The sequence below is a fragment of the Lycium barbarum genome, chromosome 10 (assembly GCF_019175385.1).
Source record: "Lycium barbarum isolate Lr01 chromosome 10, ASM1917538v2, whole genome shotgun sequence".
Lineage (NCBI taxonomy): Eukaryota > Viridiplantae > Streptophyta > Magnoliopsida > Solanales > Solanaceae > Lycium > Lycium barbarum.
This window is the reverse complement of record NC_083346.1, coordinates 13,529,265-13,601,348: the sequence shown is the minus strand read 5'-3', so window position 1 is coordinate 13,601,348 and position 72,084 is coordinate 13,529,265. Positions and strand designations below refer to the sequence as shown.

The following is a 72,084-nucleotide window of genomic DNA, read 5'->3' as shown; positions in this document are numbered from 1 at the left end:
TGGTTCTCGGCCTACGGGTCGGAGCCCGTCATACTCCTGGTAGGGGTGTGACTAAAGGTGTCTCCTCTTCATCTTCAGAGTCCTCAACACTCGAAATTTCTGCAGTACAGCGAGAGCTTGAGTCATCGGATCCAGTTAAATCACTAACGAGTGACCTCAATTTTTTTTTCTCAACCCATTGCTTTCCTGCATCATATTTTCCCCTTTTTGTTTTCACTGATTTTCCATTCTTGCCACTCATATGATCATATGTTTCCTTTTGACCAAAGATAGCTGACAGGGATGCAGATTTCCTAGTTATTCTATGTTTTCTGGGTTTTGAAGGAACGGGTATAGGGAAGGCTGAAGTTGCTTCATTTATGCCATGATCAGAGGAAGTTGAGTGCCTTGAGGGTGATGATTTGGACTCTATTTACTCAGGCTTGATGAGTATTGGTGATGTTTGATAAGTATTTGGTGACAGGACCGAAATGTGAAGAGTTTAGGTGAGTATTGTACGAGAGAGATGTACAAATAAAGTTCTGAAGTTCAAAGATTTGGGAAAGTGAAGAGAGAGAAGGATGAGGGGAATGTCTTTTAAAGAGGCAGAGATGGCACTTTAGGATAAGTGTAAGAGGGAACAACTGATTTGTTCAAGAAGGAAGTGACGATTTGGCACAGACACTCTTGTAAAATTTCTTGGAAAATAAAAAGACACATGACATATCTGGAAATTTTTGCAGTTCAAATACATTTATGAGTACTGTAAGAATTATTGACCTGAGATACAGAGACCTGGTTTCTGATCAAAATTTTTGAAGTATCAGGCCATCACTGTGAACTTTGTAGAATTGCTTACGCTTGAATTCTCCTGATCCTTCCATGCATGTATACCTGTAATAGTACATAAGTGAGTTAGATATACCCAAAAATACTTGTCAGCAGTGTATCTTCTCACTTATTGTAGCCATTTTAAGTGACGCCTTTTTGCATCATTGTTCATCAGAGATACTTCCTTTTATCATCACACCACACACATCTTTGAGGGGAGACTTCTTAACCATAGTTGCACCTTGGAGCTGTCACAGTTCATCAGTTTATGTTGACTGCTCCATCTTTCTCCCACCCTGTTAAATGATGCTAGTGATTGGATTTGGGAACCCAAACCAGCTTGGGTCTTTTGTAGTTATTAAAGGGGTGAATCAGACTCTTTTTAGCCCATACGGGTAGCACATTCCTTCACTTCTTCAAATGTCCTTTCTTTTGAGGACCTGCTCCTCTCACTCTGGTTCCCTTCTTAACAACACTCCTATTCTTTTGAACAACGTCAGATTTTATCTTGTAGGACTCTTAGTGATGACTTGTTTGCCCGCAAGGAGGAAATGGCTGCTCTTTAGTTGTGGGAACATGTTTTCTGTGGAGATCATAGGGCATCTTCTCCTTTTCAAAGCCAAGTCCTTTTCTGTCATTTCCATTTTTCTCATTTCTGGAGGAGATTGCATCAGAAGACTAGGTCCACTTGAGAGTTTTGTCAAGGTCGAACTTAGCCCTTTCTAGATCTTTTCTTAGTAGGTCGTTCTTCTCAATTTCAGTAGTAAGACTTGACTTGACTTTCTTTAGTTCAGCTTCAAGCTCTAAGGAAGTCTCACTTCCTACTCCTCTTCTTTTGGAGGAGGATTCCATCTCTTTTCTCACTTGACATTCCAACAGGATGTTTTGTTGGTTTGTCTCAAACACTTGTTTCTCCATTTCTTTTGTTATCATGCACAGGTCCTCCTTATCCAGTTCTATTTCATCAAGAGCAAGATTTAGCTTCTTTCTCTCAGCAAGCAGAGCATGATAAGCATCAATTAACACACTTGACAGTGATATGAGTTTTTTCTTAGAGTAATCTCTCAGGGATTTTTTTTACATCGAAGAAATTTACCTCTTTGTTCTCATCATCAACATCACCCGTGTCAGATTCAGCCGTGAGTGCAAGGTCTGACTTATGCTTAGTTGCTCCATCGTCAATTGTCATCATGGACAAGCCCTGTTTGTCATTTTCATCCTCAGACTCACTTGAGGAGTCTCCCCAGGCTGCAAGTGATTGCTTCACAATCTCATCAGCGGCCTTTTTCCTTCTGAAACTCTTGTCGGGGACCTGGTTCCTCTTGGCAGTTCTGTCATAATTGTCCTGCCTGTTTTGAGGACAATCCTTCATGAAATGACCAGGTTTCCCACACTTGTGACAGGAGAAGTTGTTTCTACTGGGGTTTTCTGTTTTGCGAAACATGCCATTTTTCTTTATCATCTTGTGAAGCCTTTGTGTGAGATAAGCCATTTCAGAGTCATCATCACTGGACTTTCCCTTTGCAACTTTGAGAACCAGGCTCTTCTCCTTCTTCACCTCATTCTTTTCTGCCTTCCTCATTGTCATCTTCATCTCATACGTCTTGAGGTTTCCAATAAGCTCATCGACAGTCAACGTATCTAGATCTTTGGCTTTAGAGATAGCATTTAACTTGCTATCCCAGGAGTCAGGGAATACACCAAGCATCTTCCTTACCATCTTGGTAATTGTGATGACTTCTCCGAGAGAGTGGAGCTCATTGATTATGAAGGTAAATCTGGTGTGCATCTTATGAATAGATTCACTCGCTTTCATGTTGAACATCTCATACCCAGTGGGGAGCATGTCGATCTTGGAGTTTTTACCTGAGTTGTTCCTTCATGAGCAGTTTGGAGAGCTTCCCAGATCTTTTTTGCTAATGAACAATTTGAGACTCGATTGTACTCATCCGCTCCTATTCCACGCACAAGAATCTTCTTGGCTTTATAGTTCTTCTCCACTTTCTTCCTGTCAGCTTCATTGTATTATTTTCTTGTTTTGACAATGGTCTTTTTACCGTCTTCACTTGTGTGAACTGGGATATAGGGACCATCACAGATGCTATCCCAAAGCTCTGAATCTTCGGCCATGATGAAGTCGTGCATTCTTGTCTTCCACCACCCATAATATTTTCCATTAAATCTGGGTGGCTTGGTGAAAGACTGTCCTTCTTCCATATTTAATGGGGCTGCGATTTTACATATTCTTTGTAGGTGCTAACCTTTAGAAAGCACCTGCTCTGATACCAATTGATGTAGGCTATGCGTCCACCAAACACAGTATGGAGGGACCTAGTTGTGTGCCAGTTCCCTTATGCAATGCAGTATGTAAAGGACGTAAGATGTTACTGTGGAAAACTCCTTGCTCAAGGGATTAAAAACCATGACCTACCCCAGTAGGATTTCAACTCCACTACCCAAGCAACTTTAGATTACAATTGATTGTAGGCTAGGAATTAGCTCCCATAACCCCTCACCCTAACAATGACTCTTTTGTAACCTAGGAACTAACCCCCATAGTCCCTTAACACTTGCAATACTCTGATTGCAACCAAACTCCACTTGACTAACCCTAGCCAAGGATCACTAATACACCTAGACTAACTCTAGTCTAGTGTACCACTCAAAAGCTTATGGAAACACACTTCCAGCAAGTACACTTTGAGACTTTTCAAAACACCTACAAACAGCTTCTTAACACAGAAGAGTAGGTGTACAATTTAAGCACAAACGAACAAAGACTCTGAACAATATAAAGAACTTAGACTAAATCTTATGTCTGGATCAGGTTCTTCAACTTGTCGGTGACTTTGTTCTTGAGAGCTCTTGAGAACTTGTGTCGACAGCTTTGCACAATTTAGATTAGGTTTTCAAGTCTACTTAATATGTTGTCATCATGTTGTATATATAGTGGGAGCATGTGGGATGGATAGAGACCACTCATTCACTTTGACCTAAAACATAGGCCAACTCACTGCTACAGTTTGCTTTTACGGGAGTTGAGGCATAAAAGTTACTATGAGGTTGTTGGTGCTCTAATTGGATTCTAGTATTTTTAGAGTCGCCACCTAATTTATTATGGAAAACTAGGAAAACCGGGTTTAAAGATTTTTTCAAAAATAAGTAAAACTCTTTTGGACCAAAGTTTGAGGTAAGGATTTTGGTGATCCCCTAGGGAAGGTCCGTAGAATATGATTGACTTACGAGCTACAATGCGTGATTAATGTACTTATTTATTTAAAAGTATTTAATTTTTCGCAAAATGTTATTTCATTTTATTCATATCATGGTTTCAAGGAAAAATCCGGCAAAAAATCCCCTTATAAAAAGGGGTTTTGGTTTCAAAAATCCGCGTAAATGTTTAACTCACTTTGTTATCGGATTAGGACACACTTGGTCTTTCTCCCAAGTAGAGTCGCTACTATTCTAATCCTAACAAAATGATTTTAGTATTTACGGATTTTCATACGTATATAAAATATGGAATATATCTCCGATTTGTATACATATATATAAGAAAAAGGAAGTTTATTTCTTAATCCATTTTTATTTTATTTGAAGCTCATATAAGTCAAGTCCTATTCATGTCCCAAAACTACTTTCCTTACAATGGTCCAAATAAAATTCCTTTTATTTTTGTCCTTTCAAATTTGGGTTTTGGCCCAAGAATTTCCCCAAAGTCTGAAACTGAGTTGGTCCAAATTCACTTATTAAAACCAAGTTTACACCAATTTGAAATTTGCATCCATTTTCAAGTCCAATTAAAAGAATCCAATATTTGCTCAAATTTATAAGTACTGACCCTATTTCTGACTGGACCCACGGCCCAAAACACTTGTTCGTTTTTTGCTTTTTTATAAATTCATTCAAAGGGCTGAAGGCCCAAAACACATAACTTTTGCCATTTTCTTTTCAACTTCTTGTTTACTTGACCAAAATTTAAACCAGATTTCCGACTTTAAAACAAACCCCTTTTTTGTCCTAAAAAACTTAAACCCAGTTTTATGCATATACTTGAGAATTAACCGAGTGAAAAAATATTTTTTTTAGATGACTTTCCTAATAATACTACGTTTTCCCTACATTCTAAGCATGCATAAAGGTTTCAATATTTATATATGTTTCACAAACACATTTACATCATGGAAATAAATAAAAAGGAGGAGAATTTAAGCTGGTGGGCCTACCTAAGTCCACCAGTTGCCTATTTTTACCCATAGATGGGCCTTCAAATGTAAATATTAGCTTCCTTTTTTATTTTCTCAACGGACTCGATCAAAAGAAGCTATTGGGCCTTTGGTCCAATGGGTCTATGCAAGAGAGATCGCCCAACGATGACATTTCATACAAGCAAAAAAAGGAAGGAGATATGGATTAGGAAGTTTTTAGACTATGGCTAAACACAAAGGAACTGATATAATAAATACACGTAAGGCATGTAACTTCAATATACACTATTTGATGGAATGCAAAATTCAACTAAGTATAGACATCCAAGTAGATTGAAAAAACAGCAAAGAGGTAGGCCTTCTCCAAAGAATTACAAATAATTATGGGCTCACCGCCTGGAAGCCCATATAAATTTAAACAACGTAAAAACAGGCCCAATTGTTAGTAAATAACAAGGAAATCCACAAGACCATTTTTACATAAGAATAAACTATGCCATGCAACTAAATATACACACCCATACTTTAATATACCATGGGTGTAAACAATGCCATGCAACTAAATATACGCAACCATACTTTAATATACCATGGGTATACACACCCATGTATATGCTAAAATAGTCCAAAAAGGAAAGCTTTTACCTTCTCGTTCCTGATATCACACAAGATCCAAGGGGTTTCCAGGAACCCCAGGCATGGCAAACACTAAGGAAGGCTTAAGCTTAATCCTTGAGTGCTATTTGGCATCTCCAGTTATATGTTAAACTCACAATATGTAGGAGATGGAGTGTTTAATATTTGTATGCGAAGTTTACAATAAGAGACTAACTATACTTATCCCCACACATCGTATACAATCACACAATTAGTTAAATTCATGTAACCTAGAGGTCTGGCCCAAACACATATGGTCCAAGCTTCAAAAGAAAAATAAAGTAGACAGCCCCAAATTCCAATCATATACTTAGAAAGAAAAAAAGAACATGAAGTTAGCAGATTTTAGCTTAAAGCAATTATGGCCTGAAACTGATGCCTAAAAGCATTTCATACCAAGTAATAAGATTAAGGTTCAAACAAGACGTGGAGGAGTAGATCCAAAACCAAACACAACTTAGCAGCTGAGCCAACACTTAGGGGAAAGGGGCTCACATAAAGGATATACCCACCATATATCAAGTATACAAATCCCCATATGCTACAGAACATATAACCATTATATGTGCTTGGTATACTGATGTATATAACTCATGTGCAACATATATTTACACAATCCACTTCATAAAAAAAAAGAAACTCACAGAAAAAACTCCCAACTGCTCATTGATGTGACTCATTCAACACACAGATTCATATAAGACACATAGAGGAAACAAAAGGAAAGCTCAAAGAAGGAAACAGGTCTCAACAGATTATATTGCCAACTTAAGAGAGTTTATAAAGAAAAACCTTGAGGAACTTAAACAAGATTTCAACCCAAACACAAAAGCTTTATTCATATAAATTTTGAATTCAAGAAAAATTGTAGCACAACACTTGATTTACAAAGAAAACCCATTTTAAAACACGGACATGTATCAGACCCAGTCAAACAAAATGCTACACCAATTATGTTTACCCTGACCTACTTCCCAGTTACAACTAGCTTTCAAAAAAAAAAAAAACAAGTAGAGATAGACTTTGACAATCAAATGGATAACAAAACAAGAACATGATCACAGTAGTTGGGTGTCCATATAGGAAAACTCAGTTTCAGCACTCTACACAACGAGGCCATACATTCAGTTAACTAGGTCCAGAACCAAACAAATAGAATAAGTATGTGGGCTTAGACTCTCCAGTTCACCAAAATCAGCACAGGAAGCCTCAAATGGACTCAACTGTAGCATAGTTGAGCCCTTACAGACCTCATGTTTCACATTACTAATAGGGAACCAAGTGACCTCAACTAATGCAGACATATTACAAATTAATTAAGTATAGAACATGATCAACAGGGTCTCAACCCATACCATATCCACCATAAATCACATAGCAATGCCTAACTTGTGTGCAGCTTCTATTAATAAGTTAGTGTTCTATTTGCACATGAAAGGGTCATTCGAGAGACATGGTCTAGTCAAGGTAATAAACATTCACTTATACTGACTTCTTCAACACTTTTAAGCCTTAACTGAGATTTAAGCATGTAAAATGACAGCATAAGCTCAAACTCCCAAACTTAAAGAGAAAACTAGCACACATAGACTCAGGTAAGCTTGGATATGAACTTAACCAAATAAGCAGGTTTAGATAGAAGTACATTCCTATCTCACATCACTTTTGCTAGCAACACACTCAAGTAAACATAGCAGATGGATTAGCTTTCTTTTGAACAACCAGTACACACCAACATAGGTATTAAGCTAAATAAATTGAACTAGTATGAGTTTGGGGAACACACTAATCACAGGCCATAATTATTTTAACATGAAGCTGGTAGACAGCTAAATTAGTTTAAACAAGTCCAACCCAAATTTGTCCCTATGTACTATGACTATTAAAACAAACATGAACATAACTTAAGCTCACCGAAGGTGAATGATAAAACCCCAATAGTAATCAACTGAACTAAACCAGGCTAAGTACAACAAAGGTTTCAAACTCTTAAGCAAATTATGGACATCATTCATGTAATTATAATCAACATATGCTCAAACAGCCAACTAAACTAATGCCTGATTCCCTACTAAGATAATGTAATTTATATACTTGAATAAATTACACTAAGAGCTCATTTGGATTGGCTTATAAGTTGCTAAAAATAGCTTATAAGCTGTTTTTAGCTTTTTTGAGTGTTTGGCTGACTAGCTTAAATCCATTTTGTGCTTAAAATAAGCCCAAAAAAATAATTGGGCCCGTTTGACTTAGCTTATATAAAGCAGCTTATAAGCTGCTTTTTTTAAGCCCATCCAAACAGGCTCTAATGCACAATCATGTTATCCACACAGACCAAAATAACAGTATGCAAACATCTACAAAGCAAAAAGTAATCAGCTAACTCAAAACAACTACAAAACAGAAAGAAAATGCAGAAAAATAAAATAGAAGAGAAGATAGGGAATTACCTCTTCTTGGAGCAGCCTTAAGTCAAGATTTGGACTTGGAGACTCTTTCCTCCCAAATCAACTCAACCACAAACCCAAAGAGAACAAAAGAGACACTAAAATTTTTAGACTAACTCAGAAAAAGTTAAAGGTCTCAAAATTATTAAAACCCTAGGTTTTTTTCGAGTTCTTTTCTATGTAAAATAAATTTTTAGATCCCTTTCCTTGCAAAGTTGGGTTTCTATTGATAACGTCCAAATACACTCCTCAAAGAGAAAGTGTACACGGTCGTATGCAATATATTTACCCAACTATGAGTCGGGGTCGATCCCACAGGGAACAATGTGCTAGGCGATTAAGAAAGTAAGGAATTTTTACTAACTAAGCTCTGCCAAACGATAAATGATATTTTGGGTTTTTGAGAAATTTATGACTAATGCGAAAATATATAAACTAACCTAGAAAGCAAGTAAATTGATCAATGGCCACAAGCATGGATACAAAGGAAATTACACTCAAGTAACGATCCAATATATTTTATGATATTACAACTAAGAGCGGGTCTATGTTAATAGATAATGATTTCTAAAATCTCATTGAAAGTTTCTCAACCAAATCAATGAATTTCACTCTAAGCTTTCTCAAGCCTTAGAGTGTGATGTTAAACACAATCAATTCAACCTCAAGTTAACTATCCTATCTCTAGCTCAAGTTATTAGATGGGTTTAATGACCCAAATCCTTGCTATCAAACTCTTTTCCTAACTTTCACTTTCTTCTTCAAGCAAAGTAAAAGTGCTTAGGCACAAATAATGTTTGCAACCATTAGGAGATATTTAAGCATGAAGAGTTAATAGAAAAACAATAAACCCACTTCATTAGAAATAAAAATCATTCAATACATAAGCATAACAAGAGATTCAATCCAAACTTTAATCAAGAATATTTTCATAAACAAGATTCAAGTATTGAAATGAAATACTACACACTTAGATATACAATACAAAACAAGAGATTGAAGAAATGAATTAAAGGTTTAAGAAATGCTCAACCAAATCTTCAAATCTTCAACCCCAAAGTGTGGTGTAGATGAACCCTAGCCTCCAAGCTTGCAAAATGGCAAAAGATGAATAAAATTGCTCCCTTCTCTTTCTTTTGTAATTACCTCATTTTTTCAAGTTCCAAAAATGACAAAATATGCCCCAAATTTCAGTTTTTGCAGTTCTGCCCGTTTTTTGCAGTTCTGTCCCGTTTTTGCAAAACTGTCCACTTTTGACAGTTTTGCAAAACTGTGCAGTTTTTGTCCAATTTGGCCTCTTTTTGACTTGGTTTCTTCCGATCACTTCTAAATCACATAAACCTATAAAATGGAAGTAAACGACATTAAATGCACTATTTTTTCAATCAAAACATAGCAACAATCTAAGATTAAAGAAGAAATAAGTTGGTAAAATACCAACTTATCAAACCCCCAAACTTAAACTATTGCTTGTCCTCAAGCAAATCAAATTATAATTTCCTTCAAAGGACTCCATTCAAAAGTGCACCAACATCATACCAAGTCAAAAAGGTCTACTTTAAGCACAAACACATGACTTTGATTGGTACCAACAATTAATCCAAAACATATGAATCACCAACTTCTTCTCAAAAACTAAATTTTCATTTCAAGTGCTCAAACACCAAGTTAATCAAAGTAGCAATCACGTCATGACACTAAAGCTTCAAAATTTGCCTCATTATCACAAAACAATTTTCTTTTGTTCATTCATCTTAATTGGAAAATGGAACAAATTCACAACATAAATTCTCATGTGCCCTCACAATCAAGAGAGAATCCCAAACTCACAAAAAAATGCAATTTGAAACACAAATGGGATATCAAATGGAAAGAATTAACTCTCTTCTCTCACAAAGATGTTCAATTGCACAAGTAGTACCATAAGCTTGCCCTTCATGTATTTCTCCGCTAATATAGACACACTTGGTTCAAAATCAATTAGGACTTAAAGGGTTGTAATGTAGGCTTTTGGTTAAGGTAGGGATATAATTTGGAAATGGTGACTCAAAAACCTCCCTAAGCACTACAATTTTCAACAATCAAAGTACACTTCCTTTGAAATTTTTCCACCTTTTTTTTTTTTTTCATTTTTCATTGCACCACTTAGTCTTCCCATTATTCACAACTCTTTATTCTTTCTTCAATTCCTTTTTTTTTTTTTTTTTTTTTTTTTACCTCTTCGCCTTAAAAGTAACTCCCACATAACAACTTTTTCCAACCATCACCCCCAAACTTAGGCTTTTAGCCTATATTTGCACTTTCAACGCACTTAAGGAGGTAGGGTACCAAAAGATGGATCAATGAAGAACAAAAGGTTAAAGTTTGTAACATGGTTGCCCAAGAAAAGGTTAAAGGCTCAAAAGGGGTTGACTAGGGAGAATATGCAAGGGTAGGATATTTAAGGCACAAAAGCGGTTCAATGAAGGCCTAACATCATTTTTCAAACCAAGTGTAGTCTAGGATTTCACCTTGAAACTCATTCCGGGCAAGTTCTAGACCACAAATAATGCAACAGAACTCACAAATAAACCTCATCACACATGGCACATGAAAACTCAAGTAGAATATGTATCCAAGAACAAATTGAAACAAATGAACTCAAAAAGTCACTCATAGCCAAAAGAGACTAATTAGTGAAAGTAAGAGCCAAAAATTGAATCTAAAAGTCACAACAAGAACCCTTACTTCAATCATTTTTTTCTTTTTCAAAAATCAAGAATTCATATGCCAAGATTTAAATATGTTGGTACCAAGTAAGCCAAAAGTTAGTCAAGAGGCAAAAAAAATCAAGAAAAAATCTAAGAATCTAAAAGTCACAATACAATACACTTAGATATTTAAATCTTGGCATATGAATTCTTGATTTAAAAAAAAAAAAAAAAAAAAAAAAAAAAAAAAACTGACCAGTTTTGCAGAATTGCAAAACTGTCCAGTTCTTTTTTTTTTTTTTTTTTTTTTTTTTTTTAAAGCAATGAAAGTTTGAACCAAAGCAAGTTAGCTTAAATCCCAAACTAACTCAAATACGCCAAATTGTTCCCCGGCAACGGCGCCATTTTTGATAACGTCCAAATACACTCCTCAAAGAGAAAGTGTACACGGTCGTATGCAATATATTTACCCAACTATGAGTCGGGGTCGATCCCACAGGGAACAATGTGCTAGGCGATTAAGAAAGTAAGGAATTTTTACTAACTAAGCTCTGCCAAACGATAAATGATATTTTGGGTTTTTGAGAAATTTATGACTAATGCGAAAATATATAAACTAACCTAGAAAGCAAGTAAATTGATCAATGGCCACAAGCATGGATACAAAGGAAATTACACTCAAGTAACGATCCAATATATTTTATGATATTACAACTAAGAGCGGGTCTATGTTAATAGATAATGATTTCTAAAATCTCATTGAAAGTTTCTCAACCAAATCAATGAATTTCACTCTAAGCTTTCTCAAGCCTTAGAGTGTGATGTTAAACACAATCAATTCAACCTCAAGTTAACTATCCTATCTCTAGCTCAAGTTATTAGATGGGTTTAATGACCCAAATCCTTGCTATCAAACTCTTTTCCTAACTTTCACTTTCTTCTTCAAGCAAAGTAAAAGTGCTTAGGCACAAATAATGTTTGCAACCATTAGGAGATATTTAAGCATGAAGAGTTAATAGAAAAACAATAAACCCACTTCATTAGAAATAAAAATCATTCAATACATAAGCATAACAAGAGATTCAATCCAAACTTTAATCAAGAATATTTTCATAAACAAGATTCAAGTATTGAAATGAAATACTACACACTTAGATATACAATACAAAACAAGAGATTGAAGAAATGAATTAAAGGTTTAAGAAATGCTCAACCAAATCTTCAAATCTTCAACCCCAAAGTGTGGTGTAGATGAACCCTAGCCTCCAAGCTTGCAAAATGGCAAAAGATGAATAAAATTGCTCCCTTCTCTTTCTTTTGTAATTACCTCATTTTTTCAAGTTCCAAAAATGACAAAATATGCCCCAAATTTCAGTTTTTGCAGTTCTGCCCGTTTTTTGCAGTTCTGTCCCGTTTTTGCAAAACTGTCCACTTTTGACAGTTTTGCAAAACTGTGCAGTTTTTGTCCAATTTGGCCTCTTTTTGACTTGGTTTCTTCCGATCACTTCTAAATCACATAAACCTATAAAATGGAAGTAAACGACATTAAATGCACTATTTTTTCAATCAAAACATAGCAACAATCTAAGATTAAAGAAGAAATAAGTTGGTAAAATACCAACTTATCATCTATCTATCGAACCCCTAAATCATGAAACCCTCAATCCCTAACAATGTGGGACTTTGAAATTTCTCAAAGGCATGTTATCATAAACAGAATCAACGACTAAAAATAAATGAATGAACAGATAAAGGGTTAGATTTAACCCAAAATGAGTCGATCTCCTCGGTTCTTTGCGAACCAATGAGATTCATCGATTCAAACTTGCAACACAACAAAAACCATTAAAACTTCTCAGTATTTAACCGTTGCTACACGAAAAAAGTAAAGTGATAGAGAAAACTGAGAAGATATATCATGTTTGGATCGTATTTGGCAAGAGAAAAACGAAACATTAAATGTGTTGCCTAAAATGCGACCAAACTTGGAAAAGGCGAAGTTCGCTTGTAAATTTGCCGGAAATGGAAAAATGACGTAAGGGCGGGTCCATCGCCCCCTAGCAGCGCTAGGGTTTGCCAATGAAACCCTGGTGGAGAAACAAAAATGATAAAAGGGTGCGTTTGGCTGAACATATGGCTTACATGTTATAAGCCAACTGGGCCGGGTCACGGTCCTTTGGGCCTGGGCTCGGCTCAGATTTTTTAAAAGAAATAAGGCAGCCCACATGTATACATGTATACACACATGTATACTTGTATACTCATGTATACATGTGTATACATGGGAGGGTAAAATTGACCCCTTTTTAAAAGATAACCCAAATTTAAACATTTTAGTGATGAAATATTTCAAACATGACCAAACTATAACATTAATCAATTAATTAATTAATTTTAAAGACATAGTCAATTGTACAAAAGGACTTTAACTGCAAACATAGCCTTAATTGGCTTAATTTTAGGATCAGGCTATTTCACTTATAGCCTTATTTGGTCCAATTAACCATCTTAGGATAACATTTGCAAAAAATGCCCTTAATTACTTAGACTAATGATTTTGGCCCTTTCATATAAGGTTATAATTAAACTAAATAACAATTAAAAAGGCTAATTTTGCAATAATGACCTCAATTAAGGAAACTGATTTTCAATTGGGCCATAATTGGACTATTAATTGATTATCTCAATTATAGTCATTTAATGGATAATTTACAGAATAAACACAATTAAACACTCAATTAATTATGATAAATTCTAATAAATTGATTAAACAAGAATTGAGGGGTAAAAATGATTAATTTATTTAATTAATCAGATTCCTTACATTAAACAAAGTAAAACATTTGCTAATTAATTTCTGATAATTTAAACAATTAAATAAATAATTATTTTGAACTATTTACTTGATTAAATTTAGAAAATTAATTTCCAAACGATTTATAACGTTATAGAAATTATTTTACCACGTAAAAATGGTAAAATATTATCTAAATAGTTCTATAAAATCATTTTGACTTCTAAAAAATACATATTTCACTCCGTATAATATTCAAGGACTCTGGGTAATAAAAATAAATTCTAGGAGGTCAAAACTTAGGTGTCAATACTCACAGCTGTACTTATGTGCAGCAAGTGGCTCGGCTTTACAACTGTTCTCTACTGACGGTGCAAGGTGCACAGAGAGTAGGTTACAGACCAGGTCTCTATCTGGTTCTGAAATAGTTTGACAATCATCAAAGCAAAAGGAATTTGGACTTATCAAGTATCAAATTAAATATTTGGTCAAAATCTCTACACTTCTTATTGGTAATCATAAATATTCTATTTTTATAAAAATGGTTAATTATTGTATTACTAAAAAAAAGATGATAGTTGTTATATGAAGGGTAATTTTACCAAGAGCGTACTGTTGTAAAGTTGGTTGTTGATGTTATAAATAAATGTTGTTATAGAGGAGTAAAATATAACATAAAAACTCGGTTCCGTAAAAACTTAGATGTTATAGAGAGGTGTTATCATATGCGGATGCTGTTATAGGGATGTCTGACTGTATTTACTGATTCTGTTTTAACCTTCAAAATCCCTCCTCAAAAAATAAGATTCGTTTTACATGTAGGTTTCACTTCCATTTAATTGTTGATAAGACAAATGTAGTCTACGTTTTGATGATTGTCAAACTACTGGAGAAACTGAGAGAGACCTGATTGGCGGTCTGCTCTCTCTGTACATTGTACAGTCAGCAACAACAACTGTAAAGTTGCACTGCCACTTGCTCAACTATACAGCAGCGTTGCGACCCATGCTTTAAGTCAAACATGGGATGAGTGGTCTCTATCTCACCCACATGTTCCCCAATACATATACAACTGGTTCCAACATATTAGGTATCACTTGAAAACCTAAACAATCTTGTGCAAATCCTTGCTGCCACAATTTCTCAAGTGCTCTCAAGAACAAAGCTGCGTACAAGCTTAAGAACCTGATCTAGACACCAGATTATGTCTATGTTCTTTAGGTTGTTGTGAGTTTTTGTTCACTTTTTCTTTAAACTGTAAACCTACTCTTCTTTGAAGATGTTGTTGTAGGTAGCTTAAATTAGTAGTTGTTAGGCAGTTTACCTATTCAATCTATTAGTGGTACCCTTGGCTAGAGTTAGTTAAGGTGTATTAGTCAAACGTGGTTGTGTGCTTGGCTAAGGGTAGTCAAGAGTTATAGCTTACAATAGGTGTATTGTAAGGGTGAGGGATTTATGTGAGTTAAATTCCTAGATTGCAAGAGGTCGTAATCTAAAGTTGCTCAGTGTAGTGAAGTGAAATCCTACGTGGTTGGTCGTGGTTTTTAATCCCTTGAGCAAGGAGTTTTCTACGGTAAAATCTTGTGTTTTCTCTCTATACACTGTTTGGTGGACGTACTGCTTTTAACAAGTGGTATCAAAGCGGGTGCTTTCTAAAAGGTTAACACCTAGAAATAATCTGTGAAATGGTACCCCACCAAACTTGGAAGAAGGTTAATTATCCACCAGACCGCCCAGATTTAACGGAAAATAGTATGGGTGGTGAAAGGCTAGGATGCATGTCTTCATTATGGCTGAAGACTCAGAGCTGTGGGCTATCATTTGTGATGGTCTTCATTTCCCCGTAAATAAAGATGAAGTTGGTTTGGTAACCACTCCTAAAATAAGGAAAGAATACACCGAGGCAGACAGGAAGGCTGTGGAGAAGAACTATAAAGCAAAGAAGATTCTCGTCTGTGGTATAGGAGCAGATGAGTACAATCGAATCTCATCATGCACAACTGCTAAGGAAATCTGGGAAGCTCTCCAAACTGCCAACGAAGGGACAACATAAGTGAAAAACTCAAATATCGACATGCTCACCACAGAGTATGAGCTATTCAAAATAAAAGAAGATGAATCTATTCATGATATGCACACCGGGTTTACCTCTATAATCAATGAGCTCAACTCTTTAGGAGAAGTTATCACAACTACATAACTGGTGAGGAAGTTTCTTGGTGTTTTACCTAATTCTTGGGACAACAAGGTAAATGCTATCCATGGAGCCCAAGATCACACCAAGCTGATTGTTGATGAACTGATTGGAAATATCAAAACGTATGAGATGAAGATGACTGTGGAGAAGATTGAAACGAATGAAATAAAAAAAGACAGAAATCTGATATTTATGTAAATATAATTCGAGACGAAGAAGCAGAATGAAAAGTCGCCAAGAGAGTAGGGCAAGTGTGGTGGTGTGGCCCTTTGCTAGTTTTTATTAAGAATCTAGACCCCGAATTTTAGTTATTAGGTGGCAGGACTCTATTTAGGATTAGTGCTAATTAAGTGGAGACAAGTTAGCTGAGCGTCAAAACAAGCCTGCAAGTTTTAAAACATATATTTTTATTCAATGATTTACAAAAAAAAAATAAAAAAAAAATAACAACTATTCCAAGCTTCCAAACCAGCCTTTAAGTTTTAAAAAATACATTTTGATCCAAAATTAGAAATAATAAAATAAACCAAAATAAAAATCTAAAAATATATCTTTTACCTTATAAAAAAAAAAAAATTATATATCCCCTCTCTTAATTATTTCAACGTTTTTTCCTCGTACATTTGAAATACTTCATTAGCCATTGTTGGAGCTTGAGCTTCAAGCTTGAAAAAATGAGTTTACGAAAAAGTAATTCATTTCAAGTGGGTGTTATTGAATTTTGTTGGGGATCTTTCGATGGTTTAATTATAGAGAATTTCGAGAAGATTTAAGATAATTTTGGATTAAATTTCAAATTTGAGTTAAGGATAGTCATTGTTGGAGCTTGAGCTTCAAATATGGAAATAGGTTTTATGAAGGAGTGATTTATTTCAAGTGGATGTTATTGGATTTTGTTGGAGATCTTTTGAGGAGTCTTAATCTCAATTTTAAGGGAGTTTGGAGAAGATTTAAGGTGGGTTTGCTTAAAATTTCAGATTTGAGTTTGAGGTAAAAGATGAACATTTCAGATTTGAGCTTGAGGTTATGAACACTTCCAATTTATAATTTGATTATAGACGGAAAACGTCTATGAATAGACCATCGAACTATTATTAGCAGAAGACATTCGTTAAAAGCAAATAAAACAGCAACGTTTATGCATAGACCAACAACAGAAACACATTCACGGCTGATTATGCCTTCATGAATGTCTTGTGCCGCTTAGTCTGTCTCTCATGTCTTTACCAAAAAATGGTCATTACCCATCAAATCCTAGCAATACCTTTTGTCCTTCTCAAGAATTGGGGATCGGTAGTAGTTGAAATTAGTTAATGAGGTGCTTTGTGAAAGGAGAATTGGGTCCTCAAAAGAGTTATGTCACCACACTTGCATACTCTGCCTTATTAGAAGCCAGCTACATATTGTTAGAAACTACAACCTAACACTTGCCTTTGCAACCAATTTTTTTTTTTAATAAGAAATGAACTAATTTTAAAACTTATATTTGTAACTAAACAATATGTTATCACCATGAAATTAGTGAAACAACATTATAATAATCTAAAATAATGATAATTAATGAGTAATGTTAATGATATGAAGAAAAAGTAGTGATGATCATAGCTATATGTAACAACTTGAAATTGGTGACATAGCTATATGTGAACATCACAAATTTTATTTATCCATGTTGCAAATGGTTACTATACTACATATGATCTATATTGAAATTGATACATAATTACATGTGATCAATGTGTAATATTTTTGTCTCTATTGCAATAGGTGAAATAATTATGTGACCAACTTAATGTTAAGATTAATAGTGGATGACTTGTATTATTTCATTGATATTAGTGTTTATATCAATTGATATTAGTGTTTATATCAATAATGACGTTATCATTTTGTTAAATATTCATTTAAATGCCAACAATGATAAGTTTCAAGAATTAATTCATCAATTTTCAAGATAATTTCGTCTAAACCGTAGGCTGCTTACGAAAATCATAGTCGCTTCTAATAATATACACATGGTCTAGTGGTTATGTGTAACTCTCTTTAGTTCTTAGAATATACACTTGGTCTAGTGGCTATATGTGACTCTCATCAGTTCGTAGTGGCTAATTAAGTGTGATCCTTTTCAATTTTCAGTGCATACTTATTACATTCTTCACTACCGTCTGCTAGAATATACACCTGATCTAGTGGATATGTGTGACCCTCTTCAGTTCCTAGTGACTATTAAGTGTGACCCTCTTTAGATCTCAGTGCATATTTTTACATTCTTCACTATCATCTATTAGAATATACACATGCTCTAGTGGCTAAGTTTGACCCTCTTCAGTTCTTAGTGGCTAAAATGTGACCCTCTTCAGTTCTCAGTACATATTAGCATGGGAAAAGAATGAACTACATAACATAAAAAAACACAAAAAAAAAAATAGCAAAAAAGAAGATGAAAATAGAAACTACAGGAGTTGTAAGGAGGGGAAACTATAGGAAAGAGGGTGTTATTGTGGCTTTCGAGCGTCTCTCCCCGAGCAACGAGGATGCAGCGATAATCCTATTGATTCTCCTATACTACCACTTGTTCTCATTTTTTCCCCGTAATAGCAATATAACGAATACTCCAGAAATTACCATCAAGTTGTCACACAACCTGTCGTAGCGTAGTGATATTGACATTGGCAGCTGCTACATTCAATATAGCTACTAATTTAATTGCAAGTTATTATACATATACATATATAAAGCCATTGCAGAAGTTTAGTAGAAACTATAGGTTGCTAATAAATCTATTTTAGACCTGAATAAAGTTTCTACTAGACTATTTCTGATACTGTCTTCTTCTTCCTTTTGGACGAACAACTGCTATAATTTGATCCGAAACCATGTCAATTCTTAACCAAACTACTTCAAATTTTAGATATGAGCTCCTCTCCATGTTTCGGTTCTTTTGAGATACCACCCACTTGAAATAGAGCTCGTTTGCAGTAATCCAAAATTTGAACAATTTTCTTCTTCAACCTTGAGAGATGTTGTAAATCGATCCAAAACAATGTCAAATCTCAACGAAATTACTTCAAATTACAAATGTGAATTCTCCTCGATGTTTCGATTTTTTTTTTGAGGTATCACCCACTCAAAACAGAGCTCGATTTCGGTAACCCACAATTTTTAATTGGAGCTTCGAAGCTTTTTAATGGTCGTCAATGGCTTCCAACTCTTTCGTCACGTTTAGCAGCAACCAAAATGTATATATACTTCAAGATTAGCTTCCAATGATGATTATACACATAGAAGATGAAGGAATGGGAGAATTTGTGAGTAAAGGAATGATTTTCGAAAAAAAAAAAGAATAGGGAAGAAGAAAGAGAAACAGAAAAGGACTTTTTAAAAAAGTTTAAATCTTAACTCTGAAGTTTTTAAAAATACAAAAAAAAAACCCCTTGTATCTGCTAATCCTAGCATTAGTAATTTCTGGGGCGAAAATAAATAGAAAAAATAATTAAGAGCCTGCCACTTACCTAAAAAATTTGGGGTCTTGTCACCTCAATCTTTTACCTATAAATATTTATTCGAAAAAAAATAATTATATGTCATGTCTATTTATCGCAAAAAAAATATAAACTATCCAATAACTATATATATATATATATATATATATATATAATTCAAAAATATATAATTGTTTCATTCAACTATTCTTGCTAGGGGCGAATTTAAAGGTTAAAAATGAGGCACGTGAATCCATGGTCTCTTTGTAAAGCTAGTTATATTATGTATATATTTTTTAAAATTGGTTTATAATGTATGCTGGCACCCATGCTATTAGAAAATCAAAAGGCGCACTTGGTTGATTATTGATTTATTTACCTAGAGAACTAGAAATCAATTTCACCTAATACATTCTATCCTTTTTTTTTTAATAACAGCACGTCCATTATCTAGAAATTCTCGATTCGTCTCTGCTTACAGTTATATATCTGAAGATATACCATGTATAAAATTATGTTGTGTAAATTTCTAAGAGGCGAATTTTGTTAATGTGTACATGCGGCTAAAAGTTTTACCCCAATTGGATAATAATCATGTAAAGGTCCATGACACAACAACAATAATAACAACAACAACCAGTGGCGGAGCCAGGATTTATGCCAAGGGGGTTCAAAAATATAAAGAAGCCATAAATGAAGAAGTTAAGGGGGTTCAATGTCTACTATATATACATAAAAAATAATTTTCACCTTGTATATATAGTGCAATTTTTCGCCGAAGGGGGTTCGGATGAACCCCCTTCTATAAGGCTAGGTCCGCCACTGACAACAACATAACCAGTGTGATTTCACATGTGGGTCTGAGAAGGATAGGATGTACACAAACCTTACGTCTACCTTTGTGGGGGCAGAGATGCTATTTCTGAAAGACCTTAGGCTCAAAGAAAGGAAAAGAGGAGGAAAGAAGAGAAAAGAAAGTGAAAGGAACATAAAAGAATTTTGAAGTAGATATAAAAAGGTATAGCAATAAAATAACAAAATATAACACAAATATTTTACAGATGGTAATGCACGTCGAAAAATAAAAAACTACGTGAGTACTAAATAATATTGATAACAACGAGGGGTAAAAGTCCACATACATGGCAAAATCCATCCAAATCCCAAAGGCTTAAAAAATGAGATTCCTAGGCAAAACCTTAGGCTTATTTGGACTTATATCCGACCAAGACGCGTTTTTGTTGTAGGTCTTGTCTGAATTATCGTTACATGTGCACGCATATATACCAACTACCCCATATTTACGGTTAAAAAATGCATGTAAATTATAGTACTATATGTCAAATGTTAATGCTACAAATTTTCCACTAAACAAATGAAAACCCAATAATAGTTCATAGTCCACTTTGTTCTTCTATAATCAAGATCTCAACTTTTTCCCTTTTCTTGTCCTTTCTTTGACCTTCCCATAGCTTAGCAGAAATTTCCTTTTTTGGGTCCATTTGCTTTTTCACTGTTCTCTAGTGATTTAAAAGATTTGTGCTTTATATAATCAATTTATTACTATGTCTTTGTATCTGATTACTTGGAAACTTTGATTATTCTTTTGGTATTGGAATTGATTCTTTGATTCTATTCAATTTAATCTCTGCTAAGCTTCTATATCAAGGCTAGTTAACAGTCTTTTAGCTCATTTTGAATCTTAATTTGATAAGCTTGAATGAGTCTTGGATTTGAATTCTTGTTGACTTGTTTGTGGTTAATCCTGGGAAGTTTGTCTTTGTTTTTGGTAGTGGATTATTTGGTTGAAGTATCAAGATCTTGTTGATTTTTTGGGGGGACACTATAGAAAAAATGGATCTTGATGTAAGAAGGAACTAAAGGAGTTGTTAATCTAGGATCAAGAAATGGGGAACACTTGTGTAGGACCAAGTATTACTAGAAATGGAATTTTTCAGTCAATTTCAGCAGCAATGTGGCGAACCGGATCGCCTGATGATACTGCTTCCACCACTACTAATGGTGAAAGTGTTAGAGTTGAAACACCAACTTCTGTTAAAGAAACTGATTTACCTAATTTGCCAGTTCAAGATAAGCCACCAGAACATATAACAATGCCTAAGCCAGAAAAGAAAGAGGAAGAGAAACCTAAAAAAACGAAAAAGCCGGCTGAAATGAAGAGGGTAGCAAGTGCTGGACTTAGGACTGATTCTGTTTTACAGAAGAAAACTGGCAACTTAAAGGAGTTTTTCAGTATAGGAAAGAAATTAGGACAAGGGCAGTTTGGTACTACATTTCTTTGTACTGAAAAAGCGACAGGGAAGCAGTACGCTTGCAAATCGATTGCTAAGAGGAAGTTGTTAACAGATGATGATGTGGAAGATGTTAGAAGGGAAGTGCAGATAATGCACCACTTAGCAGGTCATCCTCATGTTATATCGATAAAAGGAGCTTATGAGGATGCTATAGCTGTTCATCTTGTTATGGAGTGTTGTGCTGGGGGTGAACTTTTCGATAGGATTATTCAGCGAGGGCATTATACGGAAAGAAAAGCAGCTGAGCTCACAAGGACTATTGTTGGAGTTGTAGAAGCTTGTCACTCTCTTGGTGTCATGCATCGTGATCTTAAGCCTGAGAATTTTCTTTTTGTTGATCAGAAGGAGGATTCACTTCTCAAAACAATTGATTTTGGGTTATCAATATTCTTCAAACCAGGTATTTGTATGATATATACTTGCCTTCTTTTAAGCTAGTTTTAGACAAAGTTAATGGGTACACAATGAGCTCGCAATCTATTAGAAAGATTAAACATGCTAATGAAATGTGTTACTCCTCCAGTCCAAAATAATTGATGTTTTAGGCTTGGCCACATGGATTAGGGCATTCACGTACTCCTAAAAATTAAGAGGGGTTTTAACTAAAATACCCTTAATTATGAGCTCTTCTCAAATGCTTTGAAATAATATGAAGCACTAAATATTTTATATCGAATGCTTTGAGTACATAAAAGAACATGTCGTATACATCATTACATTTATACATTGAATTAGGACTGTGTTAAGGGAAAATCTGGGAGAAAGAATTAAACATCTGCTTGATTTTGTGAAGCATCAATTTTTTTGGATCAACTTTCAGAGTCTAAAACATCAATTATTTTGGATTGGAGGGAGTATTCATGATTTTGATGCTAAAATTGGAAACAACAATTGTGTTTCTTTCAATGAAGTGGCCTAAGATGAGTTTAAATGGAGTAGCATGGTCATGGTCATTGAGTTTAAGTTATCGAGTGTTTCAGTTGGGGTGTCCTCAACATGTTTCGCTAAAGCTGTCTCAGAATGATATTGGAATTTTAACCACGTCCTACACGTAATCATTCAAGCAGTCTATTATCTTGACTTATATGCATAAACTATGTTCTATTCACTGTGATTCGGGTAGTGTCAAGTTTTGGCATTTTAATAGAACTTACTGGACAACTAGTTGATCCATTTTTTTAATTTGTTCTCCTTAATTGTATGTTGACCATATTTCTTCTTTTCCAAACTGCTTCCTAATTGATATTTTTCTCTTTTCAGGCGACAAATTTACTGACGTTGTTGGCAGCCCGTATTATGTTGCACCAGAAGTTCTCCGAAAACGTTATGGTCCTGAAGCTGATGTCTGGAGTGCTGGTGTAATTATCTACATCTTATTAAGTGGAGTACCTCCTTTCTGGGCTGGTAAGCATTGCTAAGTCATCAAAATTGGCATTTGTTGGATACTTTTTGCTCCATTCTGTGGCTCTTCTACATCCGGTTCGCTACTTTTCCACTTAAATTTCATTTTAAGAAACCTAGTATGTGCATTTGTTATCAGAAGAACTGATGCCATGTTCTTCATGTTTGCTGATATCCTCCCACTGACTTATTTTGGTATATGGACATTTCAACACCTCTATCAACCATCTCTTCACTTGTCCATTACTATCTCTCAATCTAACCCAATTTATCAGAGAGTTGCTCGATTTTCTAATAATTCTTATTGTCGTGATTTGTGTCAAATTCCTGCTGCGCCCCTCAATGGAAGATTTGGAAATGATTGAGAATTTTCCCTTTGTGGACCAATTCTCCCGTGAAAGGAGGGCAGAGGTTCTATCTTTCTCAAGGATGACGATGTCTATTTAAATCCAATTAGCATAGTCTTTCTTCAGTAATTAATTTATTGATCTTTAAATAGGCAAAGGTATTACTTCGCTTAAGATCTACTTCTGAACTCTCTTGGAATTGGGTTCTGATCTATATTGCCGCACCAGTATTTGTCCGACACGATTTGGGTGTGGGTGTGGAATCCACACCTAATTTGGTCAACTTACCTTGGGTGCTTTGACTACATCTATGACCAAGAAATATCGGTAAATTGAGTATTTGGTTTGATATTTGGGTTTGTGTCATATATATATAGTCATATAAATTATAAAAGCACTTTGCTATTACACGAGATATCTCATGAATAAAATTTTAGGCGTTTATAAAGAATTAAATTTTATGATTTTTTAACTTCGTAATTTTAATTAATAGAGATGCATACTTAAATATGCCATACTATACACTTATTGGATGTATCCCACTACCTGGATCCACACTCGGATCCATACTCCTCGAATGCTAAAATTATGTGATGAAGAATCCGACCTCTAGATTGGCACCCGAGTCGGAGCAACACAGGTTTTGGTACTTAAAGTTACTTAGTTAATGTCAAGACTAAAGGAGTGCAAGACTGAACGAAGGAATGATTCAGAGAGTTTAAGTTTGTTGAAATAATAGTGCAAATATGTATTCAAGGCCATTGGAAAATTTTACCAGGCTAAGATTGATGGTGTGATGGCTAATGGAGGTTGAAATGGTCTTTTGGTTTATCCGTTGATAGAGAAGTGCACGTTAATAGAAACATGACTGATGTAATGGTTGGTTAAAACAAGAAAAAATCAAAGGGACTTTTTTTAACTTGATTTTTGGTGCAAGGAGAAATACCAGGTTGTATAGATAGTTGGTCAAACTTGGTAGATAACTACGGATGATTCCGTCTGAGTAGTTACACAGTTTGTGCATGTTCTTGAGACCGACTTGGTTTTTGTCAACTATTGAAGTGAAATTGAGTCATAAGTATGTTCATGGAGGGGAACATGGAAAGGTTTTCTGGAATCAAATACTGCCCTTCCAACCACATACCATCTTTTTGTATCGTTTTTCTGAACCTTTCTTTTTCCTATCATACAGAAAATGAGCAAGGAATATTTGAACAAGTCCTGCACGGTGATCTCGACTTCACATCAGACCCATGGCCAAGTATTTCAGAAGGTGCAAAAGACTTGATGAGGAGAATGCTCGTTCGAGATCCAAAAAAGCGTTTAACTGCACATGAAGTTTTATGTAAGTAGTTTAACAGCTTCTCTTTTTCTGAGTACATGTAAATAACAACTGAGCTAATGGGGGTGAATTCAGTAATATTTGGTACTTGGAAACGATTATCCATCTCTAGATTTGTAATAAGAGCTACTGGTTTAAAGGCTTTCCCTAATAAGATAGTTTGTTCTGTACTCATTATTCTCTGTCAAGCACAATTATGCTACAGATCATTGCCATACATTGGTCTCCACAATTTCTTGGGCTTAAGCTTTTGAGGACCCCGATGACTGATAGTGCATGAAATATGTTACTATCAAGCCAAATAAAATAAAATAAATCAGATTATCTGCTTGTAACAAGTTCTCTGCAAGATTGTCAGATCGCTATGGTATTCAAGTACACTGGTTTTCTTTCTTTTGGTTCTTCTTGTTCTGATGTTGCCCACAGTTAGTGGACAGCTTTTCTCCTTTTTCTCTTATGAAAAGATGATTAAGTTCTTTACATTTTCTATGGTAAGTAGAATCTATATGTATTCCTTGAGAGGTTTGTTACTTCTTTTATGTAATTTACCATAATCTCTTATAGTCTTATGTTTATCATTTTGTTATGTCTGACTTAGATCATGTAACTGGAGAAAGTGCACTCTTTTTTCCCCTTTCCGATTACATAATTATCTTTTGGGATGAAAATTTTTGGATAGTGTTCAAGTACAGAATTAGAAGCAAAATAGTTAGTTACACAGTTAGGGGCATAGTGGTAATTTCCCACTGTTCATAAGTTAATTGAGGTTTCCGGAAAACAGTTATTTAACTAACTGTGAGTTAGTTAGTTAGTATAGGATCCTAGCTAGTTAGTAAATGATTCTAGAAGCTAATTACTCTTTTTATATATACATCATAAATCTCATTATGTGAATCACAACTTGAATTACATTGAATGAAATACATTTCTTCTACTTCTTCTTCTACTTCGACTGCATCAGTTTCTTCTTCTCTTTTCTTTCTTTCTTTCTTGCTTTCTTAATCAGTAATGGAGTTCATCTTGAACTCTGATTAAGTTCAGATAGTCACTGACGGTGATATTGAAACTTTTGTAGGCCATCCATGGGTTCAAGTTGATGGTGTGGCTCCTGATAAGCCTCTGGATTCTGCAGTTCTGAGTAGAATGAAGCAATTTTCTGCAATGAACAAGCTCAAGAAAATGGCTTTGAGAGTGAGTCTATTAACGTGCAAATACATGTGATGTTAACACTAATTTATGAGCATATTGGAGATAAATATTTAGGTTGAAACTCTTCTCCAGATACTTATGTCATATGTGCTGCAGGTCATTGCTGAAAGCCTTTCCGAAGAAGAAATTGCCGGTCTTAAAGAAATGTTCAGGATGATAGACACAGACAATAGCGGTCAAATAACTTTTGAGGAGCTCAAAGATGGATTAAAAAAATTTGGCTCTACTCTGAAGGAGTCCGAGATCTATGATCTTATGCAGGCTGTAAGTATCATATTAGTCCTCCATCCAGTTTTTTCAAATCTGTGATCCATGGAAATGGCAAAATGTGGACAGTTTTTTCACTCTTTTACCCAAGCTCTCTTTGTTGAGAGTACTGAAATTGTTTATCTGAAGATATGTAACTTACCGTAAAATAATTTTTTTGGTTGATGCTAATGTTGTATTAATCCAACTGATATATAGCGTAATTCTTTTAGACTTCTTTTCTTTCTTGTTAACCTCCCTCTTCCACTTCCATGCAAATTGACAAAGTGTCACTATTAGTTGTTTTAAGTGGAACTTGAAAGATATTAAGCCCATGTAGCAAAGACTTTTATAAATAGCATTGTTTGTGGAAGTTAATCCTTATCCCATCTCGAATAAGACTTTGATTGGGCAAAGAAAGAATGGAGCGCCATTGTTGGTGTTCAGAAGAAAGTAAGTAGAATGACGCAATCAAAATCTCTTCCAGTGGGAGTATTTGTGACGGGAAATAATTCAAGAAGAATCGGTAATTTTATATTTTTCATTGCTGTAATGATTTGTATTCATCAGCTCGTGATCAAAGGTTTAGATTCATTTAGCTTCATGGCATGCTTAGATTTTTCATTCTACCAACGCGAAGTTGAAGGCAATATCGAGTAACTCCTTACATTCTCCGAAATTGCAGGCTGATGTTGATAACAGCGGAACAATTGATTATGGTGAATTTATAGCTGCAACATTACATCTTAACAAAATTGAAAGAGAAGACCATCTTTTTGCTGCTTTCTCATACTTTGATAAAGATGGAAGCGGCTACATCACCGCAGATGAACTTCAACATGCTTGTGAAGAATTTGGCATTGGAGATGTTCGCATGGAAGAAATGATCAGAGAAGCTGACCAGGACAATGTAAGTTCTGTTTTTCACCACTTGATATTAGTTCCTACTCCCCCCCGTTTTAATTTAAGTGTCTTACTTTCCTTTTTAGTATGTTTAGAAAAGAACGCCTCTTTCTGTATTTGGTAACTCTCTAATTTCAACATTCTTTGGGTACATTACATGCATCTTTTGTTCAAGACCACAAGATTAAAAAAACTCCTTTATTTTCTTAAACTTCGTGCCTAGTCAAACTAAGACACTTGAATTGAAACATTGGGAGTATTTATTAAGGGGTGTCAAGGAGGGTTTTGATCAGGGAGAAAGCATAAATTTAGATATGTTGTCCTAGTGAAGTGGACGGCCTAGTGGTTGTGACATGGGAGTAACAACCTGGAGATCTCAGGTATGAGTCCTAGTTACACAAACTACTACTCTCCCAGAGAACTTTTGATAAATACTTCTCAAAATAAGTTGATTTTGGCAGTTTGGCCGAGCAGGCTCTAGGACTAGTTTCTCTTATCCCAAAATTTTCAGGCTCTTTCTGCAGTTTGATTCACCAACAAGGAATTTTTGATGGGGTTAAGGGACTTACTTTCCGTTTTGCACAATTTCAAGCAATTTATTGGTTCCCAAAAGTCTAGAGCTTCTTTGTCTTTCTTCTCTTACTATTCCACAGTTCATACTAGTTTCTTAGCTTTCACTTCATTGGACCTACTCAAAAGATGTCTCAATCCTAGTACTAGTAAAGGTTTGTCAAAGAACTAAAAACGTATTCACTCGAACATGGAATATATCCAACATGTGCTGCTTGTGTTGTGGTCTCAGTCATGGAAAATTTTCTTATTTTTTCAGGACGGACGCATTGATTACAATGAGTTTGTTGCTATGATGCAAATGGGAAATCCAGTGCTTGGTGGTGCAAAGAAAGGTTTAGAGCATAGTTTCAGCATTGGATTCAGAGAAGCACTAAAACTATAGATCTTTGAAGAGTCTATTATTTTCTTCATTTCCTTCTGGATCTTTTGTGTATTTAGGAGTGTATAGTATTAAAATTGTACTTGCTAAACATCATTGTTGTTTTCCTGTGCAACTTTCAATTCTTTCCAAATTTTGCACAATTTTTTTTAATATGGTAATTATCCTACTGAGTAATTGTTATACATCATAACATGGATGTTCAATATTAAACTGCACTTTTTAGTCATGCTGTTTATTGAAATCTTATTTTACGCAAGTGAGTGCAAACTATCAATTTGTTTACAATTCTTGCTGGATTTAACTGTTTATTTCCCCTAACTGTGGAGTTACATTGGGAATCTATCTTGAGTGTGTATACTTGTTTAGCTAATTATTATGAGTTTATGACATAGTAAACGATAGTATACAAAATGAGGCTCAATGATGCATGCTATTTGCAGATGAAATTAGTGACATAATCAATCAAATGTTCAGAATGGAAAATAGACCTATAGAGTAAGTGGTTTTAGGATGCCCACTTCAAGTTTCGAGTATAAGAAGAATGAGGGTCAAGTGAGATTTATCGTGATTAATATTCTTTAATATCATTTGCGCATCGTGCTCTATTGCTAGTAACTTCAAAAATTGGGCAAGTTAAAGCACTATTTATGCGCCTAATAACAAATTATGTCGATATTATTGAGTTTTTAAAATATAGCAATATTTTATTGTTACCTTTCTCCAAAAAAAAAAAAAAAAAAAACATAGCAACATTTTTTTCTAAACATAACAATACATACACATACACTAGCGGGTTCGTATGTTGACATATACAATCATATACGTATGCGTGTGTATATGCACTTGTCTTAATGGCGGAGCTAGGGCACAAGGGGGTTCGTCCAAACTTTCTTCGCTCGAAAACTATATGCAAGGTCAATTTTTTTGAATCTCTTGAATTCTTTGTATGTTTACTTTTTTATTTTTTAAATTTCCTTAGTAAAACTTCTGGCTTCACCATTGACTAGTCGTTGTACGTGCACACAATCATTCATACATGCATACATATATACAAATGCCCCCTATTTCAGGTTGGTCTTTAATTTTGCCCCTCAAATTTGTGATTTTTAATTTTTGTCCTTTGGCAAGCGTACACTAGGGCGATCAAGGACATGTATGAGGGAGCCAAGACCAGGGTAAGGACAGTGGGAGGAGACTCGGAGTACTTCCTAGTGGAGATGGGGTTGCACCAAGGATCAGCTCTTAGCCCATTTTTATTTGCTCTAGTGATGGATTGTCTGACGCGGCGAATTCAAGGTGAGGTGCCATGGTGTATGTTATTTGCGGATGACATAGTCTTGATCGACGAGACACGCAGCGGAGTGAATGCTAAGCTGGAGGTCTGGAGACAAACTCTGGAGTCTAAAGGGTTCAAGTTGAGTAGGACCAAGACAGAGTACATGGAATGCAAGTTCAGTGACGTGACACACGAGTCTGGCGTGGAAGTGAGGCTTGGTACCCAGGTCATCCCAAAGAAAAGAAGTTTCAAATATCTCGGGTCTATTATACAAGAAAATGGGGATATTGATGATGATGTCTCACATCGTATTGGCGCAGGGTGGATGAAATGGAGGCTTGCTTCAGGAGTGCTGTGTGATAAGAAGGTGCCACTAAAACTTAAAGGCAAGTTCTACAAAGTGGTTGTGAGACCGACCTTGTTGTACGGGGCAGAGTGTTGGGCAATCAAGAGCTCGCATGTCCAAAAGATGAAAGTTGCGCAAATGAGAATGCTGCGATGGATGTGTGGGCACACCAGGCGAGATAGGATTAGGAATGAAGATATCCGGGATAAGGTTGGAGTAGCATCAGTGGAGGACAAGATGAGGGAAGCGAGGCTGAGATGGTTTGGGCATGTGAGGAGGAGAGGCAGAGACGCTCCAGTGCGGAGGTGTGAGAGGTTAGCTATGGATGGTTTCAGAAGAGGTCGGGGTAGGCCGAAAAAGTATTGGGGAGAGGTGCTGAGACAGGACATGGCGCAGGTTCAGCTTACTGAGGACATGACCCTAGATAGGAGGTTTTGGAGGACTCAGATTAGGGTAGAAGGCTAGTAGGTAGTCGTTGTTTCGATCTATAGTCTATTGCCCTTTGTTTCTTGCTACTATATGTGGTTTCTTGTACTTCGATTATCTTATTTATCTGTGGTAGCTACTGTTCCCTTTTTTTTCAGGCTGCTTTATTCTGACTTATTCGCTTTCTTTAGTTTCATTTGCATTCTGCTTTGAAATGCTTGTGCTTATCTAACCTTTCTCGTTGTGATTTCTCTTGAGCCGAGGGTCTTTCGGAAACAACCTCCCTGTCTTTCGAGATAGGGGTATGGTCTGCGTACACTTTACGCTCCCCAGACCTCACATTGTGGGATTTCACTGGGTATGTTGTTGTTGTTGGCACTTTTGGCGCGACATAAATTAAATTTCGGCCGGCATAGTTAGCGTTTAGTTTCGGCAAATGTAACATAACATCCCAAAATTATGCTGGACAAGGAAAAACTTTCAACATTAAAAAAAGGCATAAGTTTAGATTTCGCTCGGCATAGTTAGCGTTTAGCTTCAGCATATGTATCATAACATCCACAAGTTATGCTGGAAAAGACAAAACTTTCAACACTCAACATAATCTGAAAAATACTACACAACTTATGCCACATAACTTAATTCCTACAAAACTTGTGTTGAACAAGGCAAAAGTTCAGTTTTCAAAAATAAAAATATTACAGAACTCACGTCGAGCAAAGCATATCTAGATATTTTCATTAAATAGTAGGAACAAAAGTTGAAGACCGTAGATATAAGGGCCAAAAATTAAAGACCAGTGCGTTTGAAGAACAATCCGTGCAAAAACGGGCAATTTGCACGATTGTCCTTATTCGGGGGTGGTCTTAATTTTTACCCCTCAAATTGCTGGTCTTTAATTTTTGTCCTTTCCCTAAAATACCCCGAGGTTCTGGGTTCGAATCTCGACTCAATCAAAAAAGAAAAAACTGCAATACAGAGGTTCATAACAAAATTAGGCCTATCCATGTAAGGCCTAACTTTTGTAGAATTCTAGCAGAGTAAAACAATAAAAAATTCTGCGTTGCAAAATTTCGCAAGACAAACTTTTTCCCTAGAACAAATTCTGCCTTATAAGACAGACTTTTCGCAAAGCCGTCTCTTACCAAAAAAACTTCTTCTTTTACTTAACGGGAGTTCGAATTCAGAATTTTAAGATATTTTCGACTCACTTTTTTAAGCATCGCGCAAAAATGTGTAAGAACTTCAAAATAATGCAGTAGGCCCAGATCCAATCAGAAGCCCATTTACCATTTTCACAGTCTCCATTCTCCATCCACAGCTTGCCTTAGGGTTTTTCCCACCTGAAAATTAAAACCCCAACAATCAATCACACTGTAATAAGCAAAAACAAGGAAACCAACCCAATCAAAATGACGTCGTTTATACAGAAATTCTCTATGAAAACGAAGAACATTGGGAAAAGATCAACAAAGAAGTACTTAGAAGATGCACTTTACAAAAATCTATTCAAAGAAGGTGGTGAAGAAAATCATGTCAGGAAAAATCTGAATGAATTCTTGAAATCACACAAAAGTGCTTATAAATGGGAAGTTGGAAAATCCCTTAAAGTTTTACGTCAACGCAAACTTTATGCTCCAGCACTCAAGGTCTCCCATTTTTCTCTCATTCTTGATTTTTTTTTTTTTTGGTTATTTTCTAAATTGTATGCCTTTAACTGTGCATTTCTGTATATTTGACCTGAAAAATACTTGGCCTTTAAGTTAAAATGTTGTAGGTTTTCATGATTTTGGCCTTAGAATAAGTGTGGGGTTTTGTCATTTTTGGGGATTGTGTCCCTTAAACCTTGTTGTATATTTATCTACCATTGTTTGACCTGAAAATAAATCTGGGTTTTGAGTTTGCTTCTCATACCTTGTTTGGATGGTTGTTACATATCGTTTCATAATGTATTGTTAACATAATGCCAGAAAACAATTATTAGATAATAAACGAAGACAAAATGAGACTAAATCGGTCGTTACATAAAATGGGACTTTGTCATTACATAATGATAGATTTAACGATACGATAGAATAAAATTTTAAGTGACAATCAAAACAGACATTTATTTAAACTAACAACACAAAGGCTATCCAAACAAACTGTAGGAAAGAGATCATCTCTCTGAATTGCTTGCCTTAAACCCTAAACCCTATTAGCATTTCTGTAAGATTGTAGTATTTGGCCTAAAAAATTTGATCGTTAATATGAAAGACTACTTCTTGCAAGGTCTTTCATTTTTGAAATGGTGAACTTTAAACCCCAAATGCTTTGCGTATATCTGTATGGTGCCATGGTTTTAACTCAGAAATTTAGGTATCTGAACTTGATTAGTCGCTTTATAGTTCATGCATAGTCCAACTAACCTTGATGTTGGAAATTCAAAGGGTCGTGTTTGCTTTTTATCATTATTCCTTTTGATTAATTAATCTTTGGCTGTTCTCCTTGCATTCTTCCAGCCATGTTGACAACTTGCATTGCAAAGATAGTTCTGCCTTTTCAGATTAAAGAAGATATTGAACCAGCAAGTGAAACTGCTAGATTTTTACTTAATTCTTATGTTATTTTTTGGTGGCAGCTTTGGATAAAAAAGTGAATAACTGCTTAAGGGATGATACCTTAATGCATATTGTAAACCACTAACTAAGAAACCCCAAAAGTGGGTTCATTTTATCTCTAAAATCTTATTATGACAACGGAGAATTTGAAGTAGAACTGTTATGTACTTAGCACTGTAAGGTGTGACTTGTAAGCAAGTAATTCTTTATGGTTCCTTGGTTTCTTTTAGCAAAATGAAATGTTTCAATTTGCTAGTTGCTATGTGCAGTTATCAGAAACAATGGAAAAAAGGGGCATGAACAAGACCATTAATGATCAAGCTATACATCTAGATCTTGTTGCCAAGAGTAAAGGGATTGAAGCAGCAGAGAGCTATTTTCTGAATCTCCCAGAGGCATCGAAAGATCTTGTCACTTATTGTGCTCTTCTGAACTGCTATTGCAAGGAATTAATGACTGAAAAAGCTGAGGCTTTGATGGAGAAAATGAAAGAACTTAACTTAAGTTTAAGCTCTATGCCTTACAACAGCTTGATGACTCTTTACATAAAAACTGGGCACCCAGAAAAAATTCCAGCCATTATTCAAGAAATGAAGGCCTATGACGTTATGCCAGATTCTTTCACCTACAACGTCTGGATGAGGGCTCTTTCTTCTGTGAATGATATTTCTGGGGTTGAGAGGGTTATTGATGAAATGAAGAGGGATGGCCGTGTTGCTGAAGATTGGACTACATATAGTAATTTGGCATCAATCTATGCAGATGCTGGCTTAGCTGATAAAGCAGTGAAGGCACTCAAGGAACTGGAGAAGAAAAATGCATGCCGCAATTTAACTGCTTACCAGTTTCTGATCACATTGTATGGCCGTGTTGGAAACTTGCTTGAAGTATATCGTGTATGGCGTTCTTTGAGGCTTGCTTTTCCCAGAACAGCAAACATAAGCTATCTTAACATGATCCAAGTTTTGGTTAACTTGAATGACTTACCGGGTGCTGAGAAATGCTTCAAGGAATGGGAGTCTGGGTGCCCAACTTATGACATACGTGTAGCAAATGTTCTTATAAGAGCTTACACTAAGCAAGGTTCCATGGAGAAAGCTGAAGAACTCAAGGAACGGGCCAGAAGGAGTGGAGCTAAGCCCAATGCTAAGACATGGGAGATTTTCATGGATTATTATCTGCAAAATGGGGATATCAAGTCAGCAATTGACTGTGTTGACAAAGCAGTTTCAATTGGAAGGGGTGATGGTGGAAAGTGGTTTCCATCATCTGCCACCGTCACAAAATTCATGAGTCATTTTGAACAAAATAAAGATGTCGCTGGTGCAGAACACTTTATGGAAATTTTGAAGAAGGCTAAGGATGAGTTGGGGGTTGACATATTTGAATCTTTGTTAAGAACTTATGTAGCTTCTGAAAAAACAAGTCCTATCATGCGTCGGCGGATTAAAATGGAGAACATAGAGCTGACCGATGAAGGTAAAAGATTGCTCGATGCCATCTCCGTGGAGTGAGATCATTTTAAGGTAATTTGCATACCTTGAGCTTTCACAAACTGAAAAGGAGATGTGAGTTTTCAGCGTGTTGCGAGATGTGGAGCTACCCTTTTTATTCCAAGTAGATCTCTTTGGAACATTGTGTGCTTGAATGTTGTAATTCTGGTGCCATGAAGCAAAATAAGCGCAAGTTGTGATCACTTGTTTAGCAAGTAGGCCATCATGATTTCAATATTGGACCAGAGCCTGCTGCAGTCACTGAGTTTTATATTACTCCTGGTTAAATTCTAGACTTTTCAGCTATTTATAATTTCACCCTTCTGCTAGTTTATTTTGAATAACATCATTGTTTTGTTTTTGGTTCTAGTGTTGATAATGGAGAATATATTGCAAGAGATTGATGTTTAAAAGGGTTATATTTTGTAACATCGTTAACCAAAAGCGAGTACTGATCGCATTATCAAACATCTTCATCTTGCAAGTTGCAGCCGCTGCACCCTTTTTATGAGAATGATAGATTTAGTGTTAATCATTTTATTGTATTTACTATGCTCAACAAAAGGAAAGTTATGTTGAGCATAGTAAATACAGAGACACTCAACTATGATCATTGCGGTCTCTGAACTTCAACTCTTTTAGAGGTTCCTTCTTCGAGATTTTGACCAAAAATATCTTTATTCTTTCATCCAAACTTCCATTACATCCTTGTAATATTTCATTTAACTGAGACATCCTTCAAATTTCGCAAAATGAACCAAAAACATCCCTCGGTTAAGTTTTCCATCTATTACTAACGGAATGCATATTTCTCACGTGTTACTCTTTTGTAACACCCAGAAACAAAGAACTTTTGGCAGTGAACACAAACTTTCTTCCTTCTACAGCTTAGTCAATCTGGCTCCTTTTGCAAATGCATCTTGATGATGGCACAGTCTTGACATGTATGTTTTATTATATATGCGGAAAAGGGTCAAAAATACTCTTGTACTATTGGAAAAGGGCCAAATATGCTCCTATCGTTATACTATGGGCTCAAATATACCCTTCCTCTGTTAAAGTCGTGCACCTTGGGCATCCTATCCTACGTGGTAGTGACATTTGATGAGGTGGATGCCATGCGGCATTGCCATCATCCCTAACCCATTTTACTCCTCCTCTCTTCCATCTTTCTCCAAGGGTTATAGTGAATAAACAGGTGATTCCTGAAGTTGCAATAAAGAAGGCATAAAGACAAATTCTTCGCCAATCTCTCTGTTTATCGATCTAATCTCAGTTACGTGCTATTTGTTCTTACTAAGTGATTTTCTTATTTAGTTTGATTCATTCGTTTTCTGTTAGTGTCATTGTGTGTACTTAACTGATTCTAGATAACTGAACAGGAGATTAACGATGGAATCATCACCATCGTCTTCTTCTGTCATAATGCCTGAAGATGTAATGGTGGTGAAGGGGGTGGAAATTTTAGTGGTGGAAGAGGGGAAGAGTAAAATGGGTTAGAGGTGATGAGGTGGCAATGCCACGTGGCATCCACCTCATCAAATGTCACTGCCACATAGTATAGGATGTCCAAGGTGGACAACTTTAACGGAGGAAGGGTATATTTGAGCCAATAGTATAACACATGGGTATATTTGGACCCAAAGTATCACAAGAGATATATTTGGCCCTTTTCCAATAGTACAGAGGTATATTCTTTTTTCTTAATTGTGTGGATTACTTTAACTAACTTTACCTGTTAGTTTGAAAATGTTTCCTGCGTTTCAACATTTTTCTGTATGAGAACAGTTTAATAAATTGCTGAAATTTCATATCTCTAAAGGTGAAAAGCAATTACTAGTAGTTACTAATTACTATAATCTTGGATTTGGTTGGCATACCGATTGAAAGTATCCACTTCCTGGCCTGCATAATGTTCAATAGCTGGAAGTTTGGTCATTGAAAGTGTAATCTTTGCATTCAGTTATAAAACAAGCAATTAAGATCTGGTTCTTCTATATGTGTTTGGTGCCATTCTCAAGGAGGTAAGCTTGAGCCGGAGAAGTTGACTCTAAGGCTTGTATAACTATAGTTTCAAACTTTACTAGGCATTTGAATAATATTTGGTTGAAGTTTGAAAAGAAAATATTTGAAAATAAAGAGAAAAAAAAAAGAAAAAAGAATATTGAACATCTACAACAACAACATACCCACTGAAATCCCACAAAGTGTAGCTTAGGGAGGGTAAAGTGTGCGCAGACCTTACTCCTACATTTGAAAATAAAGAAAAAAAAAATATTGAACATCTATAACAACAACATATCAAGTGAAATCCCACAAAGTGGGGTCTGGAAAATGTAGATTGTACACAAACCTTACCCTACCTTGGGAGATAGGAAAAATGTTTCCAGTAGACCCTCGACACAAGGACAAGCAAATCATGGCAGTATAAATAGTCATGACAAAAGACGATAAAAGCATAATAAAGCAGTTTAACAAAAAAGAAGCAGCAACTATCAAAAACTCATACGATAATCAAAGCACAAAAAAGCAACATATAATAGCCGAAATGGAAGGACAAGAAACTGTAAAGAGTAATACTATGACTACTAGTATGAACGGATCAATAGGACAAAACTCAACTATCTACTAACCTACTGCCCTAATCTTTATTCTCAATATATTCTTATTCACAGTCATGTCATCGGTGAGCTGAACCTGCACCATATCCTATCTAATCACTTCTCCCCAATACTTATCCAGTCTACCTCTAGCTCTTCTGAAACCGTCCATAGCCAATCTCTTACACCTCTGCACTTGACATCCGCGCATCTCCTCTGCATGTGTCCAAACTATCTCAACCTCGCTTCCTGCATCTTATTCTCTACCGAGACTACTCCCACCTTGTCCCGAATATCTTCAGTTCTAATCCTATCCCTCCTAGTATTCCCACACATCCAACGCAACATCCTCATTTCCGCCACTTTCATCTTCTGAATGTGAGAGTTCTTGACTGGCCAACACTCCACCCCATATAACATAGTTGGTCTAACCACCACTTTGTAGAACTTTCCTTTAAGTTTTGGTGGCACTTTCTTGTCACACAAGACTCTGGATGCAAGCCTCTATTTCATCCATCCTGCACCAATACGATGTGTGACGTCATCGTCAATCTCTCCATTTCCTTAGGTAACAGACCTAAGATACTTGAAACTTCCTTTCTTGGAACTTTATCGTATGCCTTTTCTAAATTGATGGATATCATATGTAGATCCCTCTTCCTCTCCCTACACTGCTCCATCAATCCCCGTACAAGATGAATAGATTCTCTAATTGAGCATCCCGACATGAACCCAAATTGGTTCTTGAAAAAAGACATGCTTTTCCGCATCCTCATCTCTACCTCCCTCTCCCAAACTTTCAATTTGAACATCTAAACTTGAGATATTCATTCATTTGTATTTTACAGGTTAAACTTAAAAAACATAACTTACTCAAGAGGGAAAATGCTAAAACGAACCAACACTTATTATCAAAAAAATAAATCTATTACTATAAGTCTTGTGGGTGAAAAAGGAAAAATAAATGAAAGAGACGAATAGTAGTAGCAAGAGAAAAATATAGATTCCATTAGTAGTGGATGGAAACTTAACAGACAGATGGCGTTGGTCAAGTTGAAGAAATAAGGATGTTTTCAGTTAAATGAGATATTACAAGATGTATTGAAAGTTTGGATGAAAGAATAGAGATGTTTTTGGTGAAAAACTCTTTCTTTTTTCTGATGGAATTGGTCTTCCTTAGAAATTATTAATATTTGATTGGTCGATAAGAGATTTTTTTTGTTTGTAATTTCCTTCTTTATGCTACTAATGACCGCCGAATTGTTAATATTTTGTAATATAATAATACATTACTAAATTAAGGTTGGGGTCTTAAAGTTGGGGGTATAATACATGTATTTCATTCGCTAAATTGGTCAATACTTGCCTAATGACCGTTAACCTGGAAAGTTTAACTTTGTCCGTGTGAATTTCATGCATTAATCCTACTTATATTTCCTTTGCATTTTGTCGTTTATTTCAATTACAAAAATATTGTTTGTACATATTATTTCGATTACCAGTTCCTTTAGGCGACATGAATCTAAATTGGTCCAATCAATGTGATTTAAACATAAGTTGGTTATAAAATAAAGGCATTTTTCTGAAGACTGAAAAATGTACCATTTGCAAGTCTAGTGTACTTTTATGGCAAGTACTGAACTTGCTAAAACGGTCATCACAACTACACATATAGTAAGCTGAGCAATATAAAAGTTACAGTCACAGGCGCCAAAAATTTGGTCCCCCATACTGGCCCGCCAACTTTTCTCAATTAACAACGTTCAAATAATAATCGACAATAAAAACGATCAAATAATTACATATACTCACGCTCCCCCTCATATTTTTATTTTATTTTATTTCATCATATCTAATAAATAAAGAAGAATTGTATTGCTCTTTTGGTCCCAATTTATGTCGCACCTTTTTGCTCAGAGTTAAATTTGACTATCTTTTAAAGTTAAATTGTAGGATGTTTTCCAACTAAAAATTAAATATTTAAGTACTCTATAAAAAATTATAAAATATGATATTTCTTAAGTCAATACAAATAAAAAAAATACATTTGTCTCAATTTATGTGGCAATTTTTGAATTTAGAGATTCAAATAAATTTTTCTTTTATCATAATATTTTCATATATCTTTTAAATATTTTTAATTATCATTTTATTGTGACTTGTAATAGCTCTTACATAGTTGTCAAATATGTAAATTTTATTTTAAAAAATCTAAAAATTCCATGCACGATTTTACATCAAAATTAGGGAGTAGAAAATATTTTTTTTTTGCACTATTCCATCAAAACAAAATAATAATAATAATGAGCATCGCTTTCCGTGTCTTTCCAACGAAATAAAACCCTAATTTCCCCCTCTTGTTCAATTTCATTACCCGTTGCATTATTCTCTCTCCTATCTGTTTCTCTCACTAAAATGTCGACGGCGCGTGATGGCACGGGGGCGGCGGGCGCGTACGAAGGAGCCGGAACCGGAGCGGGAGGTAAATTTAGGAAAAAACCTTTCCGACGGAACCAAACAACACCTTACGATCGTCCACCACCTGCACAAAGAAACCCTAGTTGGCTTACAAAGGCTGTTGTTGATCCAGCTTCAAAGCTCATAACTAACGGCGCTCAACGGTTATTTAACTCCTTATTCCGTAAACATCTAGAACCTTCTACTTCAATGCCGCTATCTCTACCTCCAGGTAAGTGTAATTTTTATGTGTGTTTATTGCTTGAGTTGTTAGATTTATCAATTTTCGCAAGGAAATGATGTAATTTTGGTTGGTTAATGAGACTCCGTAGATTAATTTAGATTGAAAAGAAAAACGATTTCTATATGTTAGTTATAATAGTAATAGTAATGGATGTGTTTCCTGAGGAACTTAGTTATGTGATGTTTGGACTCGTATAGTGCGAAAAGTCGATATATTTTAGAGGAAATTTGATTATTGGACTCAAAAAGATGTATTTCCAGTTATGTAGCATCTATTTAATGCTGTAGTTCTGAGAATTATCAATTTACTCAAGGAAATGATGTAACTTTGGTTGATTAATGTGACTCCTAGGTTATTTAGATTGAAAACAGAACCGACTTGTATAATGACTTCTATATTACAGTTATAATAATAGTAATGGATGTGTTTCCTGAGGGATGTAGTTATGTAGCATCTATTCGTTGCTGGAGTTGCTAGATTAATCAATTTTCCCAAGGAAATGATGTAACTTTGGTCTTGTTTTTGGTTAATTCAAAACTAGTGGTTGGTTAATGAGACTCCTAGCTTAATTTAGGTTGGAAACAAAATTGATTTTGTATAGCGATTTCTGTATTAGAGTTATGTAGCATCTATTTATTGCTGGAGTTGCGAGATTTATCAATTTCGCGAGGAAATGATTGCAACTTTGGTCTTGTTTTTGGTCAATTTGAACTATTGGTTGGTTAATGAGACTCCTAGCTTCATTTAGATTGAAAACAAAACCAATTTGTATATTACAGTTATAATAACAGTAATGGATGCGTTTCCTGAGGGACGTAGTTATGTGATTTTTGGACTCATGAAGTGTGGAAATTGGATATCCTTTGGAGGAAAGAGTTCCTTTGTTTTTCATTGGAGGCAGAACGGATGAGCTTTAGCTTGATGATTGGATCTGAGTGTATGTTGGTTGTTCAATGATTAATGTATTTATGTAGGCGAGCACAGAAGTTTTGTTCTTTCATTGTTGAGGTTTTGTTGCTGTAAATTTGGGTGTTTTGGGTATATAGTTGGAGCTGTGAGTTGGTCGGTTTGCTTTGTCTGACCCTTTGAGAAACCAGTAGTTGTTTCGATTTGGATATAGCAGAACATTTGCTTACTGATTTGCGCCCCTGGTTGAGCTTGTATAGTTAAGAGGATGGAGTTTTACCATGTTTGGTATTGTTATGAGGTTTGGCTTTAATGCATAATATTTTTCTACTTGCTACTCGAGGCCGGGGAAGGAGTTTTTCTTTTTCCTTTTTGGAATATCATGAAGTTTAAAATTTAATAGACAATATTTGCATGTTTTTTCACCTGAGCTTGTATAGTCACTGAGGATGAATTAAACTATTTTCATAAATTAGCTATTTTGTGACCTTGTTGATTCGATTTAGACATTCCTTCTTGGTTTAGTTTCCATTTCCTTCTGATCATTGTTGTCAGCTGAGAAACACACTGGCTATTCAATTTGGTTGTAAGTGGCAATAATTTCTGTTGGGATGCTACCTTTGTTTGACACCAACTAGATTGGGAATAAGACACAGTTGATTGATTGGTATAAATTAAAAATAAATAATCTTCCAATGGTGTACTAGTAGCATTCTCTTTCTATTCTGCTTTCAGCAATGACTTCAGTTGAGACGTGATTCCGTTTTGATTTAAACAGGACCAAGACAAGAACCACCGAATCTGCCTCAGGAGTCACGTCCCAATGTAAGTTTATTATTCTTGAACTTTGTTCACAAAGCTATGGTGCCTTTATAATCAGATTTGAGTTGATTATGTGATCATACGTCTTCCAAGACGTTTACTTATCAAAAAAAAAAATTATATCTTCCAAGAAATTGCAGCTTGTGTTTTTTTTTTGGCTGCTATGGTCATAATCTATTAAGAAATGCATGTTTCACTTCAAGTTCATGATGAAAGCTGATAAAACACCATGCAATTCTTGTAGGAGGAATGTGCTGATGTACTATTTTTTTATTATGTGGATAATCTGTCTTCCTATACATATCAACTTTTGTATTCCTTCTATGCTGACTGTCATCCTTTCTTTTGGTGTTCTTGTATCCAAAAGAGTTCAATAATTTATATATTAAGTTATGTTATTAAAAATCGCCGCTTTGTCTCTTTAAGCGATGCAAAGCGAGGTGTATTGCTTCAAGGGTGAAACCATGCCCCTCGGAGAAATCTGAACTTCAAACAATGACGTGCAAAGTGACTATACCAAAAATGCGGATGGTTCTTTGGATCTCAATCTTGATGAGTTGGATTAATATCCATATTACTGTATATTGGATGCTGAAACTAGTTATTTTAGTTACAACTTGATTATTATAGTACTCAATTCATATATGTTGGGTAGTAGTAAGTTCTTGTAATTTATGCACTTCACTTCTCACTTTTCACCTCAAGCCCCATGAACCTTGTCACAGCTTGCGTTTTTACTTTTAAGAGCACGGCTTTTAAGAAATATATGCTCTACCTGAAATTTATATATGGTTAATGCTGATAAAAGTGCCCCCTATGCGGAACAATTCTTCCTCTCTGTGAAGGAGTATGCTGGAGCACTGGTGGAGGCAGGACAAGGAGGTGACAACGATGCACGCAGCTCCGGGGACGGCGCATTCTCAGAGCTTGAGCAGCTCTTGAAGCAGAAGACATTTACAAGGTAAGATTTGTGGTAATTGACTGGGCCTAAAAATGTACTTTATGATAACTCATTACTGGAAAAAATTGTTATAATTGTAGAATCATCTGTTTTTTCTTTTGTTGAAGTGATGTAATATCTTATTCTTCTAGCATCAAGTGATGCTGGGCCTTACAAAATAACAAAAAACCAGTTTGCTTACTGCACATTTATTGAATTGAGAAATTCTATCGTTCCATCTGTATCGTGTACATCTGCCTCCCAATTCCAAAAAGCTAAAAAATAATATACATCTGAACTGAGAAAACATTCCTTCTCATGGATTCTCTGGTTCCTCTTCCCACGTTATCCCAAAGCCCCTCCACCCTCCCCGCCCAGAAAAAATTGTTACAAGGATGATGTTCCTTTTTTTCTTCTGTACCTTCTAGTACCAGCATTGTAGCAAATCTTTGCTAGTTCTTTGCATGCACCCCTGAAATTCTAACAAGTTCAGCATCGTGTCCCATAATTGATGAATGACATGTATCCTTATAACCTTCTTCGTAAAGCCCATAGTCGTTACATGTAATCGTTCCTCTCCTTGGTAATATGCTGTGTAAACATGCTTCATGTGTTTCCAGCCATGTGAAACATCTCACCTTGTGCGGTGCATTTGTTTTCCAAATACTTTTCCATGGCCAGCCCGCATCAGAGCTACTGGACAAAACCTGTATGCTGAAAACAACAACAATAACATGCTGACTGAACCTGTATGCTGACATGACTGTGAATTGGCCTTTGCCTTCTTTGCTTCCTTACCAAAATAAAAGAATCTGCGTCTGCTCTCTAGTTCCAGTCCTTGCAATGCATCCAGAGTTGAATTCCCACCTTTCGGTTGACCAATATTCTGCAATTAGTGCGATGGATGTACTGCCAGCTTGAAGATTTCGGGGAATTGTTCCTTTAAGGGGATTGGTCTTTCTATGCACCAAGCCATAGAAATGTAGCCTCTGGATTCTATTAGATTTATGAGTTCGTTTAAAAGACTTAGAAATATTCTTTAGTGGAATTTTCTGTTGCTCGATTTCAAGGTGGGTATGATTTACAGACATGAAATGTCTTTGCGCAGAACTGAGATTGATCGCTTGACAGAACTTTTGCGCTCAAAAGCTGTAGACATGCCTATGGGAGATGAGGAGAAAAGAGCCGAGGCCATTCAATCTAGATGTGCATTGGATTCTTCAAGCAGCTTGCTGGAAGAAAATAACTCTGTTAAGGTTACATCCGGTGGAGTTGTTGCAACTCCTGTCATGAATTCCAGGGTTAGATCCTATTCTCTAGTGTTCCTTCTGACTATTTTCTATGGATACTCAAATTTTGACCTCGCAAGAACCGATAGATTCTTGGTAGTCTGACACATTTGTGGTTCATGTTTACAGATTCTTGAAGATGATATTGCATCTCCTGCTGAGCTTGCAAAAGCTTACATGGGGAGTAGGCCATCAAAGGTGTCACCATCAATGCTGAGCACGCGTAGTCAAGTTGTGAGAGAAGATACACCACTGCTAACAAATGCACAATATGTCCAAAGATCACCCGTTCCATCAGTGACAACTAGGACTCCTGGTTTTCTCGGGGTTCGAGAAAATGGGTTTACCACTCCGAGATCTCGTGGCAGATCTGCTATATACAGCATGGCTCGTACGCCATACTCTAGAGTTCGTCAAACTGATGTTCAGAAGGTTTATTTGCTCTCTGTTTACTTCGATGTTGGAAATCCTTCTGCATGTGATTCAACCTTTTTGTTCTAAAATTTGATCTACTACCAGGCTACCAGCTCGGCAAATTATGACTATGGTGGGTCTTCATCATCTAAGCCAGTGTCGGAGCACGATATACTTTTTGGTTCTAAGCAGGTGTTTATTCCAAATTACTATGTTATCTTTTTGAACTCATTTGTGTACTTGTGTTATTATTCTTTTCACTTCTTTCTTTTCCTTATTTGCTTATTTTATTTTTAATTTCTAACTCTTTCAGGCCCTCAAGCGAAGAAGTTATGTTCTGGATGATGATCTTGGATCTGTTGGTCCCATGCGTAGGATTAGGCAGAAACCTAATCTATCTTTTGGAGCTTCACGTCTCAGCACGAGAGTTGCTTCTGCAGCTAACCTGCATCCGGAGGTATCAAAAGTTGTCGGAGATGTCGAAGATAACAAAACCACACCTGCAAGACATGTAGCCATCCCTCCAAAGTCCAGTGAGACTGCTGCAAAGATATTGGAGCAACTTGAAAAGATAACCCCAAAGGGAAAATCATCAGAATCCAAACTAGCTGCAGGGAAAGAGAATAAATTGACACCAAACATGCTTCACGGACGAGCTCTCAGAAGCTTGGAGGATTTGGATTCACCCAAGCTGCTGCAGAGCGCACAAAATAGCTATAAGTTGGAGAACTGGTCTAAAATTCTTTCTCCCAATCCCAGTGAATCGAGGCAAAGTGAATTTAAACGAAATGGGCATAAGAGTTCTGTTAGCGAGTCAACTGTTATAGCAAAAAAAGATACAATCTTTTCATTCAAAGATACTCAACCTAATGTTGAAACCAATTCCCTAGAAAAAAATAAGTCTGCAGCTCAACCTCCTCTCAAGAAACGAGCTTTTAAGATGAGTGCATATGAGGTGCGCACCTTTTGTCTCAGTGCATTAGATTCTTTGACTTGCTTTAACAGGTTTTGAATTGACATGGGATATCGCCTTTTTTGTGGATACTGTTAAACAACTTGTTTTCTATATTGTACTTATTTCGGAAAAATGGTCTTTTGTGTATGAATGGTTATTTTTCTGTTGATAAAGTTTCCTCCCGTTGAAGAGATTCATGTGACCATTTAGTTAGTTACTTGATTCTGCTCTATAATTGTTACCAATGACTATTCTGGTTTTAGCATTTATGCAAGTGGGATATATCCTGTGTTCCGTATTTGCTTGTTCCGTTTGTCTGACTTTTAGCTGCTTCACTGGTTATTATGAATTCAATTTGCAGACTACTTTGCTATTTTGTTCCTAGTTGTCTTCTTTACGATTCTTTTGAGGTTGATTTCATCTCTTGTCATTACCAATTTATATGATAAGACATTTCTTTTTTAACGTGTTTCTGCTGGTGGTGTGTTCTATAGGATTCTTTTGAGCTAGAAGAGGACATAAACTCTAATGGGCCTTCATCTCAATTAGCTGAAGGGAGAGGGAAGCTAGAAATATCTGCTGCTGACCAGAAGCCCCTATGTGCTGCTGAACCCACAAGCAAACCTGCTGCTTTGCTGGATGTAAAGACACCTCCCGGGGTTTTAGACAAGAGATCTGATATGGAGACTCCAGATACTGGTGCGGTCGCTGTCACTGCGTCTAACAAAACAAAGGAGACAAATGTTGACATGGTTCCACCATTTCTGTTTTCATCGTCAACCCCAGTGACGGGGTCAAAGCCAGGAAGCTCGAGCAGGTTAGTTCCTACTACAGTATACTCCTAGAGTATGATCAGTTGATTCTAATGATTTTGCAATTGATCAGTTGATTCTAATGATTTTGCAATTATCTTGCTTCGGCAACCTTACTTTTAGTGATATGCTAGTTGTGTACTTCTCAATATGTATGGGTTTTGGGGCACTTGTTTCTTCTGATGCATTTCCTAGCTGATGTTTGCATTTGATTTAGGGTAACTAGTGGGGGTTCTTTTCCCTTTTTTTGTTTCATAAAATAAATAAATTATCTGAAATAAATGGTAAACTCCGCCTGTGTGAGCTCGCTCACATTGCCGGTCCCAAGCCCGGATAAAGGAGGAGGGTTGCCGAGGGTCAATCGGAAACAGCCTCCCTACCCAGGTAGGGGTAAGGCTGCGTACATCTTACCCTCCCCAGACCCCACTATTGTGGGATTACACTGGGTAGTGACCAAGATCTGAAATAAATGGTATATAAATTAATTTCTCAATAGAACTGTGGAAGTGCTATGGTTGACAAAGGTCAGTAGTCAACCAAAACAATGAGCAATTAAATGTTCTACAGAATTGTAAGCTTTTGAAGAATTCTAAGGTAGATGTGAGCTTGTATATTTCAAATTTACTATAATTGATGAAGGATGCTCAGTTTTTTGAGTTTGTGTTCTGATTTTGGGGATCATTTCCAGTTTCTTGAACCCTGGTCTTGCAGTGCACAAAGATGAAGAAAAACTATTACTGAGTACCATGCTGACATTTACAATTTGTTTACTGCCACCACTAATTGGTATCTTATGCGTAATTGAAAAATAATGTCCCGGCCTTGCAGTGCACAAAGATGAAGAAAAACTATTACTGAGTACCATGCTGACATTTACAATTTGTTTACTGCCACCACTAATTGGTATCTTATGCGTAATTGAAAAATAATATCCCAGGTCTCTTGCACAATCTACATATCTGATATTTTTTCTTATTATCACTCGTCCACTCTCAATCCATATCAGAGTCGCAGTTTTGTTTTTCAATGGAGTTGTTAGTAAAGGAAACTTAAGAGGAAATTGTTTCTTGTGATCAGCAAAACATTAATAACTTGTGCACCCGAGTGTAGTCTAGCAGTCGCTGAAGTTTATATGGGAAGGGAAGATGATGAAAGATTTCAGGATGTTTACTAGCTAGCTGTTAGGCAGTAATTGGAAAATATGATGAATAAGGAAATGAGTAAGGTTCTTGTGTGTTTTTGTGCATCCTTTTTAAGTCTACTTGAAAGTGCATCTGATATTTGTTCAAATGTCTGCAGCCTCTCCAATCTAGCGTTCGGCCGAGCTGATGGTCGGCCTAATCCTTTTCAGTTGGATAACTCACAGAAGGCTGTGGACAGCAATGGCAAATTAGAAGCATTATCATCTGGTCCGTCAAGTTCAATGTCAACTAGTGGTATTTTATCATTTGGTGCTCCATCCAGCCCTTCAAGTAATGGACTGTTTCCTCCCAGTCCTGCTATCTCAGCTACCTCTGCCTTGGCATCGGGTAGTTTTACAAATGAAGTTTCGACTAGCAGCTCGAATGTTGGTGCCCCGTTGACAAGCATTACGAGTACGATTGGTGGCACAACAGGAAGCTCTACCGCATCTGCTAGCAGTCTCTTTGGTTCCAGTGCAGCATCCTCATTTTCCAAGGAACCTCTTATCAAATTTGGTTTCTCTGGGGTTCCGCCAAAAACAGTTTCAGCACCAGCAACAATTTCCACCGCAGAAACTACAGACATGAATGCCAAATCTGAGAGTGGAACTGCTTTTGGCAACTTGAAGAGTTCACCTTTCGGGGGTGCATCTTTTGCAGCTACAGGCTTTGGATCAGTAATGTCAACGGGTACTGCAGGTAGTACAGAGTCTCAGGGTTCTGTTTTTAGTACAGGAGGTGCATCACTTGTTAGTGCACAGACTTCTGTTGGTGGATCTGGCATTTCTGCTGTCTCAGGGAGCATGCCCGCTCCTTTCAGTTCATCTGCTTCATTGCCATCCACAGCAAACTTTCCTGTGTTTGGTTCTGCGCCTGGTACTACTGGTCAAGTTTCTGCTTCTCCTTCAAATAATGCCCTAGTTGGCTCCAGCAATGCTGCTTCTGGAATATTTAGTTTTGGTGCAAGTTCATCATCTTCCAGTGCAGCAGGCTGTTCAAGTGGGCCCACAAATGGTACGGTCGCGTTGGCATTTACTTTTGGTGCCAGTTCGGCAGCTCCTTCAAAAACCAGTGTACCTGCCACGTCCAGCAGCGCTACTCCTGGAATATTCAGCTTTAGTGGTAGTTCTTCAGCTTCCTCAACAAATGCTGTCAACATCTCCAGCAGTACTACCCCCAGTGTATTTAATTTTGGTGGTAATACTTCATCCTCCTCAGCAAACACCATCAATACTTCAGCTGCTCCTGGTATATTTAATATTGGTGGGAGTTCTTCAACTTCCCCTGCAAATGCTGGCAACACCTCCACTAGTGCTTCGCCTGGCATCTTCAGTTTTGGTGCTAGTTCTTCAGCTTCCTTGACAAATGCGGCTAGCACAGTTAATCCTAGTCCATTCCACTTTGGTGCTACTTCAGCCTCTTCACAAGCCTCTAGCACTGCTGGAACTTTTGGATCTAGTTGGCAGCCCCAAAAGTCTCCTGGCTTTACTTCCTCATTTAGTTCTTCTACCCCCTCTGTGTTTACATTTGGAGCATCTTCATCTTCTTTTACTACTCCAAGCACTTCACCAGTGGTCTTTGGATCAACACCCAGTGCCGCAAGTGGTTCTGCTTTTTTATTTGGTTCAACTTCTTCCACAAATTCACTTTCACAGCCCATGTTTGGTAATTCAGCGTTTGCTGCATCCCCTGGAAACAATGTTAACATGGAAGACAGCATGGCTGAGGATGTTGTGCAGGCTCCTGCACCTGCAGTTTCTTTTGGGCAACCTTCTGTTTCGCCCTCTCCAGGTGGCTCTGCATTTGGTTCAGCACCGAGTCCATTCCAGTTTGGCGGTCAGCAGAGTCAGGCTGCTCCCCAAAATCCTAATCCATTTGCAGCAAGCAGTCTAGTTCAGCCTGCTCCTCAGAATTCTTCTCCATTTGTAGCATCAAACAGTCTAGAATTTGGCGGTGGAGGGAGCTTTTCGTTGGGTAGCAGTGGCCCTGACAAATCAGGTCGGAAGATTGTGAAAATTAATAGAAACAAACACAAAAGGAAATGAGGACATTAAGCAAAGATCTTCGATTTGTTGGTAGAATATCGAGTGGCAAGAGATGACTAAATCATTTGATTATAGCACAGCAATCAAAGGTCACAATTTTGTTTACAGTTTTTACACAAAGACATGAATGATTGTATTGTACGGGTAGGGCCATGAAGGGTTGTCTTAGTTCACCAAATTGTTTAGTCAACTTTGCTTTTTGTACTTCTACATGTATAATAGGAGGGAAATGGTTGTGCCTCTAAACATCTCTTTCGATGAATCCACTGGTAAATTGATCGAGAGAAACATCCATCCCAGTTGTCTTAAGATTAATAAAACAAAAAATCGAAAGGTTGATACGTCGGAAAATGTTCTCTTATTGGAAGTATTTCTAGTGTTTGCTTACATTAAATTTTGGACATCTTTTTCACTTATGATATATTTTCCACCAACTGGATAAAAATGATTTCGTTCGTGTAGGAGTCGCACTCAATTCTCACTACAGATAGTCCTTATCTTCTCTGTATCAATTGCATCAATTAACATTTATTATTAACCTAAATGCTGAATTATTACCGAAAGACATCTTCATATCCTTACACTTTGTATGGTCATAGTGATATTTTATCTATTTTTACACGCAGCTAAACACTAAGAGATAATAACGAATTTGCAAAAACAAACTATTCTCACAGTTCGAATCCAAAAACTGAGGTAATAAGGTGGGAATTTTGGCTGCTATCCACCCAATGAAGCAAAGGAGCACAAGTCACAAATTAAGAAATTAATTAATTATCATTAAGTGATAAAATTTAGTGTAAGAGATCTACTATTTTCATGCTAACATCATGTACGGGAGAGTTTTTTTTCCCGTGAAAACCATCCTAAAAATCACCATCTGCTTAGGTATTAAATCATGCATAAGTGATATCATGTTTGGTAGCTGGTTAGGAGGTAAATTTTTCATGTATAAAATTATTATGATATTTGGTTTGCAATTTAGAAATTACATAACTAATATATGTATAAGTTATGAGGGAATTTATGCAGAGGCGAATCTAGAATTTCATGAGGATGGGTTCACCATTGCTATAAGATATAAAATTTTATAGTGACATCGACTTCTCGTTATAGATTATCCCATGAAGTATTTTTTTTTTTTTTTTTGCTTTTTGGGACTTGGTATAATTAGAAATAAAGGAAAGAAAAGTCATCTGATGCAATATAAAATTAAAATTGTTATAAATATTATTTAATTATGGATGTCTATTTTTAGGAGAAACTTTAGGGTTTGTGACTTTGGCACCAAGTTAACTTTCTCCTATAAATAGAGATGTCTCTTCATTGTATAGAACCCCTAACAAGAGAAATAAAGATATGTCCTCTCTTCTCCCTTTCGCTACAAATATTCTTATTCTAATTTTATTATTTTATAACATGTTATTAGCACGAGTCTCTAATTTGGTGGATGATCGTCTCAATCAAGATCAATCGTTGTTAAGGTGTTGTATATCTACTCTTTTGCTACTTAATGTTCTAATACATGAATACGTATGGATAATCTTATCCCACTTACTTAAACATGGGTTTTCCTTTGATATAATGATATTAAAATATGCTGTGAAGCATTCTTGACAAAGAGCCAATGGAAGACCTTTTAAAATGTTGCGGATTTTTATTTGATATAGGCAAGTCGTGTTTTTCCAGTTGACATAAATAAATTGTTTTGAGTTTTTATGGTGGCGAATGTCACATAAATTTTGGCCACCATCAGTCGTAATATTTTATAAATTTTTAATAGTAATTGAAGATATGTTAGAGAAGAATTCTCTACATTATACACATGACTCGATTTGCTCCTAAAGTAGCAATATCTTAAAAGAAGTTTTAAGCTATCATAAATTGATATGGTTATGACATATTCAAATGATTATGTTTCATTCTTGAAGAATGAGAACTTTTGATAAATGTTTTAAATACAGATCCATTCCCTGAAGTGAATGTGATGATGTTTAGTAAAGATTATAAATACAGACGTGCTCTTGGCTGTGAAAATATCACGCCTCACCTCCAGAAGAGGTGGAATAATTAGAAAAGATATTCTAAATATTCTATATTTTATTCCTGAAGTAAACAAATCTGCTCCCGAAGTAGCAAACTCTAAAATCTTCTCCGGAAGTAGCAAATTTTGGACTTTACCCCTGAAGCAGTAAAACATTAAACTTTGCTTTGACATAGTAAATCTGAAATTTACTCGAAGTAGCAAAACTCTGAAATTTACTCCAGAAGTAGTATATTATCTCCGCCAAAATTACGTTTCAATCCCTTTTATCCGCAAGGTATGATTAACTACTGACTTCTTGTTTGCCTATACGTGCTTACCATCCGAAGCCCTTCTGTAATTTCATATTATTTTAATCCTAGTTAACACGTTTTGTTAGTTTCTGGACTTGTATAAATATGACATGTGCTTTTTCTTATAGCAAGTATAACACTTCACATGACCATTCATATACTAACGGAAAGTCTAATTTTAAAGTTGTTAGACCAGTTTTAATTTGATGCAAATCTTTTGCGACGTATTTTCTGCCTATTTCTAGTTAATTTTGAGTTGATACGAGGCATATGATTAACTTAAGGCTATTGTTTTGTGGCACTAACTGTATAGGTTAAAGCTACTATGGATAACAGCTACTATGGATAACAGACTTTTAAGAATTGGAAAAAAAAAACGGATATTACATACGAAAATTCTTATTTTCAACAAACGGTAGCATATATATAAGTTTATTGATCAGATCAAAATATGCTTGTGCAATTTTATTACTATGGATATACTTGAAGTTTATTATAATTTGCTTATCCACAATTGTTATTATGAATTTGCTTATAGACGATGGTGTTAATTATATGCTCGTAATGTTTTCATATGTTTATTGTGCTTGAGTAAACTAATGAGCCGCTAAAAATTATGTATAAAGCTCATCTAAATGACTAAGTTTCATTCCCCAAAGTGAATGAAGAAATACCACAACACACCTCCTGAAGAGATAAAATAACAAAGGATATAGATGTTATTTTGTGGTATGAAGGTCATTGCTGCACGTACCTGTCGTACGTCAAATTATCTTGGATACCTTTATAACGTATCATTCCAAGGGATTTTGTAGAATATTTTCTATTATAACCACATTGATATAGCATTGGTTAGTTGTTATTGATTTTCCTGAAGGAAATAACAAATTCATATATTTTTCTTTATCAAGGATGTAATTTTATGTGGTCACCGCTAAGATACAAAATATTTAGATGTTAATAGTGAATCTCCATGAAGGAGATGTTTGAAATACTGAAGTTTAGAGCATAATGTTTATTGTTAGTTATTTATGAATTTATTATCTTTAAAAGTAAATTTATTTACTGTATTCTTACATGACATCAGAAAGATCATCAAATTCTCTTTCGTGACACCAGCAGTGTCTAAGCAATATTTGGTAGTGCAAAATTAGTGACCAAGGTCTCCAGAAGAGCTTAATTGTTTGTGCACAAGAATCATGACCCAGCAGTGTCCAAACAATATATGATTATGGAAAGCATATTGAAAGCTCCTGAAGAGTTTATCTATTATTATGTCATTCTTCTTGTATCACAATATAAAAAAGTTGTTATGATCGAAATACAAGTTGCAGTAAACCCGAAGTTTACTGATAAAAATGATCAATACTACAAAGGATTGAAAGATTGAATATCTTCAAGTTACTACAAGTAAGAAATATATTTATGAAAGGTTGCCCGATTTGTACTACAAATATAAGCATGATGAATCACATGAACAATAAACTAGAAGTTTATGTTGATATAAAATTCATGTCATAGTAAACCAGAAATTTACTAAAACAAATAGCACATGACATGGTAAACTTGAAGTTTACTAGTATAAATAATTTTATTAATCGGCATGAGCGATTTGATCTTCCCGATTCAAATATGATGTGCAGATTGAGTATTTGACATATATTGAAGAACTAGAAGATTCTTCAATAATTTATTGTTGTTGCTTGTTCTCATGATAAGTTGATTATACTGGCTAAAGTTGGGATTGAGTTCCCTAAATTCTGAAAAAATATAAAAGGTGAATGTTATATCCCGTGTTTTCACACGTTTGGAAAAACTTGTCACATATTGGATTTTTTTTGAGATATAAGGTCAAATTTGATATTTTGTTGATCATAGGAGTTATGCATGAAAGAATAGAGTCATGAAAGTGTGGGACAAGGCTAAGGGCAATTTTGGAATTTTGGAAATTAGTTTCGGGAATTACAAAATATGATTCATAAGTTAGTGGGCTCAAAAATTGTAATAGAATTGAGGCCCAAAATGGGGAGCTTGGCCGGCCACCAAGGCCTTGATCCAAGCCCATTTTACTTGGTCATGTGCTTGGTCATGTGACCAAGTCTTCATATTATATACATAAGAAGATTCAAGACATTAGAAGGCAAGAACAAACAAAGCAAAAATAAGAAAGAAAAATGAGAGGGTTTCGGGTTTGAGGGGCAAAAATAACCACCAAAAATATTGCTCCAAAAATTTATTTCTTGTTGATTCCCTACTAAGTCAAGGTCCCTTTGTAACTTGGTGTAGTTGGATTGGAGTGGGGAGCATTAGAATCACCAAAGTAATCATACCTCCAAGTGAAGAAGACTTGAAGAAAAGGTAAGAATTTCTACCTTTTTATTGTGTTATGAAGTTTTGATTGTGTTGTAGTATATAGAAATGTGTTGATTGTATGGAAAAATGGAAGTTTACAAAGTGGGTATGTAGTATATATGTATGGCCGTGTATATGCATGCATTATATGCTAATGAAGAATTGAAATTATGTTGTATTCTAGTTGTAAGTATGGTGGAATTCATATTGAGAATGAAAGTTGAATAAAATTGGATGAATTGATGAAAATAGCATTTGGCCGTGTGGTATGGAGTGGTATGGAATGGAATGGTTTAAGTTTGTTTAATGTGTTAGAGTGTTGTTGTGATGTTTGTAATGTAAATGAAGTTAGAATGATATAAGTTTGTATTGAATTGGAATGTAGAAACTTATGTCGTTTTAGTATGATTTTCCGACATTAAGGAAATGAAGTTGTTTGGTTGTTAGTTGTGATGATCATTGATGAATTTGGAAGTTGGAAACATGTTATGAAGTTGTATGCCAAAGATTTGATGTTTTGCATAAGTTATGACTTTGGCGGAAAATTGTATATTATGTATATCGAGTGTATAACTTGAGGAAAACGATATGAAATGTTTCTAGAACTATATGGTGATGATCTTGATTGTTGATGAATGTGAAATTATTGATATTAGTGAAAGTTTGGATTAGAATGAAGGTTATGTCAACTTGTGAGAAAAATGACTAGTTGAAGGATATTTGTGTTTTTGATGTTCTTTGTTGATGTTAATGTTGTTGTTTGGGTTGTTGATGATGATTTCTAGCCGAGTTGAATTCTCGGGGTGCTATATGTATAGGGGAAGTGCTGCCGAAATTTCGGTAGACAAATATGCTTTAAGTTGGAATAATGGTATTCATAACTCACAATTGGTAAACTTGACCAATTGCAGTTTTTCGACGAAACGGGAAGTGAGTTTGGAAAGGCTTAAGGAGCGTGAAAGGTATGTAAAGCAACCCCAATTCTTCCCTTGGCATGCCCTTAGTGTGTTAGGGTCGGATCCGGGCCTCGAAGGACCTCTTGGCCCTCGGAATCCGCAAGAGAAAATTTCAGTTTTTCCTTCAGTAGAATTGAACCATTTTGATACGCTATTTCTTGGAATTATGCAATTTTGCTCTAAATCACTTGGAAATTCATGGAATATCTGTAGAACCTTTTTAGGTGACACCATAAGCTTAGAGGGCATAATTTGAGCCCGCCGCCTTATTTGTCCCGAGGCGGGCCCACTATTTCCGGTTTTGCCCTTAATGTGCTAAAGCTTCCTTTTTAAGCGATTTTTGAAAGAAATGTTTTGATTACCCTACTAATCGCTTAACAAATATTGTTTTAAATATTCTATTAAATCTTATAAAGTATTTTGACACTCGGAATGACTTCAGGAAGGTTATATTTCTGTAATTTATTATGATATCCGAAATGCATCTATTATGATCCCGTCCGACTTCATTGGATTTGTTTATCTTTGATATGCCTCATCGAGTCTTTGAAACCATTTATGATATTTTTAAATTGCATTAGTCTCTCACTACTCCACTCGTGGATGTCCCAATGTTTCCCACACTGAGCCCGGGCCAGGATATGTTGTCAAGCGTAATTCTCTGCATTGTTCGCCGCGCCCCGATGTGAGGGGGCAGGTATACGCGTACATGGGTCTGTGGAGTATGATGTGCCATGTCCGCCTATTCTGATCTGATCTGTTATGGCCATTCTGATATGACATTTTATAATACGGGGCCACGCCCCTTTTTCTGATTCCTCTGTATTGTGGCACCAGTGTCGGGAGGGTGACCACGTTCTGTTTGCCGAGTCCCGTGGCAGGGACCGGATATGATATGACATATGTTTCTGTACACATTCTGTCTGATTTGGAAATATGCATTTGACACTCTGGATTTTGTACTCATTTTCTGTAATCATTATGATTTGACTTCTGTGATTCCGCTTTACATATTCAGTACATATTTCGTACTGACCCCCTTTCTTCGGGGGCTGCGTTTTCATGCCGCGCAGGTACAGACGACAGGTTTGCTGATCCATCTGTTTAGGATCCCACTTCTGCTATTTTGGGGCGCTCTATTCTACAAAGCCCATCTTTTGGTACAGTCTGTCACTGCTATCTGGATATGTACTTTGTTCAGGGTATGACGGGGCCCTGTCCCGTCTTATGATTATGATATGTTCTGTAGAGGTCTGTGGATACATCTGTGTGGGTTCTGTACACATGTTTGGGATACTTTGTTCTATGATGGCCTTATCGGCCTATGAGTGCCAAGTCTGCTTTTTCTGCTAAATTCTATAGCATCCGCTAATATTATTACTATATTATTCTGTTAATATGCTAATTTGGGTATCGGGTACGTATAGGTGCCCAGCTCGGGCACTGGTCGCGGCCCACGGGGTTGGGTCGTGACAGTGAATATGGGCCCGTTCACCTGTTATGTGATGTCTTAAATAGATGCATCGATAAGACGGTCACATGTGCGTTTATTGTCAACCCGCACTTTGACATATGCAAAATTACTTGCTCAAAATAATTGAGTTGAGAGCACAATTTTCAGATTATGTAACCAAGATAATTCATCTTGTTAATGCTGTATATCCAAGCTGGTTTGGCACTGAATGCCTAACTGATAAATAGCTAAACCTTTGCTTATGAGAACAAAGTTTCATGTGTTGATCTGAAATATAATATATATCATACAACAACACTTATATGCTTCAGAACAATAAATTATGATAAATTCTCCCCTCACAATTGGTTCAGGGTTAGAAACCAGATATTTCCATCTAACAATTTTTTATGTGTGGTATATGATTAATTAATCTACCATGATGCACAGAGATGGATTCCCCCAAAGACGATGGGATATATGTTAGTTTTTCTAACATAAGGGGGAGAGAATAAGCAGCTGAGAAATATGTTATGAATTATCATTAGTATGATCCTCATTCAAAAAGTAATTCAAGTTAAATGCTCCTATTAATATTAATGTCCCTGAAGGACAAAGTATACAACATACATGAAACATGGTAGATCAATCGGTTCCAAATGAAATAATCCTTGAAAAGGACGAGGAGCAAATGATCAAAATGGTCATAATAAGGAGGCAATGTGCTCTTAAAGAGCACACCACATAACACTTCATGAAACCTTATGAGAGGTTTAGGTACCTAAAATAATGAAAGTGATGAGATCTCAATAAGTTATGTCACATTGCGAACCGATACAAATGATATATCGTCGACGATATCTTTGGTACAATATACCGCAATATTGTAAAAGATTGTGAGGATCTAAATTCTATAAAAGCATGCTAACGTAGAAATTATTATCAAATGAAATGACGCATCTTGGTAAGCGTATAGGACCTGCTGTCCAAACACCAGAAGATGTCACATCATTTAAATAGAAATAGATATTGTCACAGCCTATATGAATTATTTGAGAACATTATATGAAAATTCCTGAAGAATTTTAAATGCTTGAAGCATATACAGTTGTAGAAATTTGTTCATAATTCTTATATGAATTAAGCTAAGGAAGGTGGGCACAATTTTATCACCTTAATGAATATTTACTGACTAAGGGCACAAATGACTGTATTTACCCTTACTTCTTTGTGAAAATCAAAATCTGTCATATTGTTGGTGCAAGTTGATTACTTGAATATTATTGAAACTCTTGAAGATTTCTCAAAAGTAGTATATTATCCATTAAAAGAAGTTGAAATGAGAAACTTAGAGCATTCTTTGGTCCTGAAGTGTCGTATCTTTATGCAATTGATGCATTTATATGTTCTGTTATGACTACGAGAGATTACAGTCATACGATGTTGTTCTACATGACAGTCGAATCATATAAAGATAACATCTGATTATAAAGCAAGACAGAACTGCACTTGGAGTGATTTCAATAATATTATATACCAATGCAACTCTATCCAAAGACCGAAGATGCAGCAGCATACATAGCCGAACTAAAGAGAGGATTCATAAAAGCACAAGGCATGTTTCACCAAAGTTGTTCTTTACACACTAGCTCCAGAAGAATGGTGATATAAACATGCAAGAGATTTGTTCGAGCAATAATATGACTGATTCATTCACCAAGTCTCTAGCAACTGCAACTTTTGAGAAGACGGTGCATAAGATTGAGATGTGAAGATTCAAATTTTTGGATTGAAATTCTCATCAGGGGGAGTTAATACGTGTTGTACTCTTTTTTCCTTTCAAGGTTTTTGTCCCACTGGGTTTTTCGTTGTAAGGTTTTTAATGAGGCAACCAAATAGCGTATTATTAGAAATGTGTACTCTTTTTCCTTCACTAGATTTTTTTTCCACTGGATTTTTTCTAGTAAGGTTTTAACGAGGCACATTATCTACCAAATAGACATCCAAAGGGGAGTGTTATAAATATTATTTAATTATGGATGTCTATCTTTAGGAGAAACTTTAGGGTTTGTGACTTTGGCACCAAGTTAACTTTCTCCTATAAATAGAGATGTCTCTTCATTGTATAGAACCCCTAACAAGAGAAATAAAATATGTCCTCTCTTCTCCCTTTCTCTGCAAATATTCTTGTTCTAATTTTATTATTTTATAACAAAAACACATTTTTTACTTCGTTAATAATATAAAAAGGATGGTCAAAAGGCAGCTTTAGAAAATAATAGCAAAAATGTGCAGGAGCTGGGGATTGAACCCGTGACCTTGAGGATGTAAACATAGCCTCTACCTAGTGCTCCACTCAGCCTATTTTGACCATGTGTTCCTTTAGTTAATATTAAATATATTTTCAGAATTATACACATAATATATCGAGTTTAGTCGAGTGACCATGTGTTCACGTGACTCAAAATTTATGCATAAATTCGCCCCTGAATTTATGTACTATTATTTTATGTAGAATAAAAAATGGAATAACAAATACTCCATGAATAACTAAATCCTACATAACTATTTCTTGCAATACTTGTGTAACTCTAGCAAATTATCAAACCACCCCTAAGTGTGGGCTTCTAATATTTATATAGGCATAATACATAAACATACACTTAAACTTGACCTCAGCTGACAACTAAACACTTCAACTTTGAGAATGCACGCGTTTGGCCATAGAAACCAAATTTTTTACCACTTGTTTTTGGAATTTTGGAGTTGGAGTTGTATTTGGCCATAGTTTTTGCAAATAGTATTTTTTTTTTTTTGATTGAAATGTACTTGTTTTTCAAATTTCAAATACAACTTCAAGTTGTATTTGGAATTTTAATGGCCAAACACTAATTTTTGAAAAAATTGAAAAAGTTTTCCAGAAAAAAGTGAATAATTCTTATGGCCGAATGGATCCCTAGACACCTCAACTCATCTCCACTGTGTCGGTTGAACACTCCAACTTACAAAATGATCATTTAAACACCTCCAGAATTTATGTGTTTCATGTCAGCATCGAATGTCCACGAGACACAGTGGGAACAAGTTGAGGTGTGTATTAGTGCATTCCTAAAGTTAGAGTGTTTACCTGCCGGCTGAAGCCAATTTTAAGGGGCTGTTTATATACTATACCTATTTAGTATTTTTCACCAAATATATTGTTGTAAACTAAAGTAATTAACCTCACCCAATTTTCAACAAGGGCAAAAAGAGAATATGGGCATTTGCCACTCTGCTGCAGCCTAAAAAGAGCACTGAAAACAAAGGAGTAACAAAAAAGCTTTTAAGAGAGGGGAAAAAATGTTACGGAAGGCTCTAGCATGCGCCGGAAGCGCACTACAGCAACAGCATCAGCCATGGCGCACAATAGCATGTCGGCGCTCGTCGTCAACGGTATCGTCAGCAGTGAACAGTATAATACTACGGTCCCTTAAAGATCATTATCTTGAAGTCTCCAAAATGACGCCTCCTCCGGTAACCCCCTTTTTCTTCTTTCTTTTTTACCTATGGGTGTGTCTATATTTAACTGTAGTTTGGTTAAAGTTTGAATCTTTTATGTGTTTGAGGGTAACTTCTGCCATTGTGTAATGTGTGTGTCACAGTGTGTGTGTGTGTGTATTCGCTCTTCTTTATTGTTCTTTGTGATATGGTGAACCTATTAACCCAAAGTTCATATCGGGTGTGTATATTTAAGTGAAATTCGGTTGGAAATGAATCTTTTATGTCTATGAAGGTCACTGCTGCCATTGTGCATGTGTATCTGTTGTTTGTTGTACTTTTTTAATTACTCCCTGCGTTTCAATTTGTTTGTCTGGTTTTGACTTGGCATGGAGTTTAATAAATAAAGAGAGACTGTGGTCTTAAATTAAAGACGTGTGTAGTCCTTTAAATCTTGCGGTCTTTAACTTGTCATGTAGAATGTGTGGAATTGGAAAACTTATTAAATATAGAAAGATGCAGTTTTCTTGGGACAGACCAAAAAGGAAAGCAAGACACATAAATTGGGATGGAGGGAGTAATTACTTTTTGTGAAATGGTGAACCTACCTACCTACCCTCTCCCCCCCCCCCCCCCCCCCCCCCCAACAAAAACCCGCTACCCAGAAACCCAATAGTTGCATTGGGTGACTCAAACTCCCAACCTTATGATGGAAGGTAGAGGGTCCTTACCATCAGCAGCAGATCCAAGATTTGAAGTGTATGAGTTTCTACCACGACTTCGAGTTAACAGTCAATATTTATAGTTGGTTAGGCAATTTATAAACATATATACAGAGTATGGGCAACAGTTGCTAGGTTTATGTGAACCCGTAACCGAAACTATGGATGATGATAGCTCAAAGGAGAGTATTGCTTCTTTTTGTTTTTTCTTTTGGGCCGGGGTTTATAGATACTTGAATAATTCTTGAGTGAGTGAAGAAGGTAACAAGCACAATGGTGCAGCATGGGTTAAGTGGACACTGAACTATGGTGGGATATCATTAGATGGTTTGGCGTTTCTTGGGCAATGCCAAGATCCGTGAAGGAGTTGATGTTCAGCTGGAAGAGTGGAGCTAGAAGAAGAAGGTGCAAGGCTTGGAATGTTACTCCTCTTGCTAACGTTAATGTGGGTCATTTGGAAGGAGATAAATAGGAGAGTTTTTGAAGGAGTGGAAATGAGCTTTGCTCAATTGAGGAGTAGTCTCTGATCCCTTATATTCTTTTGGTGCACCCATGTAGTTCCTGTTTGCAGAGAGGATTGGGTGTCTTTTGGGGAGAACCATATTATGTAGGTCTCTCCTTTTTTGGAATATCTCTTGTATACCGCCAAGTTGGCCTTGTTATTATCAATGAAATCTTTTACTTGATTAAAAAAATGATATGCATGCAAGGTGAATGCACTTTAGCAATAGATAATTGTAGGTAGTGGTGGTGAGTAAAGTGATTGAGATAGATAATTATGCAGGATTGATATAGGAAGAGAATTTTGTAATGGAAAAATGTAATACATGTCCTTTGTTGTAGTGTAAGGTTCTTGTACCTTGAGAAACATCGTCTAAGATGCATTATGAAACACTTGTACCTTGAGAAACATCGTCTAAGAGGTATTACGAAACACCCAAAGTCGAAAAATGAAAAGGGACAATCATTGTAATTTGAGGATATTGATCCTCTGAGTAGCTACAGGCCCCACCTTGTCCCCACTGGATCTGTTCCCGAGAGTACCCTAAAACAGGAACCTTTCATCTCCCCAGCCATCTCGAGTTAAGATGTGAAAGCGCGTTTATCTCTATAAGAAGGGTGCATTCCAAGGCGTGAAGTGGGAGAGAGGGGAAGTCACAATTGGGTTTTGAATAAAATCAACCTTTTGATTTTTCATTTTTTTTCCGTGAAAAAGTCATAAGAATGAGAGGTGTTAAGCTTTCTATCATACTGGTGTTGAGCTATTTTCTCGCAGGACCCTCCCCTATGGTATTATCACCGCAATAGAGTTTAACCACCAAGTTCGGGATGGATGGGTGTGGTTCCTCTACGCCCAGGACACCAGAATATCGAACCATGGACAAAGAAAGGCACGAGAGAAAGGCATATTAGCCAGTGATTCTGCTGTCCCAATTCTTGACTGGAGGGGAGACCAAAGGCCTCTGCTCTTCCATCACTTGGAGAGATAGAGAGGCTGGGCAGAGCTTTTGGGTGTTTAATGTTGTCAAATAGTTGAACAATGGTTTTTAAATGTTGTCGAAGATTTGAACAACAAAATAGATTCATTACTGTTCAAAGTGATAGCTTCTGTAGATGATGACACCCACATCTAACGCTTGTAATGAAAGTCTTGATACTCAAATCTGAAGCAATGTCTTGTCATTTAGTATGGAATTTACAAAACTAAAATTAAAATTCATTTAAGCTTCAATGCCTGGAAATGAATTGCTGCTAGTTTTGATTACTCTTGTTTATATGATTTTTGATTTTCTTTTCCCATCTTTGGGTGTTTGACAGAAAGTTAGCCCTCCTAATCCATTCACTGTCGTCAAGGGGGCACTTGATCATGGTGGTCCTGTTCTAAGACGAACACATGGAAATGAGGAAATCGGTATCTCTGTCATGCGGTTGGCTAACATTATTCCTGGAGGTGCTGGAGATGAGGAGGAGGATGGTATTAATCAGCTTTTTCTACATGTTGACATTTCAAAGCCAGGACAGAAGGAATCTCTGCATTTTCTTTGCGGGCTATATCCAGATGCTTTAGGAATACACTCAGTCTCATTGAGACCAAAGGATGAGTCTAGCGGGTTTCTTGCCGTTCCAACCAAATACAGTGGCCCAGTTTTTCAGTAAGTCCTCCAATAAAACTGTGTTTGATTGTCTGCTATATTTCGCCCCATCAGACATCATGACCTAGTTGTTTATTCATTTCTTCTGTATAAAAGATGATTGGATTTGAACAATAGTCAGAGTTTAAGCATCATAGTTTAGTGAGACACCAATTGATACAAAAGTGAGAAGTTTTTTCATCGAGTCCCATATTTGATAGTATAATCAAAAATTTTAAGCACACAACCGGAAAAAAATAATGGCACATTTTATTAGTTGGACATTGCTGTTGACTTGCTATGTAACTGAAGGGGAACTTTATAATACATAACTGTTGATTTAGGTTTGTTTCTCATATCCACAGTTACTCGCCGATAGACATCTTGCCTCATCCATGTATTCATTTATTTAGGTAAATAGTTTACTTTTCCTTTAAAATAGCCTGAACTGACCTACAAGTTATGAAGGACATAATTCTGTATCTGGAACTGTTATAGCTTTGCCATTATGAAATAAAAGATGGTTTCTTCTTCCATTTGTCTCTAGCATCACAATGACATGCCAATTTGCAAAAGAAATTTATAACCTTGCGATCCCATATCTTTCCATCCGGATAATGAGAAAATTATGGACTAGTATCTTGTAGAGATAAGTGATGCAGCTACACACCATTTATCTCCCTAGCATTCAGATCATGAAAGTGATTCAAAAATCTTTTCGTCTAAGCACCAGGGCGAGCCACCTCGGGCAGAGTTTATGGGTGAAAGTCAATAATGGAAAATGGTAACTTAAGGGTTACTTGGCCTTTAAGATATCTTTGAGGCAGAAGCGTGAGCACCGAAGGCTCCTTAAGTGTTTTTTTTTTTATATTTTTTTATAAGGTACCGGAGGCTCCTTAATATATAGGTGACCTGAAAAGCTTATAGGTAGTAAAGCTATTCTTGGCGAAGTACCTTATCCACAAAAAAAAAAAAGACTATTCTTGGCCAAGTAGTATCTGTCTTAGTCCTGGTACAGTGTGAATATGTCCTAAGTTGATTGGATGTGAACAATCCTGAACTCTGATGCGTCGTGAAGCATTTTGATGATATGAAAATTCTACTAGTTATGAGCTCATCAGGCGCTCCGTTTGCAGAGGTGTATTAGATGAACCAGAAGAAAGCAAGTTTTTTTATGGCCAGTGATGACATGAAATGTCACTATATGTTGTTTATGGGATCTCTTCTTTCTGGCTGTTCTGGGATTTTCCTAGCATACGCCAAACTTCAGTGTAGACGTGTTCAGAAATGTAGCTAAACTTTACATTGTAGGTTTTTTTTTTTTTTTTTTTTTTTTTTTTAAGCTTGTTAATTGGTTGTGATTATTTGAAAGATCAAAATTATAAGCAGTGCATCATGCTGATATCTTTAATAATTTTGAATCGAGTTAGGGAGAGAGACTAAGTAGGAGGAAAAGAGTTAGCTGCGTAAGATGATAACCGCCTTGGCTTATGTTGGAAGAGTGAGATATCTGTCAACCTAGGATGAATCGGAATTTGGTCGTTTCTGGTTTTATGTGTTTTTGGGGTGGGAGTTCTGTTAAATGAATTATTTACTTCTCTAGAGATTCTTTGTGGAGCAGTGGAATCACAGTTTGTGAACAAGGATCGTATAGACACCTGAAGTTGTTTACACTGAGAAGTTTTGGTAGCTGAAAATGTCGTTTGCTAAAACCCATTTTTTCAATGTGCACATTTGTATGCTGTCAACGAAGGATAACTGTTTTTCCTTTCCCTTTTTAAGCGAACTTGTTTGGATGAACTGGAATGGGAATTTAATTATGTTGCTGTTTCAGTGCTTATCTCCAGTAATTAATATCTGATATTATTCCAGTGTCTGATTTATCAAAAAGAAGATACTGTTGTTCCAGTTCCACAAGGGCTTCTTCTCTTTTGGATTTTGTGTGCAATCGACTTTTGTTTCCATATTGTTTCGTTGTTCTTAAACAAGCTGACTCTACTCTTTGATGTATTTATTTGTGCATGCTATTATTCATGAATAAAAAAGGTCAAGTGGTGAGGGCATTTTGTTGTGAACTGTGGTTTTTTTTGCGGCGACTCAGACTTGCAAAACTTCGTAAAGTGGAACCACTTCTGATTTATTTTATTGCAAATGCAGAGATATTGATGAGAAAATAAGAGATGCACTGCACAGCTTCATTGAAGAGCGAGGAATTAACGAAAGCCTCTTTCCATTTCTACAAGCTTGGCTCTATGTGAAGGACCATCGGAATCTTATGCGTTGGTTCAAAACAGTTGGCGCGCTTGTTAATGACAGTAAACAAGGAGCTTCTCATGCCTAATCTTTCATTTGATTGTTCTTTAAAGTGGTATGTGTACCATAAAAATGCAGGACTTCTAAAAATTTGTCTAAGTGTATTCGAGAGTCCGAGTGATGGAAGGTAAAATGTGCAGGTAAAATGGAAACTATGTCACGAGGTATATGCCTGCTAGAAGGTCTCAGTGAATGTATAGTTTGCTTGTGCCAACTTTCAATTGTCTTGATCGCGGAATATCATTGAGACACAAGGGATATTTTTGATTTTCTGAGAGAACAGGGCCATATCTCCTTAGTTTTCTATATCTGATAGAAGCTCCGCTTTCTACTTTTCAGTTAATGGATTTACCTTTTCATCTTTTTGATATTTACTGAACCTAGATTCTGCAGTAATTTATAGGGTCTATGAAGTACACTCACCTCAGAGTTTGGAAAGGCATGATATTGAGGTATCAGTTATTGTTGATTGTGCCTAAGTTGAGTGGATCTTGGGTTCAAATTATAATTCCTTTGTGGGGAAATGGGTCGACTTAACTTTTTACAATTTAAATAGAAAAAATGATCCTGGATAGATTTGTTTTGTGTTATTTGAAGATCTTTTAGAAAGAAGACAAAAGACATTAAACAAATTTGTAAAGGGCTACGGAACCAATTCAACTGGTAAAATAGGGTTCACTTATATAGTTTACACTGTTATATTTGATAGCTTAGCTTTTTATTCTTTTATTAACCTTTTTTCGATCATGTAAAGGGTGCAAAGATTTTTGTTTAATCCTTTTTATCATTTGAAGATTGAAGCTTAAAGCAACTGGAGTAAGGTGATACATTTTTCTTTTTAGTCTGTCTCAAAAATGAATGATACATTTCTATGTTTAGAAATAATTTAACTTTAGACTTTTCGATTTACCTTTAATGGAATGATTTACGGTTACACAAATATCTATAATTTATTCTAGATCACAAATTTTAAAAAATTTCCTTTATTTAACTCCGTGCCCAGTCAAATTCTATCACGTAAATTGGGATGGAGAGGGTACCAAAAAGAGGATTGATGACATATTTGAAACGCAATCATACCATTTGGATTACTAGTCCAATTTAGAAATACTATAATTTGTAAACTAAGCATGATAAGCAAACACCAGTTTTCATGCAAGTAGAGTATGTGATGCTTTTACCTAAGCTCCTCGATCTCTTTTCACATCTATTCCAAGTCTATTACAGTTAGTGAGCCGGGTTGGAAGGTGGGTGGGGTGTGGGGGTTGGATGCCAACTCAACTACTATAAGCTTTTATCGAATATTAAAATAGGTTTCTCACTCAAGGGACGTGATTGGATGATTGGGATTTTTGCTCTGTTAATCATATGTTTCGGGTTAGAGTCATGAGAATGGAAAACTTTGTGGGGAGCGGACTTCCTTTGTTAGGCCTATTAGCTTGAATCTGGACAAAAATAATTACAATTATATCCACAATATATATATCTACTATATTAGAAGCACCAGTTTGGGCACTTCGTCGTCCGTTTGTGGGCCCCAAAAAAAATTGTGAGCCCACATATTTTAAACAACTACTAATATTTTAAAAAAAAAATTATGGATCCACATATTTTAAACAACTACTAATATTTTAAAAAAAATTGTGGCCCACATATTTTAAACAACTACTAATATTTAAAAAAAAAATTGTGGGCCCATATTAAACACCAAGCAGTAATAAAAAAAAAGTGGAACCCACCACATCCAAACTCACGGAAAAAAAAAAGTGGATCCCATATTAAACACCAACCAGTAATAAAAAAAAAAGAGAAGAAAAACAAAGTGGAACCCACCACATCCAAACTCACGGGAAAAAAAAAGTGAATCTCATATTAACAAAATCAAGCAATATTAAAAAAAAAGTGAATCCCATATTAAAAAAACAAACAATGTTAAAAAAAAGTGCTTAGAAAATCAAACAATTAAATCAATAATGATGGATTCATCGCCACATGTGTATCAACCCATTAGAGGGAGCAAATGAAATTATTGTACAACAACATACTTAAAATACAAAAATGCTTAGAAAATCAAACAATTAAATCAATAATGATGGATTTATTGTCACATGCGTATCAACCCATTAGTAGGAGCAAATGAAATTATTGTACAACAACATACTTAAAATACTTATATATATATCCGTTTTCCAATTTTTGAAAAAAAAAATTGTGGGCCCATATAGCCTGATGGATTCATTGCCACATGCGTATCAACCCATTAGAGGGAGCAAATAGAATTATTGTACAGCAACATACTTAAAATACAAAAGTGCTTAGAAAATCAAACAATTAAATCAATAATGATGGATTTATTGCCATATGCGTATCAACCCATTAGTGGAAGCAAATGAAATTATTGTACAGCAACATACTTAAAATACTTTAAAAAAAAAAGTGTGGTCCCCATATTAAACACCAACCAATATTAAAAAATTCAAAAAAACACCAACCAATTAAGCATTTAAAAAAAAAGTGTAGTCCCCATATTAAACACCAACCAATATTAAAAACACCAACCAATATTAAAAACACCAACCAATATTTTTTTTAAAAAAAAAGTAAATAAAGTGGAACCCACCATCTCCAAACTCACAGGAAAAAAAAAAGGTGGACTCCATATTAACAAAATCAAGCAATATAAAAAAAATGTGAATCCCATATTAAAAAAACAAACAATGTCAAAAAAAAGAGTGCAGACTTTGTATTCGTAGCAAACACTAATATAATAAAGTTTTAGATACGGAGCACAAACTACAATGTTATATTAATCGTGCTTTGAACATAGTATCCCATATTGACAAAATCTAGCAATATAAAACAAAAGTGAATCCCATATTAAAAAAACAAACAATGTCAAAAAAAAAAAGTGCAGACTTTGTATTCATAGCAAACACTAATATAATTATATTAATCGTGTTTTGAACATAATATATATATATATATATATATATATATTATATGCATAAAAATAGTGTAAACTAATAATGTCCAAAAGGGAAATGAAACTCACCATCTCCAAACTCATGGGAAAAAAAAAAAGTGGACCCCATATTATCAAAATCAAGCAATATCAAAAAAAAAAAAAAAAAAAAGTGAAGCTCATACTAAAAAAAATATAATGTTTAAAAAAAAAAGTGCAGACTTTATATTCGTAGCAAACACTAATATAATAAAGTTTTAGATACGGAACACAAATTACAATGTTATAGTAATCGTGTTTTGAACATAGTATATGTATATATATTATATGCATAAAAATAGTACAAACTAATAATGTCCAAAAAAAAAAAGTGCACCCCATAAAGGGTGCACCCCATACTAAACGACATCAAGCAATATATATAAAAAAAAAAAAAAAAAAAAAAAAGTGAACCCCATATTAAAAAATAATAATGTAAAAAAAAAGTGTGTGTTTTGAACATAGTATATATATATATATGCATAAAAATAGTGCAAATTAATAATGTCCAAAAAACAAAAGTGCCCCCCTATTAAAAAATCAAATAATATTCATGTAATTTTCAATATATCTCATTAAGTCAATAATGATGAATTCATTATCACGTGCGTGTCAATCCATGAAATTGCTTTTCTTCAAAAGGTTAAGTAGTCAAACCATACAATTTTTTTTTTTTATATATATTAGCCTGAGATCTAATCTAGATATTAAACTGTTGTATTTGCTATTCCGCCATGTCATTTATTTGTTATGTTTACTAAAATAAATATACTTAAAATATTTATATTTTAAAATAAGATAGAATTTAATTACTTTTTTATTTTTATTCTTACTCTAATAAATGTGAAAAGAAATTAATGTCATAAAAAAAATATACGAAATGCAGATCAAATAATGAATAAGGTAAATTAGTCAAATTATAATTCTAATCGACGTTTTCTTAAAAAACCATGCAAAAGACAACATGACAAGTAAAATGAGCTAAACCGAGAATATTTACTAAAAATTAAAAAATAGTACTTCTTAGTTTAAATAAAAAAAATCAATTTCTACTTTGTTTCGTTTTAAACATGTAAAATTAATTTAATAATTTGAATTAGAATTGTCCAAATCAAAATTTGATAAAAAATAATAAGTATTTTACACCTTTAAATTAATCAAATTAAAATTGAAAGTATCAAATGATGCTTAAATATTGCTATTGTTTTATCTCAAAGAGAAAAAAATAGTTTCCTTTTAAACAAGTCTTCTCTTTTAAAAAATATTAATAAATTTGCCGATTTTGTGTTCATAGCGAACATTAATATAATAAAATTTTAGATACCCAACACAAATTACAATGTTATATTAATCGTGTTTTGAACATAATATATATATATATATATATATATTATCACTATTCAAAAACAACTACATACACATAAATGCACTATAATCTAAAGTGTTGGGCCCGTGCGCAGCACGGGCATAGGGCGTCTAGTATATATATATATATATATATATATATATATATAGTGGATATAAGTGTATAGTGTATATTTTGTATATTTATTATCAATATACAAGAAATATACATTTGTTGCCGCTCACCAAAATAATAGCCAAAACAATTGTATATTTTTGGTATAGCAACCTGTGATATACATATTTTATACATAATTGCTTTATATATTTTGTATATTTGACTAGTGATTGTAATTATTTTGGCAAACGGCCAAATATGTTAAAAGCCCTTGAATGAGCCCTCTACTTTGGGTTAGTATAGCGAAAGGCTTTACATTGATCAGTTAGGGCTATTTCTGAATTGGCTGATTTTGTTCTAGACTTTTGGGGGTACATGGGGGTCTATGCATAAGCCAACAATCATCATACTTTAAGCAATATTAGAAGTCATAGTAAACTGATTTTTAGAGTACAAGAAGAAAAAAAAATAGATACCCTAGGTCTAGTTTTGTGTAAAGGTGTTACTGTTTGGAGAGTCTAATAAATTTTTCATTGATTAAAGTTCCTTCAAACATTTTTTAAGTATCTTCAATTATGAAAAGTTGAGAGTACGTTTTATTTAGTTTATAATATTTCTTTATATAGCTCTTAAATATGTAAATTTTACTTTTAAAAAGAATTGTAGAATCGATGTTTAAACTTACACAAAAAGTTAGGTCATCCTATCTTTATATTTCGAATTCTGTCATTCTTTTTAGGTAGTATAGGTGTTAGGTGTGAAGTCAACCATATAATTACTAAGTGGGAGAACAAAATTTTCAATCCAGCAAAGCAATGGGGAACAGTGGGCCATCAAATGTGCCCATTCTTGATTTAAGACTTTTAGTTCATTTTCTTTGCCCTCCTCTAACCACCACTTCCACAAAAAAATGTAAAGTAGAATTTGTTTTGAAAAAAGTCATTAGCATGAAGTCAACCCAACATAGTGGGGTGATAAAAAGAAGTTAATGTAAAGGAAAAGGTGTTGTGTCATATGAAATGGTCAATTGTTGTGTGTGTGTCACAAGCTATATTAGTTCATTAATGGACTCTGATAAGATTTATCAAATGGGCCCTTCTATGTGATGTGGCTTTTACTAGCTCCAATGTTTTGCCATGGGATTAAAGGTAAAGTGGCTTTTTTTGTAAAGTCATGGACTCTAGATAGTGTAATATCCCTGAGAAAAAGCAGATGTTTTACTTTGGATATGTTTTTTTTTTCATCTGATATTCAGAGCTCAATAATCCGACTAATTTAGATTCATGTTATGAAGGGTTTATTTAAGGGGAAGTGCTTTCATCGGGAATTTTTTCATTCCCAAAATTCAAACCCAAGACATAGATTAAAGATAGAGAAATCCCATCCATCCAATCACTTTTATCCATGATGCGTATGGTTCTTGAAATCAAACAATAACGTGTAGTATGACTTCTTTTTGCCTAGGTTTCTGTTTTTATATCTTTTAGGACCAATAGAGGTATAGGACAGCTAGTGAATTAAAGAAGAAAACATACTCTACCACTTTCTGTCATGAAATAAAGGAAGGTAGCTTTTAGGTCTAGGAGTGAGGTTATATTTTTAACAGGAAAATAGGATAATATCACTGAGAATAATCAAAACTTTTACTTTGTTTGTGGTTCTTGAAATCAAGCAATAATCTTTTGTTTGATTTCCTTTTGCTTAGGTCTCTGTTTGTAACCATCAAAGAATATGGTGAAGCTGAGAATGCTGCTCCTCCCTTAATCAAAGGTCTCGAATTCGAATCCTGAATATAAAAAAAAAAAAATCTTGGGAGTCCTTTCCCTTAATGGCCCTATATGACGTAAGTCCGGAATAGTCAGGCTCCAATGCGAGTACTGGACACCGGTCACCGGATGGAGAAAAAAAGTCTCTGTTTTTATATCTTTTGGGACCTATAAATGTATAGGACGGCTTGAAAAGAAAAAAATGATAATAATAATAAGTGGACTTGAATTAAATGCAGGAATATTAGATTGTTCTTGTTCCAACTTCCAAGTGTGATGAATCATTTTGCTGATTGAAATATCTAAACGAAAATGTAAATTAGGCCAAATATGTGAAAATATCTTTGTTGCTACGTGACAGTTGAGACTCGAGCTTTGGATCTATGTCTGTCTTAAGATCATGTTAAAGTGTATGAACTGATTTTAAAAGTTTTAAGTTATTAGAGATATCGTATTGATATTTCTATTTATTTAATTTGGATTTGCAAGAGCCTTCAGCCACTTTCTACTAATAAAGAAATGAAATTTGTAAAATTCAATTTTGTAGTCGCATAATTCAAAATGCCTCCTTATTATTTAATAAAACGAAGTAATAGTACCATTAGCTCCAAAACGTTTAAGGGTACTTAGGTCATCACAAAAGATATCGTCCAACATTTCGTAATTTTGCAAATAATACAAGAATGAAATTGGGATGAATTGTCATAATTTGTTATTTGAAATTGTCAGCAAAGCATAATGATAGATGCTAATCTTCTCTTAAATTTGATGTGTTGAGAATGAAACAGCATAATCAATGTTTTGTCACATGTTGTTACTTTTTTCTTGCTTCATTGACTTTCGACAAAATTATTTTGTAACACATAATGTGCATTGTCCCCCGCCCTTCCTCTATCACACACATAATTATTATTAGTGTTGTTATTTTTTTTCTTTGTAAGCTCTTTGTAGATGTTTATTTGAATGGGAAGAGAGGGGAAGGAGCTTGGGACAAAAGAAAATATATGTAATATTTTCCATCCACTTTCCCCTCCCTATAGTAAATATATAGTAGTAAACTAAAAAAATAAGTTGTACTAATCTGGTTGGTTGACTATTTGAATTTTCATTTTATTGATGAACAATGTCAAAGTTAGAATTTTGAGTTTATATGTTTTGAATTCTAAGAAATATAGCTTATTGGGTTTTGGATAAGTTATTATACATAATAAGTGAATTTCTTAACAGAATTATAAATTTTGATCAAAGCTACTGAATTCTTCTAAACTCGTAGCTTTCTCTCTAGCTCCGCCCCTATTGTCAAG

The 72,084-nt window shown here is 35.4% G+C and overlaps 4 protein-coding genes across 4 annotated transcripts; all 4 read left to right on the top strand.

The window, feature by feature from the left end:
• Positions 1-20,560: 20,560 nt before the first annotated feature.
• On the top strand, positions 20,561-28,115 carry LOC132613482 (calcium-dependent protein kinase 1-like). The gene is made up of 7 exons (XM_060327505.1): positions 20,561-22,000; positions 22,861-23,004; positions 24,541-24,693; positions 25,766-25,881; positions 25,996-26,163; positions 26,831-27,055; positions 27,878-28,115. Exons 1-7 carry the CDS (start codon positions 21,193-21,195, stop codon positions 28,001-28,003), a joined length of 1,740 nt encoding a protein of 579 aa, XP_060183488.1. The 5' UTR covers positions 20,561-21,192; the 3' UTR covers positions 28,004-28,115.
• Positions 28,116-31,315: 3,200 nt separating this feature from the next.
• LOC132614108 (large ribosomal subunit protein mL101 (rPPR4)) lies at positions 31,316-34,628 on the top strand. Its single transcript, XM_060328474.1, has 2 exons — positions 31,316-31,700; positions 32,921-34,628. Exons 1-2 carry the CDS (start codon positions 31,464-31,466, stop codon positions 34,163-34,165), a joined length of 1,482 nt encoding a protein of 493 aa, XP_060184457.1. The 5' UTR covers positions 31,316-31,463; the 3' UTR covers positions 34,166-34,628.
• A 4,469-nt stretch (positions 34,629-39,097) lies between these two features.
• On the top strand, positions 39,098-49,170 carry LOC132615523 (nuclear pore complex protein NUP1). Its single transcript, XM_060330127.1, has 9 exons — positions 39,098-39,433; positions 41,130-41,176; positions 42,019-42,134; positions 43,222-43,414; positions 43,532-43,834; positions 43,922-44,008; positions 44,130-44,771; positions 45,266-45,588; positions 46,883-49,170. Exons 1-9 carry the CDS (start codon positions 39,160-39,162, stop codon positions 48,807-48,809), a joined length of 3,912 nt encoding a protein of 1,303 aa, XP_060186110.1. The 5' UTR covers positions 39,098-39,159; the 3' UTR covers positions 48,810-49,170.
• Positions 49,171-59,161: 9,991 nt separating this feature from the next.
• Positions 59,162-64,913, top strand: LOC132615122 (mitochondrial acidic protein MAM33). Its single transcript, XM_060329693.1, has 3 exons — positions 59,162-59,420; positions 61,925-62,259; positions 64,396-64,913. The coding sequence occupies exons 1-3, from the start codon at positions 59,247-59,249 to the stop codon at positions 64,577-64,579; spliced, it is 693 nt and encodes a 230-aa protein (XP_060185676.1). The 5' UTR covers positions 59,162-59,246; the 3' UTR covers positions 64,580-64,913.
• The last annotated feature ends 7,171 nt before the right edge of the window (positions 64,914-72,084 follow it).

Excerpts from the sequence above, each read along its gene's own strand:
- LOC132614108 (XM_060328474.1), top strand. The coding sequence starts at position 31,464 with ATGACGTCGTTTATACAGAAATTCTCTATGAAAACGAAGAACATTGGG. Across the intron at positions 31,701-32,920 it reads TTTATGCTCCAGCACTCAAG|TTATCAGAAACAATGGAAAA; the intron begins GTCTCCCATTTT and ends TGCTATGTGCAG.
- LOC132613482 (XM_060327505.1), top strand. The coding sequence starts at position 21,193 with ATGGGGAACACTTGTGTAGGACCAAGTATTACTAGAAATGGAATTTTT. Across the intron at positions 22,001-22,860 it reads ATCAATATTCTTCAAACCAG|GCGACAAATTTACTGACGTT; the intron begins GTATTTGTATGA and ends TTCTCTTTTCAG. Across the intron at positions 24,694-25,765 it reads AACTGCACATGAAGTTTTAT|GCCATCCATGGGTTCAAGTT; the intron begins GTAAGTAGTTTA and ends AAACTTTTGTAG.
- LOC132615523 (XM_060330127.1), top strand. The coding sequence starts at position 39,160 with ATGTCGACGGCGCGTGATGGCACGGGGGCGGCGGGCGCGTACGAAGGA. Across the intron at positions 41,177-42,018 it reads CTCAGGAGTCACGTCCCAAT|GAGTATGCTGGAGCACTGGT; the intron begins GTAAGTTTATTA and ends CTCTCTGTGAAG. Across the intron at positions 43,835-43,921 it reads GTCAAACTGATGTTCAGAAG|GCTACCAGCTCGGCAAATTA; the intron begins GTTTATTTGCTC and ends ATCTACTACCAG.
- LOC132615122 (XM_060329693.1), top strand. The coding sequence starts at position 59,247 with ATGTTACGGAAGGCTCTAGCATGCGCCGGAAGCGCACTACAGCAACAG. Across the intron at positions 59,421-61,924 it reads CCAAAATGACGCCTCCTCCG|AAAGTTAGCCCTCCTAATCC; the intron begins GTAACCCCCTTT and ends GGTGTTTGACAG. Across the intron at positions 62,260-64,395 it reads TACAGTGGCCCAGTTTTTCA|AGATATTGATGAGAAAATAA; the intron begins GTAAGTCCTCCA and ends TTGCAAATGCAG.